This window comes from Benincasa hispida, chromosome 6 (assembly GCF_027475165.1).
Source record: "Benincasa hispida cultivar pf3 chromosome 6, pf3_genome.v1.1, whole genome shotgun sequence".
NCBI classification, from domain to species: Eukaryota; Viridiplantae; Streptophyta; class Magnoliopsida; order Cucurbitales; family Cucurbitaceae; genus Benincasa; species Benincasa hispida.
In genome coordinates, this window is record NC_143483.1 from 21,411,308 (window position 1) to 21,483,396 (window position 72,089).

At 37.2% G+C, this 72,089-nt stretch overlaps 1 protein-coding gene across 1 annotated transcript; it reads left to right on the plus strand.

The window, feature by feature from the left end:
* The first annotated feature begins 13,804 nt into the window (after nt 1-13,804).
* Nucleotides 13,805-37,245, plus strand: RRG (sporulation protein (DUF155)). Its single transcript, XM_039034117.2, has 7 exons — nt 13,805-14,365; nt 14,657-14,768; nt 20,759-20,921; nt 28,374-28,522; nt 30,136-30,287; nt 32,566-32,680; nt 36,866-37,245. Exons 1-7 carry the CDS (start codon nt 14,082-14,084, stop codon nt 37,004-37,006), a joined length of 1,116 nt encoding a protein of 371 aa, XP_038890045.1. The 5' UTR covers nt 13,805-14,081; the 3' UTR covers nt 37,007-37,245.
* Nucleotides 37,246-72,089: the final 34,844 nt, after the last annotated feature.

Here is a 72,089-nt window from a genome sequence, read left to right on the forward strand (position 1 = left end):
CGGGGTATGCGATCGTGTAGTAATTGCTAAGTGATCGTCTATGAAAAGGTAAGTGATCGTTTAGTTACGCTCAGGCGCTAAGCGATCATCTAGTAAAGGTAAACGATCATTTAAGAAATTGCGGGCGATCGTTTAGAAAGCGTGGGTGTGCGCTCATTTAGTAAGTGGGTGCTATCGTATAGGCTCTCAACTCTAAGCGATACAATACTTATCACATTGTGAGCAATTTAGTGTGTCTTTAGCAAAATGAAAACAATTTTCATTTTATTCTTCAGTTACTAGAACTGAATTGAACTTCCCACTATCACACAAATTCGGAGAAAACTTCGGCCAATTATCTCATCACCACCCAATTAATAAAATAATGAATATACTCATATTATATTTTTAACCTATAGTTTGATATCATATATCAACTATAGTGTTTTCTCCTCTACTTGATATAAATCATATTTATATCCAATTTCCTCCAAAACAATGTATCTCGTACATTTAGTCAATCATATCATATATAATTAACCAATTCAATTATATCATATATAATTGAACTCTTTCTTGTCAATTTGAACATTTCAAACTGACCCAAAAACTGGTTCTCAACTTGTATCCAAGTTACCAAAGGGACCTTATGGACCTATGGCTCGAAGCTCCAACGATACGTGTATAGCTGACTAAACTCTTTAGCCATGGAATCTACCATCCGTTAACTGTCCGACATTCCACTAAAGACCGACAGTTAAACTCTTTTTACCACAGATATATTTCTGTGTCCATCGAATATAACCAATCATGAGTATGATAACTCTCACAGATGCTCGTAAGTATAGTTGGGCCAATTTACCATTTTGCTCCTGTAGTTACATGTCACTCCTTAAGTACCACTAATGAACAAAATAACATAGTCCAACTATGTGTGAACACCTCTCGGGCCATGAGAAGGTTTGTGATACCACATTGTTCAAGCCCTAGAATAAGCCCGTAAGGGAGTTATCTATCTACTTACCTCTGCTTCGGGGAAGGAGTGAATTCTCTGCTTCGGGGAAGGAGTGAATTCTATCTTGTGTAGTTGAGTTTCCAGCTCTCAAATCAGGCGAATCCCCAAAGTGGTAGGTTTGAGTCGGCGGCCTGGCAATTCGCACCCGTGCAAATCAAAGAACCACCCTCAATGGCAGATTTCCCAACTCACTCAGGATTGAGGTCATGTTACCTATGGTCATCCTAGTGAAGTGAAGTCTCTGTCATGAACTGTGTTATATAATGAGACGTTGACACTTTGTGGTCAGGTCTTATACAAACTCTTTGTATAGGACGCCCCCGCTCGCATGTCCCCTACATGAATGATCAGGATCAAACCATCTATGACAAGTCACAACATTTGTAACTATTCCACAAAGTGGGTCGCATCTGTAGTGTCACCAAGATAAGGTTTCCCTCCTATATCCATATACTACAAACCATTTTTGTTATCACTTAATACATGATCCACTTGTATGTCACCACATACATGCTTAAGTTACATAAAGACAACCAGATATTTTAGTTTATTGATTTATGGTAAAGCAAATAAAACATTTAGATGAGCAAAATCAAGAAGTGAAGTAAATATCATATATTATACATCACAAGCGTTCGTACAAACTACAAGACACGATACTTTAGAGCACCAACCCCAACAATCTCCTACTTTTCCTAAAGCGAAGTGGGGTGTACAAAAACAAGTACAAAACAACAAACTAGGGCATAAAAGCCCAGTATAAGAAAATCTCCCACTTGCCCTAGTCCAGCCGCGGCCGGTCCCATAGACTCATGCTCTGAAGGTGACCCTCAAACACTATAGCCGTGAGAGTAAACGGGTCAGCAACGTTGTGCTTTGAAGTGATCTTTATGACGATCACGTCCCCTCGATGCACTATCTCGCGGATCAGGTGATACTTCCACTCTATGTGTTTGTTGTGCCTGTGACTCCTAGGCTCCTTGGAGTTCACCACAGCACCACTATTATCACAATAGAGGGTGATTTACCTAGACATATATGGAACTACTTCTAGTTCTATCAAGAACTTCCTGAGCCAGATAGCCTTCTTAGCAGCTTCGTGATAACGGGCAGAAATACACGTTATTACAGTGCTAAGTTATTAAACAATGCAGGTTTGCTTTGATAAAATATATAAGATTGTGTCCAAAAAGTATTAAGTTCATGACATTGCGATCGCATGCGTTCATCGCATGAAAACAGTTAACTTTTGTATTTTTGTGCAGAATATGCGTTGACGCAAGGCGAAGAATGCGATCACAAGAAAGCAACGGTCGAGCGTAGCATTACCCCAAGGCTTTGCGGTGATTTGTGCTCGCAAATATCTACTCAAGAAGGATTGCCGCATAGAGCCGGCGCAACTTGGTGGGCACATCTAGGTGAAAAGCATAATAAATCACGATGGGACAGAAAGCTGATGACGGTCGAATCCGAATGAAGTTGACAAGCCGCTAACGAACTACTGTAGCAAGTACACTCAACTTTTCGGTGACAAATATTCGACGTATCATACAGAGAATTAATGCTATCACATCAGTGCAATCAAAAGAGAGAAGAAGCCTTTCACCCCGAAGCTCTATAAATACCAAAGGCAACCTTCAGAGAAGGAGTTCGGTCAGTTGAGTTCGTCGTCAAGTTTGACAGTTAGATAATTTTCTCCATAGTTAGAAGTAGCCTTGTTCTTAGTCTTTCTTTTATTTAAGGCAGAAACGAGAGAAGCGAGATTGTGCCGAGAGATCGTTCCGGTGAACTTGGAAGAGTGCCGAAGCGTCAAGATCAGAGAGAAGGCTAACTTCTGCGGAAGTAGGAATATCTTCTAAACAGGATAAAGTTAAAGTGTAAAGCCTTGGGAAGCAAGGGATTGCTACCAGGCTCTCCATCCTTATCTTCCATTGTCATTTTGTACTTAAACTTATCTATAGAAATGGAATTTACTTCTTTATATCTATTCACTCTCTGTTTATTACGCATGAGTAGCTAAATCTATCAAATGGGTTGAGAAGCACTTAACTAGTATAACTGGGGATCTTCATTCTATGCGATTATCTTGTATTATGTATGCATCATTCATCCATTAGAGATACTCGGGAGAGTAGTCTAAGGACAGAATCTAGGTTTGGAAAAGTTAGGTTAGAATCTAAGCTCGGAAGAGTCAGATTAGAATGTATAATCAAGAGATAGAAGCTTAGAAATAAGCACTGTTTGCTATTAATGCATCGCATGCATCCTAGAGATAGGTTAAGATTGTGTGCGGTCACTTTGTCGTTGTATGCATCTTGCATCATCGCATAGGCAAAAAGTAGAGACTTAGAAATAAGCTCTATGGACATTATCGTATTCATCACATGCGTCCTAGAACTAGGAGCAGCGCATTTGCATTGGAAAATGATTTGCTATCGCATGAGTGTAGCATGATCGCATAGTTTGACGCATTCCCGGGAAACGCTAGCTAAAGACTTTCTCAACCCGTTCCTCCACATACTCAGTGTATCTACCACATAATCAATCTTTTCTCAAATCCGTCGTATACTTTTTATACCGCAAACAACAACCCAAAACAACTCTTTGATTTATTGGTTACCGCAAACTCTTCTTAAAAATTATCACCACATACCGTTTTGCCTAGTCCCTGAGTTCGATCTTGGACTTACCAGGAAACTCAGTAGAATTTATACTTGGGTTCTGCTGAGGAAACTTGTTGCACAATGCATTTCCATCACCGCATTTCATTCCAATATTTCATCACATAAAATAATGCATCAAGTTTTTGGCGCCGTTGACGGGGACTTCAACAATTCAGTGTGCTAACAGTAATTTTTTAGCATTCTTTTTAAAACTAGAAAGGCATTTTTTAGCAGAAATTTGTTGTATAGAAGAATAAATAGGGCTTTAATATGAATTAGTAAGGATAGAAGGATATTGTGTTGTCAAGAAATTTTGCCTAAGTGGAGCATGTGAAGCAACCAATTAACGCAAAAATTTAGGATAGGAATTTAGCATTATTGCCTTAGTAGAAGATATGCTTGAGGACAAGCATATATCTAAATTTGGGGGTGTGATAACTTGTAGAAATACAAGTTATTATACTGCTTTATTTAGATATTGTGGCCAAAAGAAAGAAAAGTTGCATCAATTGTAAAGAAATTAGCTAAGAAATGCAAGAATTATAAGTTGTCGCAATACACCCACTGACACCATTGTGATGGTAGAAAAGAATATTTCAAGTCTGTTTTGCAGGAAATTAAGTCACCGTATGCGTTCATGGCTCAAGAGAAAAAGATTAACGCATCTACGTCGCATTGCGCCCATCATTCAGGAATGAATAGACGATCAACGCAATGACGGCGCGTGCAACAATCGATCAAGAGCTTTGCGATCAACGCAACTTCAACCGCATGCGGTAATAAAAAACAACACCGCATGCAAGCACACGATCGAAAGATGTAAATGAGCAACACAATCGCGGAGGATTTTGACACGTGTACAACTAACCGTTGTGCATTTTACACAGATTGATTGCATAACAGAAGGAATATTTATTCCACCATTTTCGAAATTTCCATAACAATAAAGTGGGGACCACACGGCAGAGAGTCAAAGCATTTATCTATAAATACCCTCAGAGAATTCACTGAAAGATATACTTGATACGAGGCTATTTTGATATTTGTATATTAAGAGAGAGGCTGATCTGAGTGCTAATCGGAGAAGATCCGAGAAGAAAAGAGGCAAGGCCGAGAGGTGAGTCTCAGGGCAAATTATTTTGAATCCCCGCCGTGAAGCTCTATACCTAGATCAACTCTACCGGTTGAGCAAGCCTGAGAAGGACGCTCATTCTTCCATTCACTCCATACGCTGATAAGCGATTTCTCCATCCAGATCTGTGTCAAGATGTTGGCACTCTTCTGTATTTGTTTCTATCTCTATCATCTATTGTATCTTATCTTCTTAGTCTAAATCATTCACACCATGTATCAGACTCTTGATTCTATAATTAAATGTTATGATCATTATTATTTCCATATTTCTGTCACTTCCGTTCCTCCATTAATTGCTTTCTCTATGATGTTTTCTTAATCCCTTGGTAATTAGAATAAATTAAACAAGTAAAGTAATTTGTGCTAAAGAAATAAATATGTTTAGCTAAAGCATGCTAGACGGCATCTTCACCTGTGAGAGCAGAAGTGAAGATGCCATTCTGATCTGTCGAGAGAAGGTTAGAAGAATGCGTTAACTAAAGCGAGAAGTACTTCTAGAGATGGAAGCAACCTTACGTTCATTATGTTCATCCCTGTTTCACCACAGAGATGTGGGAACACGACCGATCACCGAAAGGTGTACGTCAAGGGAAAGCGGAACCGTAGTTATATCTTTAACGCAATTAATGAACTTGTGATGTTTGTACTAATTATCTTTTCTCTTTCTGCTTCGTACATAAAGCCTTGCCACCATATAACACGATTCTTTGTATAATCTTCACAGTCAGTCTCAAACTCGATATCATGTATCATGTAACCTATATCTTGTATCAATATAGCTTAGGTTTACTTTTATCGCACTTTATTTTATTACCGCAACTTTACTTTACCGCAATTTTAAATACTTGCATAAATGAATCTTTTATTAATTAAAAAACCCCCGATCGCATATATCATGAACGTAATGCATTAACTATGCAATCTCTGTGTTCGACCTCGGATCACTCCGAGAAACTTGCGATGAAATTATACTTGGTTTCAAAGCAAGGAAACTTGTGACAACGCATAACATACTACAAGCATTCCATTAATAATGCATACATCTAAAAGTAGTATCGCATATCATTGCAACATATATCGTAGTGCGTGTGCTTAAAATAGAAACATAAAAAATCATGTCATCAAGTTTATGGCGCCGTTGCCGGGGACATGGACTTGTTCATTCATTCATATTCATCATTGTCCTTATGCTTATGGTTACAAATTTTACGTAACAAGTTTATGGCGTCATTGTCGGGGATTGGTAATGGTTCTTGTTGAGTATATTTGTGATATTTTGCAGGACAGATCTCTTTGTACTGGCTGTTCAACGCGGAGAGCAATCTGACAGTTTATGAGTACTAGGATTGAACCAGAATTCGAAGCTAACCTAGAAATCGAGCGTACATTCACGCTAGGGCATGCCAGAACCGAGCGAGGCGAAAGAAAGCAGCTGATATGGCAGATAATAATGACAATGCGGCTCCCGTAGGAAATTAAGGGGCAGTACGGCTAGCGCAAGATCCAATTTTCCTTGCTGCTGACCGCAACATTCCCATGAGGAACTACGCAGTGCCCAATCTATACGATTTTTCGCTTGGGATTTCAAGGCCGATGGTTAAGGAGAATGCAAGATTCGAGATCAAGTCGGTCATACTCCAAATGATCCAAAACGTAGGGCAATTTGGGGGTCTTTAAGGTGAAAACCCACACGCCCACCTGACCAACTTTATCAAGTTGTGCGGCAACTTTTCAATACCTAGTGTTACCCTTGAGGGTATTAGATTATATCTCTTCCCTTACACCTTGAGGGATGAAACCAAGAGGTGGGCTCACTCACTAGAGCCAAATGAGATTACTTCATGGGATCAGCTGGTTGAGCAGTTTATGAAGAAGTTTTTCCCTCTAACTACCAACGTAAAGTGACAGAAGGATGTGCTGAACTTCAAACAAATGGACAATGAGACCCTGAGCACCGCCTGGGTGCGATTTAGGAGACTGGTAAAAAATTGTCCGCATATCGGGATACCCGATTGCGTCCTGATGGAGACATTCTATAATGGCCTGAACAGATCAACGCAGGTCGTTGCTGACGCCTTTGCGGCAGGAGGTTATATGGATAAGACGTATATCGAGGCCAAGGTCATCCTTGACTACATCTCGCGGAACATGAATGACTGGATTGATGATGGTTATGGAGGCAGAGGCTCCGAAAGAAGAAAGAATGAATCTGCCATTGTCCCTGCGGAGACAATGACGACTTTGGTCGCACAAATGGCGGCAATGACCTCTATACTCCAATCGATGGCAATCAATTAAGAAGCTATTCCCCATCAATCAACACAACCCGCTGTGCCAGCTCAAGTGGCTGCAATCAGTTGCGTTAATTGTGGAGGGGCTCATGTAACAGAAATGTGCCCATCGAACATCCAGCAAGTATGCGCCATCCAGAATAACCCCTTCAGCAACACATATAATCCTGGTTGGAGGAACCATCCTAACTTCGATTTGGGAGGGAATCCTAGCCAGGGAGGGCCAAGCAACCATCGGGGTGGCAATTCAGGGAATCGGGGAAACCCTCCTCCTTTTCACCACAATTCTAATCATGGTCAACAAAGGTAATCGCACAACCAACAACCCTCATCTTCAAACACCTTTAGAGCTCATTGGAGACCCTGCTCAAGCAGTATATGGATAAAAATGATGCGTGACGCAGGTGCAGGCGTCTTCAATAAGAAATTTGGAGATTCAAGTGGGGCAGCTGGCTTCTGAACTTAAAAATAGAGCATCTGGAACGTTGCCCAGCAACTCTGAAGCCCCCGGATCTAATGGAAAGAGCAATGTCCCTAAATACATTGGGCAGGTAAGCTGGACCGCCTGCAGAGATGTGGATTGCACTAATCAGAGAACACTATCTTCCGATCCATATCTCAAAACTATGTTTAAACGCTTCCTAAATTCTTGTCTTTATTGTTTTTTAACCTTGTCATTTATTGCTTCTTTAAATCCACTTTTATGACTTTACGAATTTATTCTTCAATTAACTCTCTTGCATTTCTTTCTGTGCTTTCTTTAATTCCTTTAACTTTTCTGTATTTAATGCATTATTTTTTAACTTGGTGAATGATTGTTGAATAAGAAGAAAATGATTGCCACAAGGTCTTTATGACTTGCGTTGATGAAAAAAATAATAATAAAAATAAAAACAAAATTTTAATAATAAAAAAATCAACATCCGATATGCATTGCGTTAATGGGTGCATCTTGTACAACAAGATACACTTTGCGTTCATCCAACTCAAAGCATTGCATTAAGGAGTGTGTTGTGCTCGTATGTGTTCTTTACCCGTCCTTAGCAAAAATGAACTATGTTGAGGTAGTGTTGCGCTGGTAGAAATACCATGCGCCCGATCCTCCAGAAATGCATTTAGTTAAGGGGTGTGTTGCGGGAATACATGCGTTGTTGCCCGTTCTCTGCAAAGATGCATTTGCGTTGATGAATTCATTTCATTAATTCTTTACCTTGCGCCCATTCGAATAAAACTCCAAAGAAAATTCTTTTTGCAAACTGAGAAGTCTAATCGCTTCAGCTTCTAAGGACATGATGAATTTGCAGCTGAAAGGACGTATGACTCTGCAATTTCATAAATGTGAGGAGTGCAAACGATAGGCTTTTTTAGTAGCTCGAGGCCTGCCACCGCAGAATCCGCATTGGGCCCATCAAGCCCAACATATAAAAGTGAGTTTCTTCGTCTTAGTCTGTTACTTGCGTCATTTTGCAAAAAGAAACCCTAGCTTTTGCACACCAGACTGCTTGCAAATGGAGATCTTTTATCATTGATTAAATCTCGCTTCACAGACCGCTGCCAATGCGGCAGTCGCTGGTGGTCTACTAGACAAAACATATGATGAGGCTAAGAACATCCTCGATCGCATCTCTAAAAATCACGAGGGCTGGTGGTCTACTAGACAAAACATATGATGAGGCTAAAAACATCCTTCATTGCCTTCTAATAAGACAACGAATCCTCAACGTCGCCATCTGCTACCTTAGCAAGGATTTCCGTGAAACCCAGATAGCAAACGGGCGGGTTCGCAACCCTTCCACTACGTCGAGGTTCCCTCAACTCTTGAGGTGGAACCAACCTACTAAATGAACTATCATCAACAACTCTTCCTGATGAAGCAGACCCTTTAACAACTCTTGTTGAAATTTCAGTAGTTTCATTGGAAAGTTCATGCAACACGACTTTACTACATGAATTATGCTCTCTAATATGATCATCCTCCAGGAAAATAGCATTCGTGGAAACAAATACCCTATTTTTCGACGGATCATAAAAATAACCTCCTCGTGTATCTTTGAGGTAGCCTACAAAGAGGCATAACTTTGACCGTGGTTCTAACTTCTTGGGATTCGCCTCAAGCACATGTGCAGGGCAACCTCAAATGCGGAAGTGACGTAAAATAGCTTTACGCCCATTCCACAACTCTAGAGGTGTTCTCGTAACACTCTTGGAAGGAACACAGTTGAGTATGTATACCGCAGTCTCCATTGTGAAACCCCAAAACAAGTCCGGTAAGGAAGCGTAACTCATCATCGAACGAACCATGTCCAACAAGGTTCTATTTCTCCTCTCCACTACACCATTTTGTTGAGGTGTACCCGATGCTGAGAGTTGGAAAATGATTCCATGTTCTATCAAATAGTCCTAGAATGCCGAGTCCGAAAATTCTCCACCTCGATCTGATCGAAATGTTTTAATCTGTCTATCCAATGCGTTTTCAACTTCAGCCTTAAACTCTTTGACCTTTTCAAAGGATTCAGACTTCCGTTGCATCAGATAAACATACCATACCTAGGGTAATCATCAGTAAAACTGATAAAATACTCATAGCCACCTTGGGCTCACACATTCATAGGACCACAAAGGTCAGAATGTACTAACTCAAGAGACTCTTTGGCTCGATAACCTTTTCCAGTAAAAGGTCTTTTAATCATTTTACCCTAAAGGCAAGATTCGCACACCGGTAAAGAATTTTCTTCTAACTCACTTAGAAGTTCATTCTTCACCTATCTCTCAATTCTATTGAGATTGATGTGCCCTAATCGAAGGTGCCAAAGTTGGGTATTTTCTTTTGGAGAAATTCGTTGATGTTTAGATTGAGTTACGGCATATTTAAACAACTCTATGCTATGGAGGGAACTTAAGGCTAACGGTCTTAGCACATACAAGTTACTTTCCAGATAAACTATACAAATTTCAATACCGTCTTTGTGAATAAACACTTTATCCATATTAAAAGAAAGCGTATATTTATATTGTAACAGACACTTTACAGAAATAAGGTTCCTCTTAAGTTTAGGAACAACATATACATCTCTTAAAACTAGAAACCTATTCTATAAAGATAACTGGATGCCTCCCACAGCCACAACTGAGGCGACGTGCCCGGTGCTTACTCGTATTGTCATCTCACCAGCCTCCAGCTGTCGCCAGGATCTAATCTCCTGAAAAGAAGAACAAATGTGATTAGTGACACCTAAATCAATTATCCAGGCAGAAACATCATTCTCCACTAAACATGTTTCTAGTACAAGTAAATCATATTTATCTTTATCTACCTTCGAGGCCTTCCTTTCCTTCAGCCAGCAAGGACAATTCCTCTTCCAATGTCTATTCTGGATGTAGTGGAAACATTTTCCCTTTTCAATCGGCGGTGGACGCCTCCTTGGAGCGACAGGTGGTAGGTTAGCAGGCACTTTCCCTTTCTCCTTACCACCCTTCTTCTTCTTCCCCTTTGCAGATTTAGAAGTAGAAGGTGTAGACTTCATTCTTGTGGTCGAACCTCGATGGAACGTTCTAGAAGATGAAGTAACATTTGCCTTAGCCTTTTTTGTCTCCTTACTTTTCAGTAAAGATTAGTATGTCTGCAACTCGTTGAGGAGAGTTATAAAGGTGTATTTCACTTTGTTAAGAATCACATTGTTAACAAAGTGCAGGAAGCTCTCTAGCAAAGAATGCAAGATTATGCTAACCTGACTGCCCTCATCGATAGTAGACCCATTCAACTCTGCCACATTGAAGTGGACCATCATTATAAACACATGTTCATGAACAGAGGTGCCTTCTTCTATTTTGGAGTTAAAGATATATTTAAGAGCCTCGTGCTTGAGCTGTTCAGACGGTTGTCTAAACATCCCCCGCAGGGACTCCATGATCTCACACGCTGAGACCATGGCCTCATGCTTCTTGGCCAACACGTCTTTAAGACTGGCCAATAAATAGGCTCGGGCCTTCTTATTTGCTCGTGTCCATCGCTCATACACCTCTTGAACATTTAAGCGGCATTGGGAGCTAGAATTGGAGGACAGACCTCCGTAAGGGCAAACATGAGATCTTCGATTATTAGTATTATTGTGATCATATGTTTCCAAGTTGAAAAGTTGTCGCCAGTAAGTTTGTTGGCGCTAAGCAAAGCTATAGGGGCTGTATCCATTTTAAAAACTTGTTGCTGAAAAATGAACAAACTTTTATAAGATTTTGCTAAACCATATTTTAACCAATTAATTTTAGCAAAACAGTTTCCAAGTACCCTAAGTGCTTAAGACTTCTATTTTGCAATGATGCCTTAGCGAGGGAGGACAAACGTCATCAATAGGGTGATCAGATGCCCCTTCACTGGGATGAGACATTCTCAACCATTAGGCAGAACCAACTCTTAGAACTGAACCTAACAGCCACCATTTATTTAGTCTAGAACTGTTAACCCTTAACAATTTCGCGTAAGTGTGACCCCTCGCTTTCGACGCTAGAGTCCCGCTCTAATGAGCCCACTGTAGGGAAGAAATAGATTAGGACAAGAGACTAAGTAACCTTATCCTCTTACAAGAGATCAAATAAAGAAATGTGCAAAACTGACATCCTATAAGGGGACACTCCCAAGGTGCCTTGAGGCAATGCGCAGAAACTTTATTCAATCCAACGAGGGAGACCGTAGGATATGCTGTCGCACTTCCCGCTCCCACTTACTATGAACATTCTCTCCATCCACCTTGATATTGACCTACCCAAACATCATCCTTTAGGGGGACACTCCCAGGGTGCCACGAGGCCAAGGGTAGATCTCACGGTGTAGACTATATGGGAGAAACGTGAAAGGTTTAAATAAAGCATCATATGCCTCAAGTACCTCCCACTGAATGTTTTACCTAGGGGTTCATTAACCTAGACAATCCGGCTACTAATTTTAGTCTAAGTCATCTTTTAAATCCGCTCATAAACAACGTTTGTCTATGAAATATGAACAAATTCAAGTAGACACATTTAAACACTTTATTGGACTATCCTTAACTTGCATGAATGCATCAAATCTATCTAATTCACCTTTCCAGGTAAGGGTGTTACATTTCCGTTAACTTAAATACCCCAGCCTAGACAGAACCCACCTTAGACAAAAGCTCCCTTATAGACAGATTTGCTACACTTTAACCTTTTATTAGTTAATTTAATCCTATTAAACTGATTAAGAGATTAAAGCCTAAGGTTGCTAATCATATTAGAACCGTGATCTTAGGTCTTATCCAAGTTTTAAACATTTTAAAACCATGAATTAAACCTAAGTGAGCATACATGTCTTTCTTATTGGTTTTAATTCTAATTTCTCTTTAAAATTTAAAAAGAAACAACTAAAACACATTGCCACATAACAAGGTATTTATAATGCTTATAAAGTAACCTATGTGTCATGCTTCATGCAATATCCGATCATTACTATACATAACTTATATATATATGTAATAACCAAGCAAACATGCTTTCCATACACCATTATACTATAACAATTATAATATAAAGATGATGCATGTCAATGCTTTTTATGCATGCATAAATATAACTCTTTTATTATATGATGCATGAGCATGCTCTTACGTAATTTAAATCATGCTTCTCTAAATCATAACATTTATAATAAAGAGAGGATGCATGACCAATGCATAACCTAAGATGGGATTTGCTATATGTGCATACCATATGACATATAAATAAACATACATCTCATGTATAAAACCAAAGATTAATGGACTGGGATGAACCTACACAGAAATTTGGAATGAAAAATTCTATCTATTACATTTTTCCATCGAGCAAACCAGTTCGCAGATGAACCGGGTCTTGAACCTCCGAGCGAATCTCCATCGTTTAGTAAATGCCTCTAGGTAAATGATCGTTTATTGCACACTAAACAATAGCGCAAAAAGCTAAACGATCGCTTAGACGATAACGAGGCTACGAAGCCTAAGCATCTAGACGATCGCTTAACACATGAAAAGGTAAATGATTTACCGTGCAATTACTCTGCAATCGTATAGTCAGTAACTAAGTGATGACGCTTGTTGAGCTATACGATCATCTAGTGCGCGCGTGCGTTAAACGATACCCGAGCATCTGATACTCAAAGACCGCTTACCTTATCATCTACATGACCCGACCAATGTTTGGTCGTCTTCTTCCTCGAAGAAACAGCAACCCTTGCTACAAACTTCTTCACAAATGACTCAAAACTCAAACTTCTTCACGAACGACTCAAAACTTAAAACTCAACCTGGCTCTAAATACCAATTGAAGAAACTCTTATACAAGAGTACCTATGAGTGGAAGCAAACCTTTCCAATTCATTGTGACAGAATTTCCAACTCTTACTTAAACGAAGTGAAAAGAATGTGATCTTTGTCATCTAATAGAACAAAGTGTAATACGGGAGTAAAGGAGAGTTTTAAAATAGTGTTGACGGTAGCTAATTGAAGAATACAAAATAGTATTTTATGTAGCAAGATGTGGAATACAAAATAGTATTTCCTTAACAAGAAGTGGTTATTATAGTCTTAAGATAATCCTTTCCTAATACACGCTCTTACTCCTTATAATAACTCTACTATAATAACAAACTCGTTTAAGTAACAAACCCATCCTCCAATAACATTCATGAGAAGCACCGGAACTACATGGACTAGTTGTGGGGTTTGGTTATTGTTTTAGTTGTCCCTACAAATCCCAAAAGCCCTAATAGATGGCGGCAATTCTTACTTCAGTTCTTTCCTCCTCTCCTTCCATTCGGTCCGTTGTGCACAATAAACTAAACGTGCTTGAAGGCAATGATCGATTGAGAACTTGAGAAGAGGACGTCTTATTTCGTCAGCCACATGCTTCTCTCTACCAAAATGCTTCCCCATAAACATGGCGGCCTCGAAGCCAGTTTTCCAATGACGAACCAGAGACGCTGTTGATTTCCGATCCATATTCCAGTGAATGGGCTGGAGAAGAGCTGCTTCAGTTTTTCTGAGCCGCATATCGTTAACTTCTAAATCTCCCGTCCCAATTCCTTTCGCCAATTCAAGACCTCCACATTTCTTGCATTTTTTAAACCCCGTGTTTCGTTTTCAATGTTGGAGCCCATTTTCCGCCGTTGCATCTCCCATTTCTTTTACTGCTAATCAATTTGAATCCGAGTTTGATCATTCCTATGATTTCAAGCCGGAAGATGTTGACGAAATTGGTAGAATTCCCATCAAAGCTTACTTCCTTTGCACCAGGTTTGCCACTGAATGAGCTTTGGGTTGATTTATTACTCGTTGATTATCTTCAGTTGTCTCTACTTGTATATTAGATTACTGGGTGTTAACAACCTTAATTCATCGAGAAATTATTATTGGAGTAATTCGAAGCTGATTTTTTTTTGGCTGCCTAGTTGATGTTGCTTGGTAGATTTTTACGTCCTTCACGACTCCTATTTCACCGATTGCCAACCAAATTCCTTCTGGGTGTCCATTTTTTTTTTCCTTGTCATTCTTGATTTTCCTTTCTCTGATTCATGATTTTGGCAGTATAAATTTGAAGAATATGCAGTCTGAGAATATAAGCAACGTTGTCCCTCCTACCTCCCGCTCGTCAAATTATATCGCTCTGCGATACGTCGATTTCCCTCGAGAAACTTCCGTAAGCTGTTGAAACATATGTATATATTCTTTATTCATTCATTATGCTTAAAAATCATGCTTTGTTCAAGTTATTGTTATTGTCATTATTATTACTTTTTTGATACGGGAAGGATGATATTCATTAAAAAAAAAAAAAAAAAAAAAAAACACCAAGCAGAACAACCTAGCGGACCGAGGGACTAGGAGTCCCTCCTACTACAAAATTACAAAAAAGCCTTCAATTGTAAATTAATGAGGAAGGTGGAGCAAATACAAAAAACTTGTGTTGGCTACCCTAATTAGAAGTCGTGAACTGGACGAAGTTACAAATAATCAAAAGAATTGTACTTATCTGAGAAAATTCTAGCATTTCTTTCCTTACAGGCTTCCAAATAAGCCACAAAAGAGCCTTCGTTGTATTTGACCACAACACTCCTACTGTCTTCCAAACTCCAACCGCTCAAAGGCTACACGTCCCAATTCTAGAGCCAAAGGGAAACATCACTGCAAACCAAATAAGTTACCTGAATAGTTCCACACTCTCCAGCTGAAGCTACAATGAAGCAAATGGAAAGAGTGTTACCTCACTCCGTTTGCTGAGAACACACGAATTTGGGTAGGTGTTTAGGTGGGAATAATGGATATCTTCTTTGCGTCTTGTTATGAGTATTAATACTGCAGAGAACACACAAATTTGGGGAGATGTTATGGTGTGGATATATTCTTTGCACCTTGTCATAAATATTTATACGATTGCCAGCCACTGTCCGAAGGAAGAAATTAACCCTTTTCGGTACCGGACCTTCCCAAATCGAAGAGAAAATCTGTTTCCCCAAGAGCCCTTTATTTTCTTGCCCTGCAATTTTTCAGTAAGGAAGCAAGGTTGCTTCACTCTGTTTCCCTGTCAAAAACTTCCCGTCTAAGCTTTTGGTCCCAATTAAGACCCAACTAATTCCAAAACTGCTGAACAGAACCTTGCTGTTTTTAGCGTTCTAAATAATTGTTCCCATGGAACCTTATCTTCTTCCTTGACCAGGGTACAAATCTATGATTTCTGTTCTCTATAAAGGACCAGAAATGCCTTGGGATGGCCTATTCCATAGCGTGGTTAGAGCTTATTGAAAAGAAAGACGTCCTTTACCCACTTATCTTTTGGGAGTATATTTATGCATTTTCTCATATGAAAAGGTCAAATCTTTGGTGGTTCCATCGTACATGATTGATAAGGAGATTCTGAAACTGTGGAGGCTTGGTTTGATCAACAAAAGATGGAGGGGAACAACGTTTTCAAGGGATGGTTAACAAGCCAAATGTCTTCCCAAAAAAGAATGTCATTGCTGTTGCCCATCATCAAGTTATCAGCCATCATAATTCATAATCCTTTCACAACATGGTGTTTTGTGTTGTTTGGTTTTGTTCTTCTCAAAGAGTTCATGATTTTATCCACCATCATGTACTAAAGTAGTACTCCTGTTGAAAAACTAAATAAAACTTCCAAAAACAGCATGAATATTCAAGGAGAATTGGTGGTTACTGAAAACTAAGATTTTGATGGGTAGGCCTCCAATTGTAGCAGCAGAAACCCAAAATAAAGAAATAAAGCTTACCATGCTCCAAATTTCCAACTCCTCACTAACTCTATCCTAAAAGATCCTAACATGTGGCATAGATCCATCTTCTAAGTGCTGAAAACTATTCCACGTTAATGTGTCAAATTGGTCATGGAATGTTGCATATCGTTTCCTATAGTTGAGGCAATCTAGTGAGAGTCAGAATAGAAGCAAAAGATGCATGCATTGGCGGTGTGGATGATCCAGGGTCATTTAAGTTGCATTTGAAACTGGTAGAACTCGAGCAATTTATTTATCAACAGAGTTGGAAGCCAAGTGGAGATGTGAGTGCTCTAGTGCTCTCACCTTTCCCCATTCTCAATAGAGAACAACCGAGTAGGCCACTACCCAAGAGAAGAACTTCCACCAATACCACCACACACACAGAGAAATTATTTTAAATGACAAAATTACTGAAAATATTTACGGCTAATAACAAAATATCACAGTCTATCTGCAGTAGACTACTATCTGTGTCTGTCATGACACAAATAGACACAGATAGTAATCTATCGCAGATAGATTGTGATATTTTGCTATTAGTCGTAAATATTTTGGTTCATTTTCCTATATTTGAAAACAGCCCTACGAATTACGTAATGCAATCAATTTCTGGAAACCAAAAGAGATCACATATGCAATAGAACAAAAAAAAAAAATCCTGCAAGGAAATGCGATGTGGTTGACTTTGGCTATCCTTGTACATTGAGCTTTTTACCACCATTTCCAAGGAAAACATTATTTACAAGATTTCAGTTGTTTTGGCTTGTGTTATTACTCATTATTTTGGCTTGTGTTCAATTAATTTCACTCCTTAAGGGAGCCTGTATCCTTGAGCATTTTATATTATTTTCATCAAATGAATGAAAAGTGTTCTGGTTCAAAACAGAAAACAAAAATGTTTTGATGATTGGGAGAGACTACCAACAAGGTCCAAAACTTTTAACATTTCTCACTAAGGAATGTCAAAAATAACGTTTCATAATTTTTAAAGTTTGGTTCCCAATAATCAAGTTAATATCACCATCTAAATTGGGTAGACAACCCCTAATTGAAGCCAAGTACTGACTAAACACCAAAAGAAAGACTCACAAGCTACGAAGCATGGGTACTCTATTTTAGGTGAAGTGTCTGTGTCGGACATGGACACATTCCGACATGCTCCGAACACATGTCCAACATGCAAATTTTGGTGTACTATTTTTATTTATTTATTTTTAATTGCAGATATGTGGGACACGTTTGGGACTCTTCCGAGATTTTTTTAAAAGAGAAAATGGTTCAACCGTTTGTGTTGGACACAAATTTAAAGTCCAAATGAAATATAGGTTAAATTTATATTTTAGAAAAAACAAAAGAAAAACCCGTTTGTTAAAAAAAAAGTAAAAACATAAACATAAAAAAACTGAAGTGTTTCATCTTGGATAATTGTTCATTAACTTGACATTTTTTTAGTGGAGTGCATTTAGTATTTCATGTTAAATTTATATATATCCTAATATATATATGTATAGATATGTATATAGAAAAATGAACCAAAATATTTACAAGTAATAGCAAAATATCACAATCTATCTGTGATAGATCGTGATAGATCGCGATAGCTGTGTCTATCGTGTATTTTCAGTAGATTTGTCATTTAAAATAATTTTTCCTAATTTTTATCTTTTTTTTTTTAAATAAGAAACATTTCATTGATTAATGAAAAGGGGAAACCAGAAAAACCAATAGGCCATTACAAGAAGCATTTTCTATTGGAGACTATAGATAAGCTAAAATGATTAAAAGGGTGCATATCCTTGCACCAGTAAAAAAACAATAGATAATACCAAATCCATAAATCTATCAAAAGGGGAGAAAGAATTTATGAAAATATGGCCATTTCGCTCGCACCAAAGAGTCCAAAAGAAAACACACAAAATAGCCAACCAAATTAATCTTTTAATACCACCAAAAAGATGACCCACCATAAGAGATTCCAAAATATAAAGAATACAGTTAGAGCATGGCGGAGACCAACCAAAAGCCTCCAAAATGATGTGCAAAAAATGAGAAGCAAAAGGGCAATGCACAAATACCAAGAAGGTGAAAGAGACATATAAGACATACAACACTGAGGATGATCAGCAGTATTGATCGCACCAAGACTAAACACCCAAAGGAAAGTTTTAATCTTCTTTGGATGTCTTTCCAAATAATAAAATAAAGGTCTTGAACAAAGGGCTTGTCCCCAATCAAATCATCAAGGAAGGATTTAACAGAGATAGACGAAGTGGATTCCGAAGTCCAAAACCAAGAATTAGGTAAGGGATGCAACCTGATCGATGATAAAACGTGCGACAAAGAAGCCCATTTGCCAGTCTCCAAATCATTGAGGTTACGACGAAGACACAAATCCAATCCTCTGTTTCAGCAACCTAGGCATTAGCCACTGAAAAATCAAGTTGAAGTGCAAGACGAAATAAGCAAGGAAAAACATTGCAAATAATTTCACAATTCGATCGAGGGTCCTTCCAAAAAGAAGTAGAAATACCATTACCAACACAATTCTGTGTACGAGAGGCAATCAAATCAATAGTCTGAGAAATAAAACACGAAGAAGATCTAGAAGATCCACCCCGAACAACAACATGCCAAACACAAGGAGAAAGGTAGTATTTTGCCAAAATAAATTCACACCACAAAGCATTAGGCTCATGGAGAAATTGCCAAATCTATTTTTGCAAGCAAAGCAGAATTACGATGACGAAAATTACCAATACCTGGACCACCCATCAATCTTGGCCATTGAACAATCTCCCATTTAATAACAATATGCATATACCTTCATCACCACAAGTTCCTTCCTTGAGAAAGTCCTGAACCAATTTTTCCAAAGAATTAAGGACAACAATGGGGTACGGAAAATAAGTAGGAATACCAGAAAGCGTAGACTAAATCAGTGTACGTTTCCCTCCTTTAGAAATATAAGCATATCTCCAATTGTGAAGTTTATGCTGTATATGCTCAATTACGGGTTGCCAAAAAACAAGGAGAAAGAAGGTTCCCACCCAGAGGCGAACCAAGATAAGTAGAAGGCCGGGTACCCTGTTTACAGCCAAAAATGTTCAACATCTAGGCCAAATTGGCATCACTGATATGGATCCCCAATATCTTGCTCTTTGATAATTAATGGGCCAAATCGGAAGCCTTTTCAAAAAGCTGCACCACGTCAAAAAGACAAATTAAAGCAGTATGATCAGTAGTAGAAAAAAGCAGAGTATCATTAGCAATTGCAAGTGAATCAAAATAATATGTGATCCTCCATATAGCAAGGAGACCCAAAGAAGAGCCAGGATCCAAAAGGCGACTCAAACAATCAACAATAAGAATAAATAAGAAAGTGGAAAGCGAGTCCCCTTGCCTAATGCCTAGAGAAGGGATGATCTTACCTTAGGCCTAACGTTGATGGAAAAATTCGCGCCATATATACAACCATGTATCCAGGACCTCCAAATAGGACCAAAGACTTTAATTTGCAGCTCAACATCGAGAAAATTCCAGTCAATAGTATCAAAGGCCTTCTCAAGATCCAATTTCAGAACCACCCCTTCTATACCGTTCAGAAACCAGTCATCAATTAACTCATTTGCGAGGAGAGAGGCGTCCATGATTTGCCTATTAGCCACAAAAGCAAATTGATTGGTGGCAGTGGTGGACGGGAGAACAGTTTTCAGTCTATTAGACAAAACCCGGGGAGTGATTTTATATGCACATGGAATAAGGTTAATAGGACGATAATCAGATATTGATTTTTAGTCAATTTTATTTGGGATAAGCTTCTCTTCACTAATACGCCATGTGATGATGCCACAATCTTAAGCCATGTGATGATTGAGTGACCCTTCCCTATCTGAATGTTTTAATAGGTGAAGAGAAGCTTATTTTTACTCTGGTCAATGCATGGAAAGCCTTGGAATCATTTCCACTCCTCTCCCAGCTAAGATACATTAAAGAAATCTCATGATAAAGTCATATGCATGCATCACATTATGTGACACCACGCTTTTATGCCATATAAGCTAGTTCTTTTTCCTATTATAAATGCATTTATATGTGTGCCATCAGTTGGACTAGTATAATTCTGCACTATAATCACACTATTAAATTTTTGTTAATTAGCCAGGAATAATGCAAGTGGAAGCCAATGTAAAATAGTAACTGCCACTAACTCAACCACCATAACGTGAACATAAAATTCCTCATGCTTAATAGATTAGAGGTGACGTTCAAGTTTATACATTCAAGCAATCCATGCATAAAAAAGTGTTCGATAGCGTACTGATCTTAGTTTTATTTTATAACACTCTGCAGTCTTTTATTTTTTATTTTTTTTTGTAAATTCGAACTTATGTTTCAGGACGTTCGGGTTAAAGGGGGTGACACAAGTTGCTACAGATACATGGTTGTATTTCAATATGGCTCTGCTGTTCTGTTTAACATTGAAGATCATGAAGTTGAAAGTTATCTAGATTTGGTCAGAAGACATGCTTCTGGTTTGCTTCCAGAAATAAGGAAGGATGGTAATTTCTTTCTGCATATTCAAATTATTTATTCTGTTTCAATGTGACCTTGCAAATAATGCTCCTCCCTCATTGGTTATGCAAGCAAAAATAGATGTTAGGAACACATGGGATTGGATCAATTACTGAGGGTGGCCCATCTAATTGTGGATCGTGATATTGTGTTTGAACTATCCCTGGAATCTCAAAATGACAAGCCCAAACCGTTGTTTTATTCTTTTTTTTCCTGGCTTGACCCATAACACAAGACTTTTTAAACACCAACCACTCAAAGCATCACTCTAACAAATAAGCCATGTGCAAATTCCAAGGAATTTCACTTGGTCTTACAAACACAAAGTTTCAATCAAGAAAAGAAAAAGGCTTGTGCTTTAGGGTTTGATGAAAAATTTACCCTGGAATATCGGTGCAAGATTAAGAAACCTCGATTTCTTCTAGTGCATGATGAGGAAGATGGACTTCTCGAAAAATAAGGAAGAAGGTACAAGGGAGTCGATGAATAAACTAAAGGGAGGGAAATGGTAAAGTTGTCCATCAAGATTATTGTGGGTTTTTTTGCTCCACGCACGTTGGCGCACGACGGATACGTGTAGAGGAGCAAACAATGGCATTGCATTAGACTCACACTCCCACTCATACAATATCAGGCCAAAAGAGTGTCCCACACTCGTAGGAGCGAGTGTTTGCTAGACACAATCACATAACCTCCCATGCGTGGAGTTAAAGGCAAAGGAGGGCGGTGAGTGGAGTCCACATCGATCACCTTACCTTGGGAGGTGGACGAACTAAGTAGGGTAGAGGCTTTACTCAAAGATTCAGGGGAAGTGTGCCAGGAAGAAATGCCTTGGGTTAGGTAGGCGTATCCTTGTGACCTTGTTATAGGACCTGACTTAGATTCAAGGGAGGTGAATGAAGGGTGCCATGCAGCTTGGGATTGGCACAACAAGCTAAGCATGCTCACGAGAGCACTGATTGTGCAAGGTTCGTGCATACGCATGTATAGATGCAACACGCACACGGGATGAGTCCAAGCCTGTTGCACGCAGGGGGCCACATGGACACACAAAAACTGTGCCTCTCTCGTTTTGGTTGGCAATGCACGTTTACTCACAAGGATGCCACCATAGACTTGAGCCTTAAAAGGTGAGAACCCACATGGAATGATGACCTCCATCCGTGAAGCAATTTTGGGAAGTTGTAGTTGTCTCTAATTTCTTGTTTATAGTTGTTTTTTTCAAACTTTATTTTCACTCTCCTTTGGACATCTATTCCTTTTCATTATACCGATGGGAAGTTGTTTCTTTTTCAATAAATAAGGTCATACTTGAGATGGAACTCAAACCTGGGTGTTTTATATATAATAAGTAATCTGTCCTACTACAGGAGGGTCAGCCCCGGGCGTGTGGTAAATTAGCCATGGTTCCCTTCTTATTTGACATCATACAGAAGAGAGAAGGAATTGTGGTTGATATGTGGTGTAATAGGGTAATGCGCCAAACTGGTGATGGAATCCTCTGATCTTGGTTACACTAAATGAATCCTCTAATTTTGGTCTTGATGTGGTTACACTACATGAATCCTCTGAGTTTGATGTTGGAATTTGGAAAATGATGGGGCAGTTTCTTTGAAATAAATGATGGGGCAGTTTCTTTGAAATCCTTATGTAGATCTTTGTCATCAATGGGGATATTGGATGCAACGATAGACCTCTCCATTTGGAAAGGTTTGTATCCTGAAACGGCGAAGTTCTCCACTTGGGAGCTGAGCCATTCGTGCCTTAATAATCATGACAAGCTTAAAAAATGGTTTCCATGGATAACTATGTCTCCAAATAGTTGCATTTATTTAAAAAGGATGAAGAATTCCACAATATCTCTGTATTTGGTGTGCGTAGGCTAGAATCTTTTGGACCTTGTACTTCAAGCTCTTGTGATGTAACACACCAAGAGTTTAAGAGAAAATAGACTGAATATATTATTAAATGAAGGGGCTGGAAGCCTATTTATACATGAAGAGATGACCGGCTAAACCAGTAACTTGGTTTAATGACCTAGACAGCCGGTTATACTTATAACTAACTATATAACTAATGTTTACAAATAAGATTCCAACATTAAAAGTGCAATAAAGGCGTAATATTCTAATTCTCTACATCAGTTCTACCCGTCTCAAAAAAAACAAACTCGTCTTGAGTTTGACTGAGATAATTGAAATTGATCTTGAGCGTGATAAGGAAATATGTCCGAGACGTTGAAAGTATTGCTGATCTTCATAGTGTGTGGTAGATCAATCTCGTATCCGTTCTGTCCAAGTCTTTCTAGGATAGGGAATGGGCCAATTTTCTTGTCTGTGAGTTTAGAATGATAGCCAGTAGGAAGTCTTCTTTTTTCAAGTGAACCATCATGAGATCTCCAATCTTAAATTCTACAGCTCGTTTTTGTTCATTAGCATTGGATTTATATGCTGAATTGCTTGCTTCGAGATGTTGGGAACTTCATCATGAATAGTTTTTATCTGATCAGCCATTTATACTTGCCTCAGCGCTAAGATCAACAGAAACAGGTATATTAACAAGGTCTAATGTTAATCAGGGTACATGAGTATAGATAATTTCGAAGGGGCATTTCCCTGTTGATCGGTTGATCATGTTGTTGAATGCCAATTCGGCCTGAGCTAAGGAGAGGTCCCACTGGCGTGACTTGTCCCCACTTAGGCATTGTAGAAGAATACCAAGGGTCCTATTTGTAACCTCTATTTGGCCATCGGTTTGTAGATGATTTGTTGTGCTAAATAGAAAGTTTGTGCCAAATTTTTTCCAAAGAGACCGCCAGAAATGACTCATGAACTTGACATCTCTATCGGATACTATGCTTTTGGGCATTCCATGAAGTTGGACAATTTCCTTGAAAAAAAGATTTGCAACATTTGATGCATCATTAATTTTTTTGCAAGCCAAAAATGTGCCATTTTACTAAAGCGGTCAACTACTACTAGAACCCAGTCATATCCTCTTTGTGTTCTAGGTAACCCAAGGACAAAGTCCATAGATAGATCATTCCAAATGTTATTGGGTATAGGTAATGGGGTATATAGCCCTTGGTTAGAACTTGAACCCTTCAAAGATTAGCAAATGTAACATCTTTTGACAAAATTAGCTACATCTTTTTAAGCTGGGGCCAGAAGAATTTGATGATAAAAGTGCTAGCATTTTATCACGGCCATGGCCTGCAAGGCCTCCTTCATGAGCTTCATGTGCTTCCTTTAATAAAGACTCACGAAGGGAGGTTTGTGGAATGCATAAAGTATCATTTTTGAATAAGAAACCATAAAAAATATGGAATTCTTTAGCTGGAATATGATCGAAACATGCTTGCCAAATGTTTTGAAAATCCGGGTCGTTTGCATAAAGTTCAGATAGATGATCAAAAAGCTAGGATTTCTCCTTTAAGTAGGGTTAGAAGCATACATTTTCTGCTTAATGTGTCTGCCACCTTATTGATTTTTCCTGGTGTGTGTTTTATGACAAAATCAAATCGTTGAGGAATTGAATCCACCTAGCATGCATGCGACTTACCTCTTTTTGAGAATGTAAAAACTTCAAAGAGAAATGGTCAGTTAGTAGGACAAATTCTCTACCTAAAAGGTAATGCTCCCACTGTTTGAGGGACCGAACGAGAGAATAAAGTTCCTGCTCATATGTAGACCATTCTTGTCTAGAGGGGCTCAATTTTTTGCTAAAGTAGTTTATGGGATGGTTATCTTGGCTTAAAACTGCACCGATTCCAATCCCAGATGCATCCATTGTGATCGTAAATGGTTTATTAAAGTCTGGGAAAACTAAAACTGGTGTGGAGCTAAGAACTTCCTTTAATGTAGAAAAACTTTTTGTTTGGTGATCAGTCCAAGTAAAAGGAGAGTTAGCTTTTAAACAAGCAGTAAAGGGGCTGTACTGAAATTTAAGTTTTCGGTAAAATGATGCTAATCCTAGAAAGCCTTGGATTTCTTTCACTGAATTAGGTTGTGGCCAACCAACAATAGCTTGGATTTTCTTAGGGTCTACTTTAATACCTTGTGAACTTTTTAAAAAACCAAGAAAATACAATTCAGTTTGGAGAAAAGAGCATTTTTTAAAGTTTATACACAAAACATGTTCTCTTAAAACAGTAAAGACTATAAATTAAAGACTATAAATTAAGATGTCATCAAAGTAAATGACAACAAACTTATTTAGAAAAGGTAACAAAATTTGATTCATAAGTCATAAACGTGTTTAGTGCATTGGAGAGGCCGAAAGGCATGACTAACCATCGTTGGTCTTAAAAGATGTTTTTCACTCATCTCCTGGTCGAATTCTTATTTGGTGGTACCCACTCCTAAGATCTATTTTTGAAAAAAGTGTGGCTCCTCCTAGTTGATCCAATAAATCAAACAAACGAGGTATAGGGAATCTACATTTGATTGTTATTTTATTAATGGCCCTGCTGTCAACACAGTCTCCAAGATCTGTCTTTCTTTGGCCCTAAAAGGGTGGGGATGAGTGACAACACATGGACTAAGACTTGGTTGTATGTGACCTTTATTTAAGAGGATTTGGATTTGTTCATGGAGAGCCCCGTACTCCTTTGGACTCATTCTATAGTGGGGTAGGTTTGGTAAAGAGCTCCCTGGAACAAGGTCTGTGATGTTTTATATTACGAAGTGGAGTGGAGGGAGGGATGTAGGCTCTTCTATCAAGGTAGGAAATTCTTTTAAAAGTTTGGAGATATGAGGATCTAGAGTGGAAGGATTGGGAGTATCAAAAGTATCATGTTTAACGATGAAAGCTATAGGATGGGGATCGTTTGTATGCATGAAATCTTTACCATTTGTCATAAAAACGAGTTGTTTGCTAGGAGTAGGAGATACCTTTTTGTTGTCATTCTTACTAAGGGGAAGGAGGACCACTTTCTTGCCCATCCATCCATGAAAATTCATAGGTGTTTTCACGCCCATTGTGGAGGGCGTTGTTATCATACTGCCATGGTCTGCCCAAAAGCAAATGACAGGCATCCATTTCTAATACATCACAAATGTTCTGATCTTGGTAGATGTTTCTATTGAAAAAGGGACTGTGCAAATTTCTTGAACGGTCGCCTCCCCTCCTTTCTTAATCCAACTTGCCTTGTATGGGTTTGTGTGAGTCTCGACTTTTAAATTAAGTGCAGCAATCAACTTTTTTGAGACTATGTTTTCGCTGCTTCCACTGTCAATTATTACTTGGCATACCCTACTATTGATGGTGCGACGAGTGCGGAATAAAGAGTGGCGTTGGGGATGGCTTTCTGATTTGAGTGTGAGGAGAACTTGTTGAAGAATACAATATAATTGATCTCCATCGTCGGGTTCAATGTATGCAGATTCAATAGTGTTGTTCTCTGCACAATTATCTCCTTCAAAATCGACTTCTTCTTGGATGGCCAAGGCCCTGCGTTGTGTACATTCATTCGAAAGGTGGCCTTGTTGCCCACAACGGAAGCACTTACCTAATGTAGGCCTGTGTAACTATTGACATTCTTTTTGACTGATGTGGGTTCAGTAGGTTTTGGCTTCAATTGTTTGGAAAAGGTGTCATCCTGCTTGACTTGTTGGCTCGAGGAAGGGACGTGATCAGTTGCCTTGGATTGGTCTGTTATAGGCCTATGAAAGGAGGATTGCTGCCTATCCCAGTTCTGTCTTCTTTGGTAAGTCTTCTGTTGTTTTGTTTCTCGACTTTCCTCAATGGTGGTGGCTAAAGTAATGGCATGAGCCAAATAGGCCACCGGATGTAATTTGAGGACTTCCTTAATGTCTTCACGCAAGTCAAGTATGAATCTTGAAGTTGTTGCTTGGTTTCAGGAAGATTGTTTCTTGCCCCTAAACGGTGGAATTCTTCCGTGTAAGCAAGAATGGATCTGTTCCCTTGCTTACAGAGTTGGTATTGGTTGTACAAGAGTTGTTGATAGTTGAGGGGGAGGAATCTTTTCTTCATTAGTCTTAGAAGCTTGGGCAAAGATTTGATTGGTAGCTTGCCACAGTACCTTCGGTTGGTTTGGTGTTGATCCCACCAAGCTGAAGCTCCTCGTTGACTTGAAGGCTACCAATTTCACCTTTTTAACTTCGGGTGTGGTAGTGTATTCAAAGAAATTTTTGACCTCCTTGATCCAATCCAAGAAAGCTTCAATGTCCATTTTGCCATCAAAACTAGGGAGATCAATCTTCATCTTATAATCTTGATGTTCTTGAAGGTATTGTGGTCTTCCTTGGCGTCTTCCCATCCAATCTTGATTTGGGTAGCAGTAATTCTCATCTTCCTCTGAAGAGTAAGAATATTGCATCATGTATCCAGTGATTTGAACATTTCAATCTTGGCTGATACTTGAGCTTTCTTGGTAGGGAATTATGTGTGTCAAATTCCCAAAATTGTTCTCCACGGAAAGTTCTTCCCATGTTCTTGAAAGGTTCTTGGACTCTTTCTTGGGGTCTGACCTCTGTTTGGTTGATGTTCAGACCATTTCCACCAGCTTGTTCTCCTTCTTGAAGATTTTCATTGATTTGCAAAGTATTCTTGTTTTTTCGATTGTCAACAACTTGCTGTCCGTGAGTCAACGTTGGGTTTGGAATGTCCATACGTTGCATAATTTGGGCTAGCATAACTCGAAGGTCATTCATCTCATTCTTCACATCCATTATGGCCGATTCTACCGAAGCCATTCTAGTCTCCAAGGCTTTGGTTGATGAGGAAGCTTCCGCGTCCATAAGGTGATGATCCAAGAAAAAGAATGCACGTTTTGGATCACAATACTCTGATACCAATATGATGTAACACACCAAGAGTTTAAGAGAAAACAGATTGAATATATTATTAAATGAAGGGGCTGGAAGCCTATTTATACATGAAGAGATGACCGGCTAAACCAGTAACTTGGTTTAATGACCTAGACAGCTGGTTACACTCATAACTAACTATATAACTAATGTTTACAAATAAGATTCCAGCATTAGAAGTGCAATAAAGGCGTTATATTCTAATTCTCTACATCATCTTGGGTGGCTGACTGTTTTTCCTTGTGACATTTGTGCCTCATACTACCTTTCAATGGGCATCCATACATGAAAGAAAGCTGGTGCACAACTCTCGTATCTTCAAACGAACTACCAGAAATTGACATGTAGGCAGTGCTGGTTTGAGGTGAGCTCAAAACCAACACTGACCAAACAATGACCACCACTAGTTAGTGTATCTATTTGTTGTTTTTATTTCTTCATTTACTATATTTATGTGTTTTGAGGCTCGTTTCCATTTAAAAAAATATATGTATGTGCTTCGAGAGTGAGTATAAACCTTGTACATGTGCTTGGATAATTTTTTTTTGTTATATTCCTTTGAGAAATATATTTTTGAGTTATAATTAATTTTTACCGACTTTGTGATAGATTATGCTGTGAAAGAGAAGCCATATTTGGTCGATGATATGCAGGGAGGTCCTGATTACATTGTTCTCAAGAGTTTAGACACTGATGGTGTTCGCATTATTGGAAGTGTGCTAGGTCAAAGCATTGCTTTGGACTACTTTGTATCACAGGTAATTTCACATTCGTACATATTACATACATACAAACATAAAACTTCCCGGGAAGTTTCAGGGTAGAGGTCCCAATTATCACAAATCTGGAGCAAATAGAAGGAAATGTGAACACTCCTAGGTCAATTAAGGATCAAATGTTGGAACCTCATGGGTAAGGATAAGGTAATAGAATTGATAGAAAAATTCATAGACCTAGGTGGGATAGGAGAATTAATAAAGGGAATAGAGATATTGATAGAGATCATACTGAGAATTAGAAGAATTTCATATGGGTACAACTCTTACTTGAACGAAGTGAAAAGAATGCTATCTTTGTTGTCTAACAGAACAAAGAGTAATAAAGTGCTTCTCCAGCTGCTCAAGACATCTCATTTCAACTAAGAAACAAAACAGGATCCTTTTGTTCCATTTTTAGTAAGCTTGGTCTCTCTCCAAGAGGCAACTGCTCTTCTGTACCTCTTTGAACGTTCTTTCTTAAGCTCTCTCACATTCTTTACTCTCTCTTATCTGATAGACCCTAATAGGAAATGCTTATAGAAGGACAAGGGCAAAATAGGGGTAGAGAAAGGAATAATCAGATAACTTTATTTTTCAATGACTGGTAGATTTGGATTTTATTTATATCTAACAGAATGCTATTGGATCAAATGACAAAGACATTGTTGAGAAAAAGATGGCTTTTCCTGGATGAAATGAAAATTGGATTCATGTAACAAGAGAAAAGTTTTCCATTCCTTAGTCGGAAAAATGTGGCCATGAAAATATTATTTTATAATTAGAATTGGTTGGACGTGCCTATCAAATTTTATTTTATTGTTGTTATTATTTTATTTTTGCAACTAGACCCATTCATAGTAGTAGTGTATATATTGGTTAGTAGGATCTCTCTTAGAATTATCTTTGGTTAGGATGAGGAGAGATGAGGAGCTCTCAAATATCTCTAGAATTGTTATTTATATTCTTTATCAGTAAATTACATTTTGTCAAATTGATTTTATCAAAATTTTGTTTTGTTTTGTTTTTTTTTAAAATTTTTTTTTTTATCTTGATAAGAAACCACACTTTCATGGGGAGAAATGAAGAATTTATAAGGGCATACAAAAAAAAAAAAAAAAAAAGCCCCAACAATAAAAAAGAGAGGCCAACCCTTGCTACAATGAAGGACCCCGATCCAAAAGCAAGAGAGGACTTCAATCCAAAAGAACAAGACGACAGACAGATAAATACAATTTGGTGTGAGAGCAAAATAAAAAAAGGGATTGGCATGCTAGGTTTTGTGAACAATCATTGGCAATCTATCACATTCTTTTCGTTTACTCCTGTCCAGCTTAGTAGGCACAGTTATATTATTTTTGGTCCTATTCCTAGAAGATGATTGGTGACATATCATAATTTGCTTCAACTTTTCCGTGTCATAATTGACATTCTTCATTGCTTATTCGAAATGATGGAGGTTATGGAGTTGCTTGCTCATGAAATTTCTAAGTTTCTAATTCTCTGAGTTTTGCATTTTAATCTTCAGCACCAATTAGTGGTTGGTAAATATGTTCTCAAAACATGCTTTTGCGTGGTACATCCGTTCATATAACGTTGCCCTTTTTCTTTTTCAGGTCGATAGTTTGGTTGAAGAGTTTTCAGATATAAATCGTAAAATGGAGAAAACAGGAACGTTCACTATGGATAAGAAAAAGCTCCTTCAACTTGTTGGGAAGGCTAATTCAAATCTAGCAGATGTAATTCTCAAAGTTGGTCTTTTCGAAAGGTAAGACCATGATAGTTGATATTAGACATATAGTATATTGATCTATACAGATAGCTATTTATTTATTTTTTATTTTTTGATAAGGATACAAAACTTTTCATTAAGGAAATGAAAAGAGACTAATACTCAAAGTACACAACGATAAGCAAACAAAATAGAAGAAAAAAGATCCTCAGAACAAGTAAAGTGGCAACAAAAATCCAGTAAAGATAACTTCTTGATTTATTTATTTATTTTTTATTTTTTTGAAAAATGATACCATATTTTTCATTAAGAGAATAAAAAGAGACTAATGCTTCAAGATACAAGGGATAACAAAAGCAACACTTGGCATAAAGTAAACAAAATACTTAAGAGAGTTAATGAATGAGGAACAATAAAACTCTCCCAGCTATGGTAAATGTCTTGAATGGAGAACCCTTTTAAAGCCTTGTAAAGAGAACACCATGATGAAGACTTTCAACGAGCTGATTCAAAACTTGCAACGCATGAATTAGCTTCCCCCTAAAAGATACAATAATTTCTTTCCATTCACAAGTCAGAAGGAATGACTTTGACTGAAATAGTCAAAGAAAATAAGCCTTTAAGTTCAAATATGGACTGCATAGAAGCCGTAGAATAGAACATTATCACACGTTTCATATGTAAAGATCCATCAAATACCGAAGATAGAAAATAATTTTAGCCAGCACCAACGGGAATAACAGAAATTAAAGAAACATGGTTTAGATAATCTCCATTTGTCCAACAAAGAGGTCAAACCAAAGACATAAGATGCTGTCTAGGGAGCTTTCTTTGCAAGATCTCTGAAGAATTAAGACTGCCATTAAGAATGATCCATGTAAGAATATTAACTTTCTTTGGACTCTGACTTCCATATAGCTGATAACAAGAGAAAGAATAAAAAATGGCTAGTCAAGGATTTCACCGTAAATAACCTCGAAGATTCAAGAAACCATCTTTTAAGTGTCATCCATATTCCCTAGAAGTGAGAGATACCAAGGCTAAACCCAAAAAAGTTTCTTAAAAGTATAGCTTCATCATCGTGGTCTTCAAAACACAAAGCTCCATGCAATTGTTGATTCATCAAGCTCGATGAAATTGTTTTTTTGTTTCATGATAGAAACAATAACTTTCATTGAAAAAAATGAAAGTATACACAAGTGTACAAAAAACTAAGCCCACAAAAAGAGACATCCCCCTACAAGAAGGGACTCCAGCTATGCAAAATAATGCATATAGAACAGTTACAAAAGGTCTTTGAAATCATGCTCCATGAAATTGTTGATTCATCCCAATAAGAATAAATCATACCATTTGTATTAGAGGCAATTGCAGAGAATCTTGGAAATCTATCCTTCAAAATCACCCCATTGAACCAAGGATCCGCCCAGTGCAAAGTGCATCTGCCATTTACAGCTTTAACTGTCCATAATAACTCAGACTTCAAGAAAAAATGAAAACATCCCAACTTTGAGAGATATCTAAAATGGAAGAGCTACCGAGCTTTGATAATGAACACCAATAAAAGGCTTTGAGACAAGCTTAATAAAAATATATTTATTTATTTATTATTTTTTTCTATAGAGAGAATACATATATAATTATTAATCTTATATAGAATAAATTCTTGTAATGGTGGTTTCCTCATCTATTGGCTTTTAGGTAGTTTTCTCTTGTGCTCTTTGTTTATAATATTGTATCTTATATACAAGAAAAGAAATGTTAGATTGCACCAACAATCTTGAAAGAACTCTAAAACAAAAAGAATGGAAGGGACCATAAAGCCACAGAATGGTAGTTGAAATCAAATTTGTCTTGCCAAAGAGTTCATAAGTCTTTTAAAAATCAAAGGAAACTTGCTGATGCAATTTTGACATCCAACACCAAGGATCGGATTTTAACTTTCCTTATTTATTTATTTATTATTTCTTTTTATAAATTTTATCTAGAGCCTCTTCAAAGCTTGTGTTACCTCTTACCTAATTTTCTATGTACTTGGTGCTAGGAAATACTATTGTTCAGAAATGTATTTGACAGCCTAACAGAACCAAGATCATAACATAGAAAATTTTGCCTTTCAAGCGTGATATAAGCATACAAAAAAAAGATACTTTCTTATCTTCCTCTTCTTATTATTACACATTTTCTTAAATCCTTCATAGAAAAATTCAATCATAATATTGCTTTAAATTGGTAGGGTGTTGCAATAAAACTAATAGTTCAGAAGGTTGCCCATCTTAGCTCTCTGTTATTATCTTTTTCCTCTGCCACTCAGATCAGAAATTGCATGGAGGGATGCAAAATATGCTCAAATATATGAGTACCTTCGGGAAGAGTATGAGGTCACCCAACGCTTTGGAAATTTAGATTTCAAATTGAAGTTTGTGGAGGTAATTTTCATTCTATTGCATTCATTCCTTCAAAGTGGTCTTTTTCTTTATAGTTGAGCCTCTTGATCATTCTTCTTAAATGTCGTGGCAATAGCCAATGTGAAAGTAATATTATCGTTTTTGGTTATATGCAAAGGCAAATGTGTTGAGAAGACATGTAACCTCATGAAAACTTTTCTATTTAATTTATGTATTTTTTTTTAGGGAAAAGAAATTACTTTATACCTCTAAACTTTACGTGTTGTATCACTTAAAACCCAAAATTAAATATTGTATCAATTAAAAGTAGAAACTTTCACAAGTGAATGAATTTAAATTCTCCTTCTTATTTTATTTCGGAATTGTTAATGTATAATAAACTCTAATCTTTCACGTCTATAAGACTTTAAATTCAAAGATTGACACACATTAGGGAAAAATTCTAATGTCAAATGGATATTTAGTAGATTTTGATTAATTTGATTGGTTTTTCATATTCCTATGTACTTCTATTTTTCTCCATTTATTTAGGAGGAATTTCATAACAATTTTTTCGTGCTACTTCGGTAGGATTTTAGGAAAAGAAAATTTTCATTTCACAATTTGGATTGCGGTTATTGTTTTGTGGGTATGAATAATAAATGTTTGGCATTTAAATGTCTAAGATAATAAATGCCTGTGCTTGGATATGTAGGATAATTAGGGGCCATTTGGTCCCATTGAGTGAAGTTAACAAGTCTGGAGTTAGTATTTGGAGCTAGTAAGTTTGTGTTTGGTAGAGTTGTAAGATGGAATTTCTTGATAAATGTGAAAAGTAGAGAAAGAGGGGAGTATAAGTTACTCGATCAGTGTAAAAAGTAGAGATAGAGGGGAAGATGAAATTTATCGATAAATGTGAAAAGTAAAAAAATAGGAGAATATGGAATTACTCGATTAATGTGAATAGTAGAGATAAGGGGAAGATGAAGTTACTTGATAAATGTGTAAACTTCAATAATGTTTACTATTGAAGTTTAGTTGTTTACACCAACTTAAGAAGTTGGTGGGCCAAACAACCCCTTTATGTTCAAAAATTAAATGTTAGTTCTCTAAAAGAAAAAAGAAAGAAAGAAAGAAAGAAAGAAAGAATTAAATGTTTGTGTTTGTTTTGCTGGTTTTTTTTTTTCTTGGGATTTTAAATAACGTGAACTAACTCAAATTTCAAAATGGCTAGACAATTTGTCAAAACTATTATTTGAGTGGACTTTTTTTTCTTGACTATTTAAATATATGTATATATATGTATTTGTATGTATTTATACATATATATATTTTAAGAAACGAACACCTTTCATTCCAAAAGACCAAGAAGAACAGCCTAACGGGCCAAGGGATAAGGAGTCCCTTACCTTACGAACTTCAAATAAAAACCTTCCAATCCAAATTAATGAGGAAGGTGGAGTAATTACGAAAGAACTTGTGTTGGCTACTCTAATTCGAGGTTGTGAACTATATATACAAGCTTACAAAAAATAATTAAAAGAATTGCACTTATCTGAGAAAATTCTAGCATTTATTTCCTTCCAAATAAGAAACAATAGTCTTCAGGGTATTTGATCATAACACTCTAACTTTATCTTTCAAACCACAACCGTGCTCGAAGTTGCTTCCAGATTAAGTCATAAAAATGTGGAGCCTTTAGTACATGGAGGCAGAAGATCTTGAAAAAGGGAACTAACAAAGAAGAGGCCCAATGGTATGACTTCATTCCTCCAACAATGGGAAGAATCTCCCCTTTAGCATCTCTAGCTCCACTTCGCAAGTAAAGCTTTGTTCTTACCTTCGATATTGTGCAACCTAAGGTCACCATTGTCAACGGGAAGGAGCTGTCTCCATTTAACCAAGTGCAAACCTCTAGTATTATTATTGTCTTTCTAATGGAAACCTCTGATCAATCTTGCAACAGTAGATGCAATCTTGGAAGGCATTTGGTAAAGAGCCAGGATTGAAATATCTGTTGATGCATCGATATATACATGAATCTATGGGTTCAACATCAATATTAAGGATTCATTGATACCTCTGACATTTTTTATAAATACACACAAAATTAAGTTGTAAGATAAGACCTATAACTAAGTTATAACTTTTTATAAGATAAGGCCGTTTGGAAGTAAAAACAACTCAATTATTAATGGAAATAATTTTTATAAATTTCTTATTTACTCATATCCATCGTATCAATATTTTATCAGTATAACCATCGATTTATCCTAAAATTGAAGTCTTGATATCGATATTGACATCAATATTTAATTCTTGATAAAGAGAAATGATCCCGTTAAATTCATAGTTCTGGAAGGAATGAAGTTTTGAGGGCTGTATTTAATTAATTAGTTAAGAATGTTTCTTTAAGAAGTTGGTTCTGCTAAATTGTCTCCCGAGTGTTGATTGTTGTTCCATCTGAAGTTTGTATGGTCTGAGTGGAACCAAAATAATGCAAATGCATCAGGGAGTGGTGTTCCTTTTCCAAAAGCAAAGCTAAGGAAAAGATAATCAACATCCACATTATGATTTCCTTTTTGAAATCTTTCACCTCGATTCTTCCACTTCTATCATACTCACGGGAAGAAGTTTTCTGGAGATAGCAAGCATTCTTCCACTTATATCATACTCGAGCATCCATTCATGGCCAAGGAGGTAGCAAGATTGTTCAACTGAGAAGTGGTAAGACTTCACAGATTCCCTAAATCAATAATCCCTGATCGTGATAAGATTTTTCTTAGTCACTTTTGGACTGAGATGTTTCACGTGCAAGATACCCAACTCAAGCGTAGCACTGCTTTCCATCCCTAGACCGACGACCAATCTGAAATTGTGAATAAATGTTTGGAGACTTACCTTTGCTAACCTTTGCTATTTCTATGGTGAGAAGCCCAAACAATGGGAGAATTGGCTTTCATGGGCAAAATATTGGTATATGGCACCGTACCAAGTCTTATATGGCCAGGCCCAACCCACATTACTCTCTTATGGATATATGAAGATGTCAAATGACACATTGGAATAGCAGCTCATGGCCCGTGACGAGGCCATCTTGGCCCTCAAACACCAATTGCACCTAGCTCAGAAAAGAATGAAAAAATATGCAGACCAAAAATGCAGGGAGGTGAAGTTTGAAGTTGGTGATTTCGTGTTCCTATAGGTGAGGCCATACCATCAACTCTCTTTAGCCCCTCGTCGATGTGAGAAGCTCAGTTGCCAACCGTTGAGGTTGGAACCCTTATACCCGATCCTTGAGCATATTTGTGAAAGTTGCCTACCGGTTGGAGTTGCCTCCTTCATTGACCATCCATAACGTGTTTCGTGTTTCTTAATTAAAAGAGGCCATCGGCATCAACACTGATCCAAAGTCAACCACCGATCCTCACCGATGCTTATAATGGGTGGTCAAGCCGGATGCCATGGTAGGGGTGCGTTGGAATGATATTACCAAGCACAAGGAATGGCTGATCCATTGGAAGGGGTTTCCCGAAGCGAGGCCACGTGGAAATGCACCTTTCATCAAGGACCAGGACTGAGGCCCACCTTGAGGACAAGGTGGAAGCAAACTGGGGAGTATTGTTAGACCTCCAATTGTCCAACATATTGTAGGAAAGGTAATAGAGTATTTCGCTCATTGAGGTACCAGGGACACACTAAGAGGGGAGGTTGAACGGGAGAATATCCTTTTTTGTGTAAGATTGCTTATATAGCTTTTTAGGGATCTCAAGCCTTTTGTCTTATGTGTGTATTTTGTTTGGCAAGTGCCTATGATAGGATTGGTATTGGAAGAATATTAGGGGTATATGAGTAATTAGTTAGGGAGTTGGTTATAAATAGAGTGGTAGAGAACGAAGAGGATAAGCAATATTTGGCATATGAATTGGGGCTTGAGAGCTATCTCAAGATTGGGAGGGTCTAAGTACCTCGAACACTTGGTTTATCTTGTATTTCCGTTATATTTTATTTCAATATATTTGGGTTCTATCAGTCTATGAGGAGAGAACTAGCTCTCTCGAACAACTGGGAGGATATTGTGTTTCTGAGCATCTTTAATTGATATTGTGACTGTTGTGTTGCTGTAAATATTGTTCTGTTTAGCTATTGCAGGTGAAGGTATTGAGATACCTTACATGATAGAACAATTTTTAATTCTTCTCTACTAAATTTGCACGTTCCTTGCAGCATAACATTCATTTTCTTCAAGAAGTCCTCCAGAATAGGAAGTCAGATCTCTTGGAATGGTGCATCATTGGCCTTTTGACCATTGAAAACATTATATCATTATATGAGATTGTTAAAGATTCAACTCCTATCCAACTCTGATTTGCCCGCGTAGCAGATGGAAATTTTGCTGTGGAATTAGTGAAGTTAAGTTGTTGGTTGTACTAATTATTCTTTCAGAAAGAAAATAATCTGATTTTCTTACATTATTCTTTTGATTTGAACCTCCGACTCCAAGGAGTGGATGAGTGTATGTCAATTACTGTTGAATTATGCGCATGTGACTTACATTATTATATTAGAAATGAACGCTCAGAAACACAGGCTTTATCTGGGTTCAATTCCTTTCTTCCTACCCGGACCAGCATTGGATTAATTCCTTCGATGCTTGCTCGGAGCGGGGTCGACTCAATATCGAGAGACTCAGCCACCGAGGACTTTATCGCACCTTTATGTCTCCATCTCTCGGAGTACTGTAAGTTGGAGAAAATTCAGTTGGAGAAATTCATTACTGTATCCTGGATTTCTTCTGTGAATAAATATTGAAAACTCTCATAAAGTATGTTCATAACAGCCATAGCTAGTGTTTTGGCAAGATGCAACTTATTCTCTTATGGAGGAATTCTTGAAAACTCTCTTGAGATGAAGATTTTTCTGCACTTTTCGTCTTAAATTTTTATAGGAACAACAGATAAATCTGACTGATAGGCTTCAGCCAAAACAATTTATTTATCAACATTGAGGGAAGATTCGAGAGCTCCCCTATTCTCTCCAAGACTCATAGAGAGCTGTTACAATCAAGCAAAATATTTAAGATGCCTTTATCCCATAATCCTAATAGAATGTATACACCTCTCTCATGCCCCCCTAACTAACAATATTCCTTTGGCTCCACACAATCCCTCAATTCTCTCTCACGTATTACATACCTTTCTGCCTCTCACACGCTTATGTACATACACCGTAGTGACCCGAACCCTATAATAGACTTTGGTCTTTTAAATTTGTAACTATTTGATCACTCAATTTTTGATGCGTAATAGTTTAGTTCACGTACTCTTAAATTTATAATAATTTACTCTAATTTTTTATAATTTAATGATTTAGTCTTTGTTGTTTATAAATAAAATTGATTTTTTTTTTTTTTTTTATGAATTTATGTGTAAAAATTTATTAAAAATTAATAATATTTTTCATGATAGAGACTTGATGAACAAATTGTGAAGTACAATAATGTAACTGATTAAAATTTTGGAAATTGAATGAGGGTAAAAGATATTTAGGATGTTTTTTATTTTTTTATTTTTTTTTTATTTTTGAAGACTTAGGACTCTTGAGGTGAGAAATGACTATTTTGCCTTTCAAAGTAAAACCCTCATTACTATTTTATGAGCTCCATTTTTTTCATTTCACCATCATGTCTATCTCAAGTTCAAGTTTCTCTCAACCTTTCTCAAGCTCTAGTATCACTTTCAATTCTTCAAATTATTTTCTGCGTATTTTTTTCTTTCATATTTGTTATAATTTTTGAGTTTTTATATTCATTTCTCTCAATGCTTTTTTCAACCTCATTCTCATATGTCTTGTGCAACTTACCTAGCATTCTTTCCAAGTCTTGTTTGAAACACACTTCAAACATACTCACTTTGTCGACCCTAAACATGAGACACTCTCTATACAATGACCCTTAGACTCCTCTAACTATAAATTAGCTTCAAACTTCTTCATAGAATTATACAACTCAATCGACCTCTTCTGCAAAGTCCGTAGAACACTTGGTAACACCCTCAAGAAGAGATACACACTCCTTTCTTGTCAAATAACACTCTCACAACAAGTAAGCACTCATTCAAAAAAGAGCTAACCCTAAATGAAAGAAAACACTTAAATATATGAGTTGCTGTGAGGATGACTTCAGAAAGGGAAAAAATCTTCATCGAGGAAAATATGGAAGACCGTGCCAGCTAAAACAAATAAGAAGAAAATATTTTCTTGAACAAAAACTACTAAGATTGAAACAATGTGCTTGTCAAACGACAAAACGATCTACAAGACATTTTTCCTCTAAAAAATTCAGCCAACTCAACTATAATAACGAACTCTTCCTTTGACTAATTTTTGAAGGATAAACAAATCACACATTAGAAGAATACCGTTAAACCAGATCAGAGTAAGACTAGTCAAACCAACACAAAACAACTAGATGAATATGAGACAGCAGAAGCATAGAACCAAATGAAAAACCAAACATCCTTTTCAAAAAACCATAAAAAGAAAAAAAATGTATGAGACAGTCTGAAACAAAGAAACAATCTCTCTTTCAAGGTGTTTTTGTCATGAATGATGTCTAAAACAAGGTCACTTGGAATAACTTGTAACTAAAATTTGTGGGTAAAGGAGCTGAACCAGGAGAATAGTTCAGACATACAATATAGGAAAACCTAGCGTGACTGCGCTCAAGGTAGAAATGTGAAGAATGAACAGCTCCATGACGTTGTCCTATGGTGCAATGACACCTTTATACATAGAGAAGATTTGTCGCCGTATTTTGACCTAGCACTACAGCACTGCGATAACATTATAAAAGGGAATTTTTCCCCTTTCATTGAGAATCTCGAAATGATCCAATCCCCCTTTCGAGCCTCAACTCTTTTCAGCACTTTCTCTATCCTTTACTGTATTTTGACTATTTTCATGATATGGAGACTCATTTTGTTCATGAAGATCTCGATATGGAAGTTTAATGCCTAAGGTAACTATACTCTAGCTAAGCGTTGTGAGGACTCATAATTCAAAATATTATCTTATGAATGCTTATGATTCTTGAATATATTTAAACTTCTATGCCTTGGATTATGTTTGGACTGATCATTGTTACATATTTTATTGCTTTGTTAGTAATCAACTCACAATTTGTGACATTTAGTTGTGTGTTAATTCTTAGTAGCATAAATCAAAGCATGTTTGTGTATAAATCGATTGGGTATTCATGATGGTCCCTTTACAATATTGCATGATTGATTAAGTTCAAGAATAGTTAAACTACTTAAACATAACTCAGTAACTAATTAATTATTTTAGCTTTCCCCATAATCGTGATGCAAGTATGAGATGTTTATGGAGAGCGTAGTACCCAATTCATTAAGCACTTAGTTTATTTAGCACCTTGGTTAATATCCTAGGACGCTTGTCGCGACACTATTGAATACCTAAGCCCACATGGGTGGATCAAATACCTAAGCTAGTCATTTTCTCATAATTCATATATCTCGTTTCAACTCTTGAATTTACTTTTCATGTTATTTACTATTCTTGTTATTTATATTTATTGCACAAAATAAACAATCACAAACCTCCATTTGGTTAGCTAAGAACTTTTGATCTTGATCTTTATCAGAAGAAAATACAGTTGCTCCCTAAGGATCGACCCAACCTACTAATACTACAGATTTGGTTAGGTTTGAAGTTTATAAATTTATTTGGTGGTTGGAAAAGATTCGACACTCCATTTCTCTTTCATCACAAATATTTCAAGCATATAAAGAAAAGAGAGAAGAAAAAGGGAAAACTACAATTGAAGTCCGCCCCCGTCATTGGAAAATGCAAACTCAGATTCACACTTCAGAATGAATGATTAGCCACATAGTTCTCTCACTCTCTAAATGCTCGCTCTACAGCTAAGTGTCTCTAAGGAAGTGTGAAACTTGATACGTCAAATGACTGAAAACCCAAATATTTTTAAAGATAATTAGGCTAGTGTCCTGACACTAATGGCTACCACTGCATGCTGTGAGGGTGAAGATTTTGTAGCATCGCGACGCTACCTATAGCCTAGTTCTCGATTTCCAACCCTCCAAATACCCCTTAAATTATCAACTAAAAAAGACTAACCACCCTACATAATTGAAAATTACTATAAGGGACCAAAACAATAGATTATCTCAAATTTTAAAGACTAAAATGCCGATCAAATTTAAAAATTGAAGGGCCAAAATGCCATCGAAGATAAACCTTAAAAATCAAAAGTATATTTTTTTCTTTATATATATACATTACAAGAATTTTAGGCGATGTCAGCAAAATTTGTCCTGGCCTCAAAGTTTTGTCAACATAGTGAAGACGAAAATAAGTAGTAATTAAGAACCCTGTTTAACAAAGGACAATGATTAGGTGCGACATAGGTTACACCTAATCCTGTGCTCTCATTTTTTAAAACACAGAAAAAAAAATTTTAAAAATTAATTTTTTCGAAGAAAAAAAAAATTGCCATGTGGCAATTTTTTACTGGACACCTCCCTAGGCTACAAAGAAATAGGTGTAGCCCACGGAGCACCCAAGTATTTTTCTTTAACAAAAATGGGTTAGCAGAAAAGTGAATAGATTGAGCCAATAGCTCATTGTTTGGGTATTAACGCTAATTTTCGTTTCTTGTTTCATATTTATGTTTCACTTTATTGTTTAAAAACAACCTTGTTTGATAATCATTCTTGTTTTTTTTCTCCCTAAATCTTAAGAAGTCTGTCTAAAAAAGGGCAAAATTTAAGAAAAACTATAATATTTCAGCTTGTGTTGTAAAACAAGAGAATATGAACAAAGTGGGGAGAAGAGAAAATAGAGAATGAATGTATTCTTTATTCAATTGTATATCTCAAAGGTCCCAAGGACCACTATTTATAGAGTTACACGACATGGAAAGGTAAACATATGGAAAAGATAATGGGGAAGATATTTGAAATAATATATGGGGATATATAATCTATGTACATCTATATCTAATTGAAATATTTATAACACTCCTTAGATTTTCATAGTGTATAAAAGATGTTTTGTTAAAACTTTACTAGGAAAAACCCAATGGGATAAAAATCTAATGAAGAAAAAAGATTACATCACTCATATACTTTAATAACTGCCTCATTAAAAACCTTGCTAGGAAAACCTAGTGGGACAAAGCCATAGTCAAGGAAAAAAAAGTGCAACACATTTACTCCCTCTCATGAAAACATCACTTGATACTCTTAGTTGTCACATACAAATGTTGTGTGTTAACTTCTCAAATGTTGTTGTCTCCCAAGTCGTCTTTTGAAGAAATTCGTTAAATAGTGATGTCGGTATTTTATGCTCTATCATCTTCATATAAGAACACTATTGGCTAGCCTCGTACATCATCAAGATTTTAACATGAATTAAAGTAGTTGTTATGATCTGTTTCATAAGCTGCCATGATATAAAAATTATTCTCTATGTACTAAGTAACCTATTTACAAGTAACTTGTATCTTCACAATCAACTAGATCACAATTAGATTTAAGAGAATAAAATAAACCCATGTAAACTAATTCTCAAATAAAAACATAACATATGTTTAACTCTACTCCAATATTTTTCTTTAGAGGAATATTATATTTATGCTACGATAGGTAGCGTATAAACTAGTAAAGATATAAGTGCACTTATTTCCCAAAAATTATGGTTCTTCAGGACCTAAAGTTCTTCATTATCTTTATAATGTCAGATGATATAAATTTTCATACCTAGTGAATGAATCATCATAGGAATGTTCAATGGTGAAACCAGTCCATATAAGATCTTATATGCATAAATTGATGCAATTCCATCTACTTTATACTTTATTTGTAAGCTAAGACAAAACTTATCATCTTAATTTATTTTTTTAAAAAACTCTATTTGCCTTTGAAATCTATTCAGGAGTTTATGCTCAAATTATCAATATATATAAATAATATATAGTAAATCTCAGGTTGTGATTTTTTTTATAAAAGCACATGGACAAATAAGGGTTATTTTTATACTCTCATATAAACAAATATTTAATAAAATGATTATATCACATTTGTCACGAATGTTTTATAAGAATATATATATATATATCTTAATCATTAAGAGATACATATAAATGTATAATGACTACATTCATAAGATGTATGTTATGCTTTTCATACACAACCAGATAAGTTAGATATCTCATGGTATTGTATCCACCATAGGAGAATATATCTTATTATAATCAATATCATTTCTTTGGGAGAATTATTGTCGAACTTGTCTGTGTTATATATTGTGACCCTATTCTATTTGTTTTTCTTACAAATATTCACTTGTATCCCATGTTTGACATTCTCTAATGTTTGAACTACTAGTTCTCATGATTTAAAAAATAAGTTTATTTCTATTGGATTGTTTCTTTCCACATAAGTCAATCATTTCTATGTCGCGATATTTTTTTAATATCTCTGAGTATGTAGTACTCATTTTCATAAATAAGATTATGAGCAACATTGTATGCAAAAATGTCATCAACTTTTAAGTACGGTTCAATCTTTTTCTTGTCATGACGTATAATCTACCAAGATCTCTTTATTATCCTCTTTTACTTCAAGATTCTTATGAGTACTCATATTTAGGATTTCTTATGGAATATCCATATTCTTAACTGAGTCATTTTGATTATTGACTACCTTTTTCGAGGATCTTTATCTGTCGAACCCATGTGTCTATCACGCTTCAGACGTGTTGTAGACTCATTAGTATTGATAAGTTGTTGCATTGGGATATCAATTTTAGATGATGTATTTGCAATCATTTTTTTTATAACTTGCTCACTTTCTTGCTATAGTAAATGTTTTGTAAATGCATCTAGCATTTGATTTGCAATATTTTGCAAATGTATTATCTTTTGAACTTTCAATTCAAATTTGTATGTCCTTGTTCTTTTTACTTTTGTTTATGCTTGGGATTAACTTAAATAAGTAAGTTCAGAATTTACCTAAATAAATCATTTGGAGTATATGACCTAAGTATGTTCTGTTGCTAAGTGTTGAAGTTGATAGTTGGAAATTACTATACAAGTGCAAGTTCGTTTTTATTTATTTAGTAACTTAGTAACATTGTTGAGTGTTGGAGTAATTGATCATGAGCGGATAATTGGCTATTGATTATGAATGGATGATTGGCTAGGTGTTAGGGAGAAAGAAAAACAAAATTTTGTAGGTGAAATAAAGTGGGTCCAGAGTATGGAGAGGATAAGTGTTTCGCTGGAAAATTATTTTTGGATTAATTCTCTAAAATAAAAAATTAATTTAACTTGATAATGTTGTTTAGGGATGAGGAGGATAAGGAAAAATGATAAGAAGCCACGTAAATAAGAAAAAAAGTACTGGTTGGTTGAAAATGATTGGAGGAAAAAAAGGCAGAAGTGATTGAACCAAATGAAATGTGGATGTTGAGAAAACTTGATAATTTTTAGAAGGCTAGTTCTTCCAGTTTACTTGTGCAAAATTCACAATTTTTAAACCAAATGAAAGTTGGAGTGTAAAAAACACCCTAGGGCTACCGAAGTGATTGAAGATCGGAAAAGTTGAGAAAACTTGAAGAAAATAGAAGTTGTCTGAAAATCGGGTAGGACAGAGCTTGCTATTTAAAGGATTTTTAAGGACTTTGGGGAGGATTTTGGCACCCACAATTTTTGATAAGATACTAAAAGGTTCCTTTTAGGTTCCATAAGAGTTATTTGAAATTTATTTGATTGGAAAGGATGTTTTGAAGCTTTGGAAACTTGAATTGAAGCAGGGAAAATCACTGACCGAAGACAGCAGGTCGACCACCCTAGGCATGCCCAACCCTGTCGTTAGCCTACCCAACTGTGCATTTTGACACTCGACGTCGCCCAGGCCGTGCAACCACATGCATCGGCCCTGGCCTGCGCACACACCTCATGCCCACCCGCCCAGTCCCGTGCCCCCGCGCCTCCTACTGTGTCCAGTGTCTTAGGCATGCTCATCCAGAGTAATGTTCTCCCATGGCCATATGTCCAAACCATCCTCAACCATCCTATATATAGGTCTTGTAATTAGCTTAGCAAGTTGTTTTTTATTTTATTTTTTATTTTATATTGTTTTGCATGCGAGTGACCATTCACCACTTTTGATATGCAAGCTAGGAATATTATAAATTGGTTAAAATGTACTTTTGGGGAAACCCACTAGTCAACTCCCCGACCAATGTATTGATGTACTTTTTGTAATCAAAGCTTTCTTACAATTGGCAGTCTTCAATTCATTCTTTAATGATGTTTTCAATACTTTTCCTTTCTCACATTTTATAAAACAATTTTCTCTCAAAATGTGAAGGGAGGCTACATCATATACCGACGTTGTCCTCGACTTTCGATTTTTACATGGCTGACTTGCTTGCCGGATTAGAGCAAGTGTCGCACATTGCCCGTCCCGTATTCGAAATTTTGTGATTGTGACAAGTGGTATCAGAGCTTAGCTCTTTGGCTAGTAAAATCCGCAATCATGTCCACAACGAACAATTGTCAAAGTTGCAATCTAAACGACTTACTGAGATTGAAGAGCAATTTCTGTATTTAAGGGAATTGCCCGATGAAGTGAGATACATTTAAACCTACGTTGATAGGTTAGAGGAAAAGTTCGAAGGAATTGAGGCACTGAATGCCCGAATAAATGGGCTACCAATACAAGAATTGGCATTGAGGGTTGATTGTTGGAACACAAAATTACACGGCCTAGTAGTTTTAAACATGGGGATAGCTCCACGAGCTCTATCGCACACATGGAGGAGCATGCCGAAGAGCTTGATAGTTCACAATAAAACATATTAAAGTTTTTCAATGACCTGACTGACGACTTTAGAGCAATAGTAGATGCCATCAAAGCTGAGATGGTCGAGATGAAAACGCAAGTGAATTTGACAATGCGAATGATAGGGAGTCAGATCCCGAACTAGACATGCACTGTGTCGAGCAAGTTCAAGCTCCTAGAACCTAAAGCTTTCAGTGGGAACCTTGATGCTAAGGAACTTGAGAATTTCATCTTTGACATGGAACAATATTTCAAAGCAAGTGGAACCGTCGTTAAAGAAATAAAGGTGATGTTGGCCTCTATGCATATGTCCGATGATGCAAAGCTGTTGTGAAGGTCTAAAGTGAATGATATTCAGAATGGTCTATGCACCATCAATAAATGGAAAGATATAAAGAAAGAACTAAGGGCTCAGTTCTTCCCCGAGAACGTTGAGTTTATTGCAATAAGGAAACTACGAGAGCCTAAACACACGGTGACCAACAGGGACTATGTGAAACAATTCTCGACTGTCATGTTAGACATCAGGGACATGTCTAAAAAGGATAATGTGTTCTGCTTTGTTGAAGGACTAAAGCCATGGCCAAGAACTAAACTACACGAGCAGAAAGTTTAGGATCTTGCTTTTTCCCTGGTCGTAGTGGAGAGGTTGCTTGACTACAGAGGTGAATAAGCTTCCCAAAATAAAAATGTACAACCGCTGAATCAAGAGAACAAGGCTCCCAAGCCTAATTTCCTGAAGAACTTTGTGAATGACAAGAAACCATAAACCACGGGTGTAGGCCCTTCCCAGGGGCCCTATCAAGCAAACCCAAATCAATAAAGGCCCCTCTCTTGCTTTCTGTACAAGGGCCCTCATCGAGTAGCCAAGTGCCTTTACCGAGCTGCCCTGACAACCTTACAAGCCTCAGTACAATATAATATGAAACAAAGACAGAACTGGAGCTGAAAAGGAAGAAGAAGATGGGGAAACTCTTCAAATGGGAGCGTTAAAATTCTTGTCAGTAATCTAAATGAAAGTCTTCTGTCATAAGGATGCTTCAGAAAGGGGACTTATGTTCACTGATGCAGTCATTAACTTCAAACCTGTAAAAGGCACCATGCTAGACTCAAGTGCAACACATAACTTCATTTCGGAGTAAGTGGCCCGACGCCTCGAATTGAAGATCGAAAGAGACACAGACAAGATGGAAGCTGTTAACTTTGAAGCCCTTGCAATTGTGGGGATATTAAAAAGGGTATCTCTGAAAACGAGCAAATGGTCTGGAAATGTTGATTTAGTTTTTGTGCGCATGGATGACTTTGACATTGTACTCGGAACATAAAGTCATCCCCCATGTCCTTGGCCAAATTTCTAATCGTTACAAGTAACAACCCCACGATAGTTCCAGCTAACCAAACAACCTAGTGGGGTGAGGATGATCTCTGCCCTACAGCTGAAGAAGGGGCTCAGTAGAGAAGAGCCCACCTTTATGACTATCCCAATTGTTGATGAGCTTACTGGAATAGAACCTGTTCTCGTTGAGATTTAGGAAGTCTTGAATGAATATGCCGAGGTCATGCCATAAAGCTTGCCAAAGAATTTACCACCCCGACGGGGAATTGATCACGAAATTGAACTTGTACTGAAAGTCAAATTTCCAGCGAAAAATGCTTAACAAATGGCTCCTCTGGAACTCTATGAACTCAAGAAACAACTAGTCAATATATTGAACGTTTGCTTCATCCACCCAGCAAAAGCGCCCTATGGGGCCCCTGTCCTGTTTCAAAAGAAGAAGGATGGGACATTAAGACCGTGTATCAATTACAGGGTTTTGAACAAAGTCACGGTTCGCAACAAGTATCCCCTACCGATCATATTTAATTTGTTGGATTAGTTGAATGGAGCTCGATACTTTATGAAGCTCGACCTTTGATCTCGATATTATCAAGTTTGCATAGCATAAGGCGACAAACCGAAGGCCACTTGCGTGATAAGATATGGGGCCTTAGAATTTCTTGTGATGCCCTTCGGTCTGACGAATGCCCTTGCTGTTGGAATTAGTGTCCAAATTCTCCCGGAGTCTCGTTTTTTGTAAAGATACACATTGTTCAATGAATAAAATAAGTGTTATTTAATTCTGGCATTTACTCATATCCAATAAACAAAGCTCCTTGGTTATCTTATGTGAACTTAAGCATGTATATGTGATATACATGTGGATCATGCCTTAAGTGATAACCTAAATCGGTTTGTAGTATAAGGATAAGGTGGGATACCTGATCCTTGTGACACTACGGATACGGATCGATTTGTAGAGGTTTGCAAGTATTGTAAACTACTACAGATGGTAGATCTTGACCATTCATGTGGAGATGTGGAGTGGTGGTGTCCTATACAAAGAGTTTGTATAAGACCTGGACCACGAGATGACTAGACTCTGTATATAATGTCGTTGATACTAGAGAGTTGCATCTCACCTAAACGACCATAGGTGATATGACCTCAATCCTTAGTATTTTGGGAACTCCTGCCTTTGAGGCGGTCCTTTGATTAGTATAGGTGAGAGTGGCCAGATTGCCAACTCAACATGCCTAACTTTTTGGGGACTTGTCTGATCTGGGAGCTGGGAACTCAATCCACAAGATGGAATTCACTCCTTTCCCGAAGCAAGGATAAGTAGAGATATTGCTCCCTTAAGAGCTGATTCCGAGGCTTGAACATAGTGGCCACAACTTATCTTTGGAAGAGAAGACTCAGTCATAGTAGGATTATGATTTATGTTCATTAAAGGGATCAGTGGTACTTAAGGAGACAGATGCAACTATAGGGGTATAACGGTTATCGGTTCAACTGTGCTTACGAGTGATCTATGAAGGGTTGTCGTACTGCTGATTGGTTAAGATGGACACATAATATATCTGTAGTAAGGAGAGTTCAACTGTCGGTCTTTAGTGGAGTGTCTGACAGTTAACAGATGGTGGATCCCGTGACTAAAGAGTTTAGTCAGTTATTCACGTACCATTGGAGCTTCGAGCTACAGGTCCATGAGGTCCCCTTGGTAGCTTGGATTCAATTGAGGATTAGTTCTTGGTGTTGATTTGAAATGTTCAAATTGACAAGAGGTATTTTGATTATATATGATATAATCGATATGATGTATAAGATACATCTAGTGGATGATTGATGTAAATGAGATTTACATTAAGTACCATGGAATAGAAAAAGAACTACGGTTTATATGTTTCATGAGATGAAATATTAAAACGATAGATTATAAATATAGTATGATAAGTTGGTTATCATTTATATTTATAATAATATTAATTATTGGATAATTAATTCTTTTTCTTTTAAATAACCAAAGTAGTGGGTGGTTATTGGATCATGGTAACCGTGAGTTTAAAAGAAAAATTGGTTTTCCTATTTAAAAAGAAAGTTTTACAAAAGTTTGAAAAGGTTTTTTGAGTTTTCTCTCGGCGTGTAGAAACTCACGGTGGTCGTCAAGTAAATTCAGATTTACTAAACGACGGCTGGGCTAGCTAAACGATCGTGCAGGTGCGAGCTAAAGATCGTGCAATATTTACTAAACGATCACATAGTTTTGCTAGACGATCACTGGCCCAAGGTAAACGATCATGTAGAGTCTGTAGGCGACAGACCGAGCTAAATGATAGGCTAAATGATCGCATAGCTTTATCTAAACGATTGGGCATCGACCTATACGATAGGTCTTCGCCATCTCCCACTTGCCCAGTTGTGTACACGATCATTTTTTCCTCTTTTGTCTGCCTCATATCAAGTCCAAACAGAGCCCACCCTCTGGATTCTCACACCGAGAATACCAAGGTCACCTTGGTGGTGTCAGATTCACCTCGACACCGTCGAGGTTTTCTGAAGGCCGTTCGTGGTGCTGAAGAGACATGTTGCAGAGGAGTTCGTGACCGAGGAGATCATTAAGGACGAGCACGAAGTGTCCGTGCTGTGTTTGTGCAGTGTTGCGATCGTGTAGATTGGATGTTCAAGGTTGTTGATTGTTCGAACGTTTATGCGCATCAGAGCGTGGAGACGCATCTGCCATCTTTCGTAGAGTTTGTCTCCTATGTTCATTTGAGTGTATTCATGGTGTAATTTCTCTGTATGATTTGCATAACCGCTTGTTTTGTATTCGACTGTAAATATATGTTCATTCATGATTGTAATTTGGAATAGTCTTGTTCCGCTACTCATGGTAATCTTGTTTCCAATTTCCTTCACTTGCGACATTCTGTACCATGATAAACCAAGTTTTTCATGAGTACATTGACCAGTTTGTGGTGGTTTATCTTGATGTCATAGTTGTATACAGTCCTATCCTAAAAGAACACCAAGTTCATCTCCGATTAGTCTTTGATAAGTTGCAGCAGAATCAGTTGTATGTCAAGAAAGAGAAATGTGCTTTTGCACAAAGGCAAATCAACTTCTTGGGACACGTATTGAAGATGGAAGGATTGGAATGGATGGCGAGAAGTTACAAGCATAACAGGGGTGGTGAGCCCCCACCTCTATGTCCAAGTTTCATTCCTTCTTATGATTGGCTAATTATTATCATTGATTCATCAAAGGATTTTCAAGAAGAGCTACTCCACTGACCTTGTTATTGAAGAAAGACACAATTCGGCAATGGTTGGCAGAATGCCAGAACGCCTTTGAAGAGTTAAAGGCAACCATGACTAGGGGTTATGTCCTTGGTCTAGTTGACATGTCAAAGCCGTTTAAGGTAGAGACGGATGTGTCTAAGTATGCCCTTAGGGGTGTCCTCATGTAGTAAGGCCATCCTATGGCCTGTGGAAGTCAGACACTCAACAACATCGAGAAAAGATACACAGTCTCTGCGAAAGAAATGCTGGTCGTGGTCTATTGTCTAAGGGCTTGAAGGCAGAATCTGTTGGGGTCTTCCTTCCTAGTGAAGATCGATAACAATGCCATCTATCACTTTTTCGACCAGCCCAAGTTGACTTCTAAGTAGACGCGATGGCAAGAGTTCCTAGTTGAATTCGATTTTAAGTTTGAACACAAGAACATGACAAGTAGTCGAGCAGCTGATGCTCTGAGTCGGAAGGGTTAGCATGCAAGCCTGTGCCTATTAGCCCACATTCACGCAAGCAAGGTTGACAGGTCAATGTGTGACATCATCAAAGAGTTGTTATGGAAAGACTCCTCTGCCCAAGCTGTCATTGCTCTAGCTAAAGCTGGTAGGACCAGAAAGTTCTAGGTTAAAGGAGATTTGCTGTTGACAAAAGAGAATCAATTGTATGTTCCCAGAGCATGAGACTTAAGGAAGAAATTGTTACGCGAGTGCCATGATACCTTATGGGCCGGTCACTCAGGTTGGCAAAGAACTTTGCTGAAGAAGGGCTATTTTTGGCCCAATATGAGAGACGATGTTATGTAGTATACCAAGACTTGTCTTATTTGCCAGCAAGACAAGGTTGAGAAAGTGAAAATTTATGGGCTCCTCGAGCCCCTATCTGTATCAACCAAACCATGGAAAAGTGTATCTATAGATTTTATTACCCATCTCCCGAAGGTGGCCAATCACGAGGCGATCTTGGTTATCATTGATCGGTTCTCAAAATATGCCACCTTTATACCCACTTCGAAGCAATGTTTCACTGAGTTGAAGCCGAACTATTCTTCAGGCATATAGTGAAGTTGTGTGGAGTCCTAACGAGTATTGTTAGCGATAGAAATGACGGATTCATTGACACATTTTGGGCCAAATTATTTGCTTTCCTGGGGACAAGTCTGAACATATCCTCAAGTTACCATCTGCAAATTGGCAGCCAAATAGAGAGATTCAATTGCATACTGGAGGAATATTTACACCACTTTTTTGATGTCCACAGAAGAATTGGGTCCAGTTATTTGACGTAGCCTAATTTTGTTTCAATTGTCAAACAAGCTCGTCGACAGGAAAGAGCCCTTTTTAAGTTGTAAGTGGGAGGTAATCTTTGCTACCTCATTGTTGATCATCTTTATATAGGAAAAAATCCTCAAGCCCACAACTTTACCAAAGAGTGGATACAGACCAACAACATCGCTCGGGCATACTTGGAGAAAGCCTCAAAACATACAAAGAAATGGGTAGATAAGAAGCGTCGTCCTCTCAAATTTCGAGCAGAAGACTTGGTTCTCATAAAGTTAAGGCTAGAGTAGATCCAATTTCGAAGCCGCAAGGACTAACATCTCGTTAGAAAGTACGAGGGGCCAATGGAAGTTCTTAAGAAGATTGAGAATACTTCATATAGGGTGGCACTGCTTGCATGGATGAATTCACCTAGTAACTCATGTAAACAACTTAAAGCCCTATCATCCTGATCCTAACGATGATCGTCGCAATGTGACTGTTCGACTGACCATTGACCTGAAGCAGAAGGAAGACAAGGAAGTAGAAGAGATCCTTGCTGAAAGAGTCAGAAAGGCCAGAAGACCCACTCAGAGAGTCCATGAATATCTGATTAAGTGGAAGAACCTCCACGTGGAAGAAGCGAGTTGGGAATGTGTCGAAGATTTGGAAGCTTGGAAGCAGAAGATTGTCGAGTTCAAGCTTCACCAGACGACAGGGACGTCAATTGTTTAAGTGGGGGAGAAATTCTTAGGCATGCTTGTCCAGGGTAATATTCGCCCATGGCCATATGTTCAAACCATCCTTAACTATCCAATATTTAAGTCTTGTAATTAGCTTAGCAAGTTGTTTTTGATTTCATGTTGTTTTGCATGCGAGTGACCACTTGCCACTTTTGATAGGCAAGCTAGGAATATTAGAAATTTCTTAGGATGTTCTATAAGGGATATCCATTAGTCAACTCCCCAACCAATGTATTGATGTACTCTTTGCAGTCAAAGTTTTTTTGCAACTGTCAGCCTTTAATGCATTCTTTAATGATGCTTTCAATGCTTTTCCTTTCTCATGTTTTATAAAACCGTTTTCTTTCCAAAATGTGAAGGGAGGCTATATCATATACTGACGCTGTCTATGACTTTTGATTTTTACACGGCAGACTTGCTAATCAAATTAGAGCAAGTGCCACACAATAGCTCATTCCATATTTGAAAGTCTGCAATTGTGACATCCAACACCCCCAGTGCGCCCCAACACACCCACCCTTGCACCCCCATGCCCAGCCAACCTCACCCACGCCCACTGCCTGCGCCACGCTCATTTTAGCTACCCATTGGCCTTGCCACGGCCTTTTGGGTGTTAGTGAGCATTTTTGAAGCCCATTTAGGATTTTCTTTGTATTTTAACTTTAAAATGTATAATTTTGGGTTTTCAAAGTGATTTTTGAGCCATTTTGGATATTTTAAGAAAAAGGTGCTCAAGGAGCAAAATGTGAAGGTTTAGGGTTTAAATTGAGTTCAATTGGTTTTATGGAATCACTAAGGGTTGTTTAGGGTTATTTTAACCCCTCATAAGTGTCTAGTAACTCTTAGATCTTGTTTCAGGTTAGATTAAGATCGGGAAATCCTATAAGCCAAGGAATTCGTGGCCATGACCGTGAGTGGTTTATTTTCAATTGTTTTCAACATAAGCTATATGTTTGAACGGTGAGAGGTTTTATTTTAAGTATGTTGATATGAAAAGTATATAAGTATAAGCTATGATGTGTGAAATGTGTTGACATGATCTGTTTTACTTGATTATTATTTTAGAAATGATTGAATCTTGATTTCTGAATTCCCATTGAATTTATAGGATTTAGTTTTATAAAAATGTAGTTTGGAACATGATTTTACATTATTATGATTTTTATGATTTTGTAAGAAAACCTCTTGATGGTGGATTTAATGATGTTGAATGGTTTGTGAAAATGATTTCAAATTACTAATTTTTGCACCTGAGAGATGATTATTTTTTCATGCTACTTGAATGTGTTTCAGTAGTACCGCTTAGGCGATCGGGGGGGCTACTGGGGTCAGATGCTGCCAGAGTATATCGGGAAGTTCAGAGTGTTAGGATTGGTGTCCTAGGTTTCCCGGAGTCTCGTAGTTTGTTATCTTTGTACACATTGTTATGAATAAAATAAAAGTTATCTTATTTGCATTTACTCATATCCAATAAACAAAGATCTGTGGTTATTGTATGTAAATTTAAGCATGTATATGAGATATACTAGTGGATCATGCCTTAAGTAATAACCAAAAAGGTCTGTAGTATAACGATAAAGGAGGGATAACTTATCCTGGTGACACTATGGATACGACCCGCTTTGTAGAGGTTTACAAGTGTTGTGAACTACTACAGATGGTCTGATCCTGACCATTCATGTGAAGACATGCGAGCGGGGGTGTCTTATACAAAGAGTTTATATAAGACCAGACCACGAGATAATTCGTCTCTTTATATAACGCCGTTGATAATTGAGACTTACATCTCACTTAAACGACCATAGGTGACATGACCTTAATCCTAAGTGTTTTGGGAACTTTTACCTTTGAGGGTGGTCTTTTGATTAGTATGGGTGAGAGTGGCCAGATTGCCAACTTAACAAGGCTACCTTTTTGGGGATTTGTCTAATTGGAGAGCTGAGGACTCAGTTACACAAGATGGAATTCACTCATTCCCCAAAGCAGGGGTAAGTAGATAGATTGCTCCCTTAAGGGCTGATTTCAGGTCTTAAACATAGTGGCCACATCCTCTCTTTGGAAGAGAGGACCCAGTCATAGTAGGACTATAACTTATTGTTCATTAGAGGAATCAGTGGTACTTAAGGAGTTAGATGTAACTACAAGGGAAAAATGATAAATTGGCCCAGCTGTACTTACGAGCAACCTGTGAAGGGTTATCGCACCGTTGATTGGTTGATACAGATATAGAAATATATCTATAGTGAGGAGAGTGTAGCTGTTGGTCTTTAGTGGAGTGCCCGACAATTAACGGTGTTGGGGATGATGCCCTAAACTCTCGTTGGATCCTGTAGTTTGTAAACACATGTATTGAACAAACGTTTGTCATGTAATAATATATGATATTTTCTTCACTGTTGTCTATGAAACATGGGATGTTTTAATTACTTTACCACAAACCAATAAACTAAGATCCCTGGTTTTCATTGTAACTTAAGCATGTTTGTGGAGACATATAGGTGGATCATGTCTTAAGTGATAACCAAAATGATCTATAGTATATGGATATAGGAGGGAAACCTTATCCTGGTGACACTATGGATGCAACCCGCTTTGTAGATTGTTACAAGTATTATGACGTGCTACAGATGGTCTGATCTTGATCATTGATATGGAGACATGCGAGCGAGGGCGTCCTATAGAAAGGGGTTTGTATAAGATCGGACCACAAAGTATATAGTCTCGTTATATAATGCCGTTCTTGATAGAAACTTCTCTTCACTAGGATGACCATAGGTAGCATGACCCCAATTGTGAGTGAGTTGGGAACTCTTGTCTTTGAGGGCGGTCCTTTGATTTGCATGGGTGCGAGTGGCTAGATTGCCGACTTAATCCTACCACTTTGGGGATTCGTCTGATTGGGGAGCTGGGAACTTAGCTACACAAGATGGAATTCACTCATTCCTCGAAGCAGGGGTAAGTTGATAGATTACTCCCTCAAGGGCTGATTTTGGGGCTTGAACGATGTGGCGTCACACACCTTCTCATGGCCAGAGAGGTGTCCACTCATAGTAGAACTATGATGTATTGTTCATTAGAGGGATCAGTGGTACTCAAGGGTTAGATGTAACTACAGGGGAAAAACGATAAATTGGCCCAGTTGTACTTACGAGCATTTGTGAAGGGTTATCGTACCATTGACTGGTTATATCCGATGGACATAGAAATATGTCTGTGGTGAGAAGAGTGCAATTTTCGGTCTTTAGTGGAGTGCCTAACAGTTAACGGATAGTGGATCTCGTGGCTAAATAGTTTAGTCAGCTATTCACGTACCGTTGGAGCTTCAAGCTACAGGTCCATAAGGTCCACTTAGTAGCTCAATGGATTCAAGTTGAGAATCAGTTTTTGGGTTATTTTGAAGTGTTCAAATTGACAAGAGGGAGTTTGATTATATATGATATGATTAAACTAGTTCAATTATATATGATATAATTGATATGATGTATGAGATACATTAATTGGAGGCAAATGATGTAAATATGATTTACATTAAGTAATGGAGAAAAGGACTATGGTTTAAATGTCTCATATGATGTGATATTAAAACTATAGGTTATAAATATAATATGATAAATTAGTTATTATATTTATTTATAATGAAAAAAAATTATGAGATAATTATTGGTGGTTTTCTCCTTAACCATGCATAAAAGCGAGATGTTGTATTCAGTTTTCATAATTGAAAGGATAAAATGAAAATAATTTTCATTTTGGAGAAATCGAACAATCGCTTCATAAGTTGTACACTGCCTATCATTTAACTCACGAGAGTCTACATGAAAGCTTTCCTAAGCGATCGATTACACACACAATTTCTAAACAATCGTGTTGTTTTTTCTGAATGATCACATAGTTTTTACTAAATGATCGCGCGCCTGAGCGAGATTCACTAAACGTTTGTCTAAACGATCAAACTAATTTACTAAACGATCGTGCACTTTATCTAAACGATCAAGCACCAGTCTATACGATAGAATCAAACTTCTCCCACTTGCTTGGTCATTGAATATGATCGTTCTTTCCTTCTTCCCTCTACCAAATCCAATAGAGCCTACACCTCCTAGATTCTCACTCCGAGAATACCAAGGTCACTGGGTGGTGGTGTCCAAGTTGCTGCCTGTTCATGGAGAAGACTGTTTGTTTGCCGAGTGACAACAAGATTTGGTAGACGATTGGCTTGGTGTTCCACCAACAGTGAGAGGGCTGTTCTTGAAGAGAGCGAGAGATAAAGAGAAGAAAAGTTCTTCAAAGGTGAGTTTCTCGTTCTTTTGTATTTAATTTGTTGAAAGCATGCCGTAATTTATTCCGTGATATATAACTTGTAAGTATGTTTGTGAATGCTTGTTTTTCTATCATAATGAATTTGGAACGATCTTACTTCCACTCATAGGTCCTCTTTCATAAGAGTTCCTTCAATTGGATGGTGGATCCCGTGACTAAAGAGTTTAGTCAGTTATTTAAGTACCATTGGAGCTTCAAGCTACAAGTTCATAAGGTCCCCTTGGTAGCTCAATGGATTTAAGTTGAGAATAAGTTCTTGGGGTTAGTTTGAAGTGTTCAAATTAACAAGAGGAAATTCAATTATATATGATATAATTGGTATGATGTATGAGATACATTAAGTGGAGGAATTAATGTAAATATGATTTACATTAAGTATCATAAAATAGAAAAAGAACTATGGTTTGTATGTTTCATGAGATGAAATAATAAAACTATATGTTATAAATATAATATGATAAGTTGGTTATCATATTTATTTACAATAAATAAATTATGTGATAATTAATTCCTTTTTCTTTAATAACCGATTGAGTGGGAGGTTATTGGTGGTTTTATGGTAGCCGTGAGATAAAAAGAAAATTGTTTTCCTAAATTTAAGAGTTACTTCATTTCAGAAAGTACTCATGGTGATAAGCTATCAAGTGAAAGAGTTTCACTAAGCGATAGCGTTCAGAGACTAAACGATCGTTTAAGAGTTGCTACACGATTGAGTGGTTAATATTATACGATCAGCTAAACGATTGCTTAGCTTTGACTATACGATAGCCATTTAGCTGATCGTTGCTACACAATCGAGTAGCTAAGTCTATGTGATAGGCTTTGTTTACTAAACAATCGAGCACATCGTCTATGCAATAAACCAGTTGATTATCTCCCACTTGCTCGATCGTTTACTCGATCGTAGACCTCCAGTCTCTTCCTCAAGCTAAGATCACACAGAGCCCACAACTCCTAGATTCTCACATTGAGAATACGAAGGTAACCATTGTGGTGGTGTCTTCACTCAGTTTGTGGATCAAGTTAGACTCGATTGGGTTCGAGGAGCTGTTGGCCGTTCGTTGTTTTCGTGTTCGTCGGCTGCTATTCCAAATTACCATTGCTGTTTTGAACTTCTTTCACAGTCATGGTGGGTTTTAAGGTTTCTGCATTGTGTTTAAGAGTTATTTGCGTTTGTGGATATGTTGATGAATGTTTACGGGATGGTTACCTCTGTTTAAAGCTTTCTTTAAGATTATAAAGTGTTAATTTGTAAGGGCCCCTGCGTTTTTAGGCATAATTAACAAACAATCGAGTCTTTATTCAAAGTGTTTGATGTTTGTTGAGTTGTTCGTGATGAAGTTTCGAAGCATGGTGATGCAGTTCTCATCGAGGAAGAAGACCAAAGGTTGGTCATATTGTGTACCCTAAGGTAAACGATCATTGAGATTTAGCTAAATGATCGTGTAGAAAAGTTCTGCACGATCGTGTAGCATTTACTAAACGATCGTTTAGCTAATGCTAAACGATGGGGTAAAGTGTTTACTCTATCACGTAGCGTTGGTTGCTTGATTGTGGACACTGGGGGGGGGGGGGTAAACGATTGCATAAAGAATTTAATGCTCATTGTTTAATAAAAGGCGTGTACACTAAATGATCGTGTAGTTAGCATGCTTCATCGCAGTCACTAACTACACGATCACACGGTATGCGATACCTTGACGCTTGCTCCGCCATCGTTTAGATGATTTCTCTTCACTGCATCATTGTCGTTTGGTCGATTGCTTACGCGTTGCATGATGTGCGCTCCAAGGTAAGAGTTACTCTTTGGCAAACCTAAAATGTCACTTAGTTAAAATTCTTAGCCGTGTTTTTTTCTAAGTAAAGTAAATCCTAGGTTATAAAATACTCAGTGGGAGGAAGAGATATATATGATATGTTAATGATTCTACTCACGTTTCTCCTTGAATGTTCACACCGTGAGATTCATGCTTGGCCTCGTGGTGCCCTGGGAGCATCCCCCTTCAGATGGTGTTTGCATGAGTCAATATCAAGGTGGACGGAGAGAGTGTTTATAGTAAATGGGTGAAGGGTATGTGTCAACACGTCCTACAGTCTCCTTCATTGGTTCGCACTGTAAGATCTTCTTGCACTCCCTCGTGGCACCCTGGAAGCGTCCCCCTTCGGATGAGTTTTGTGCAGTTGGTCAATATTAAGGTGAACTCCAGAAATGGATAGGGTCACTTTAGTTTTTGCCCCAATCGGATTTTCCCTTTCGGATTGGCTGCTTCCGACAGAACTTTAGGGCCTAAAATGATGGGTTACACTTACGGAAAATTGTTAAGCAAGTTAATGATTTCTTGACCAAATCAATGATGGCTAGTTGTTATAGGAGCAAGAGTTGTTCTGGTATTAATGGCTGATTGAGAATGTCTCAATTCAAAGGAGGGATAAATTGACTATCCTTCAGTGGCTTTTGTTTGAAACCTTTGAAGCGTCATTGTGAAACTAGATGTCATACGGGGTTCAATTATGAGGATTATGAGGATTTCCATGAACAGCGGAAGGGATCGTTCGAAATTCCAATCCAGTTGAACATGAACAATTATAGTACAAGAACGGAAACTAACAGGTCATGAACAACAAGAAATTACAGCATGCTAATCGATGATACAAGGGATAGAGGATGCATACCTTTGAAGAACCATTCTTCACGAATCCCTCGATCAATATACAATGCGTCCAACACAGCCCTCGAACACAATGACTAAAACAGCCAACGAACACAAACACAACGAACGGTCAACAGCTCCACGAACCCGATCGAGTCTAACTCGATCCACGAACTGAGTAGGATACCACCACAATGGTTACTTTGGTATTCTCGATGTGAGAATCCAGAAGTTGTGAGCTCTGTGTGATCTTGGCTTGAGGAAGAGACTGAAGATCTACAATCGAGTAGACGATCGAGCAAGTGGGAGATAATCAATTGGTCTATCGCATACAGGGTGTGCTCGATTGTTTAGTTAACGAAGCCTATCGCATAGACTTAGCTACTCGATCGTGTAGCAACAATCAGCTGAATAACTATCGTATAGTAAAAGCTAAGCAATCGCTTCGCTGATCGTATAGTATTAACCACTCGATCGTGTAGCAACTCTTAAACGATCGTTTAGTCTCTGAATGCTATCGCTTAGTAAAACTCTTTCACTTGATAGCTTATCACCGTGAGTACTTTCCAAAATATAGTAACTCTTAAATTTAGGAATTTTTTTTTATCTCACGGTTACCATAAAACCACCAATAACTTCCCACTCAATCAGTTATTAGAGAAAAAGGAATTAATTACCACATAATTAATTTATTATAAATAAATATGGTAACCGACTTATCATATTATATTTATAACCTATAGTTTTATTATTTCATCTCATGAAACATACAAACCATAGTTCTTTTTCTATTTTATGGTACTTAATGTAAATCCTATTTACATTAATTTCTCCACTTGATGTATCTCATATATCACACCAATTATATCATATATAATTGAATTTCCTCTTGTTAATTTGAACACTTCAAATCAACACCAAAATATGATTCTCAACTTGAATCCATTGAGCTACCAAGGGGACCTTATGAACCTATAGCTTGAAGCTCTAAGGGTACGTGAATAACTGACTGAACTCTTGATCCACCATCCCTTAATTTTCGAGCACTCCACTTAAGACCGACAACTGCACTCTTCTCACTACAGATATATTTTTGTGTCCAGATCAACCAATCAACAGTGCGATAACCCTTCATAGATCGCTCGTAAGTATAGCTGGGCCAATTTACCGTTTTGCCCCTCTAGTTGCATCTAACTCCTTAGGTACTACTGATTCCTCTAATGAACAATAAGTCATAGTCCTACTATGACTGAGTTCTGTATTCCAAAGAGAGGATGTGGCCACGAAGACCCGTAATCAGCCCTTGAGGGAGTAATCTATCTACTTACCCCTGCTTTGGGAAAGGAGTGAATTTCGTCTTGTATAACTGAGTTCCTAGCTCCTCAATCAGAAAAATCTCCAAAAAGGTAGGCTTGTTGAGTTGGCAATCTGGCCACTCTCACCCATACTAATCAAAGGACCACCCTCATAGGAAGGAGTTCCCAAAACACTCAAGATTAAGGTTATGTTGCCTATGGTCGTTTAAGTGAGATGTAAGTCTCAATTATCATCGACGTTATATAAAAAGACGAATCATCTTGTGGTCTGTCTTATAAAAACTCTTTATATAGGACACCCCTGCTTGCATGTCTTCACATGAATGGTCAAGATCAGACCATATGTAGTAGTTTACAACACTTGTAAACCTCTACAAAATAGGTCATATTCATAGTGTCACCAAGATAAGGTATCCCTTCTTTATCCTTATACTACAGACCTTTTAGGTTATTACTTAAGGAATGATCTACTTGTATATCTCATATACATGCTTAAGTTTACATACAATAACCATAGATCTTTGTTTATTGGATATGAGTAAATGTAAATAAAATAACTCTTATTTTATTAATAACAATGTGAACAAAGTTTACAAACTACGAGACTTTAGGAGAATTAGGACACCAATCCCAACAATCTCCCCACTTGTTCTAATGCCTCGGGAGACTAATGTACAATACATGAAAAAACAAGTACAATATACAATAAACTAGGGCATACTCTATACTCGAGTATCATCTCCCACTTGCCCTAGACAAGATGTCGCATGTCCCGTAGACCCAGACTCTTTATTTGACATTCAAACACTTTAGTCGTGAGAACCTTTGTACACGAATAAGCAACGTTGTGCTTCGACGTGATCTTCGTGACTATCACATCACCGCGATGCATAATCTCCCTGATCAAATGATACTTCCGTTCAATATGCTTGCCTTGACGATGACTCTGAGGTTCCTTTGAATTTGCCACATCACCCCTGTTATCACAATAAAGCGTGATCTACAAAGTTATATTTGGAACAAATTCCAAATTGGTAAGTAACTTCCTAAGCCAAATAGCCTCCTTCGTAGCTTCACAAGTGACTACGGATTCAGCTTCCATAGTAGAGTCAGTGATGCAACCTTACTTGATGCTTTCCCAAACTATAGTCCCTCCATTCAGAGTGAACACTGACTATGATATCGATTTTCGAGAATCTCTATCAGTCTGAAAGTCAGAGTCTGTGTATCTTGTAAGGATCAAATCCTTATCTCCATACACGAGCATATAGTCTCTCATTCTTTGAAGATACTTGAGAATCGTTTTGACCGCCGTCCAATGATCTAATCTTGGATTAGATTGATAACGACTGACAATCCCTACTGCATAGCAAATGTCAGGTCTAGTACATAACATTGCATACATTAAGCTTCCAACAGCCGCGATAAGGAATCCGTCTCATTTCCTCAACCTCTTGAGGTGTCTTAGGGCATTTCTCCTTAGACAATATAATTCCATGCCTTAAGGGTAATAAACCCCTCTTGGAATTTTGTATCCTGTACCTGATCAACATTTGATCAATGTACAATGCCTGAGACAAGGCCAACCTTTTGTTCTTACAATCCCGAATGATCTGGATCCCTAGAACATACTGTGCCTCTCCCAAATATTTCATTTGGAACTGGGTGGCTAGCCACGATTTAATGTTAGTAAAAAAACCTACATCATTCTCAATGAGAACGATTTGATAGTATTGTCAAATCTAATGTTCCATGATCTAGACGCTTTTTTCAGCCCATAAATGGACCTATTAATCTTGCAAACTCTTTGCTGTTGATCTGGAACAATGAACCCCTCTAGTTAAGCCATGTAGATGGTCTTCTCAAGATTACTATTCAGAAAGGCAGTCTTGACGTCCATTTATCATATCTCATAATCATAAAATGTGGCTATGGACAGGACTATCCTGATAGACTTCAACATGACAACAGGTGAGAAAGTTTCCTCATAGTCCACTCCCTCAACCTGGGTATAACCCTTTGCTATGAGTCTAGCCTTAAAGGTCTCATCTTTCCATCTACATCTCGTTTTCGTTTGTAGATCCATTTACACCCTATAGGTTTTACCCCATCAAGCAGATCCACAAGTTCTAAGACATTATTGAAGTACATAGACTCTATTTCCTGGTTCATGGCTTTAATCCACTCATCTTTGTCAACATCCTCCATTGCTTGTTCATATGACAATGGATCCTCGACCCCATCATCAAATATGATGTTTTGGGCTTCAGTCAAATCCATGCCAGTCTCAACTCTTGAGATGGTTGACTAGATGAACCAACATCAAAACTCTTGTTGATCTATCAGTCTGTTCAACAACTCTTGTTGAACTCTCAGTAGTCTAACTAGAAATCTCATGTAAAACAAGCTTACTTCGTGGTTTATGATCCCTAATGTGGTCTTATGCCAAGAAGATAGCATTTGTTAACACAAACACTTTGTTCTCACTCGGATCATAGAAGTATCCATCCCTCGTTTCCCTAAGGTAGCCTATAAAGAGGCAAACTTTCGAACGCGGTTCCAACTTCTTTGAGTTAACCACAAGCACGTGGGTCGGACATTTCCAAATTTTGAAGTGGTGTAAACTACCTTTACGGCCTCTCCACAATTCAAAAGGTGTTTCAGAAACACTCTTTGAAGGAACGTTGTTTAAAATATAACAAGTAGTCTCTACTGCAAATCTCCAAAACAAGTCTGGAAGATGAGCATAACTCATCATAGACCGAACCATGTCCAACAAGGTTCTATTTGTCCTTTCTGATACACCATTTGGTCGAGATGTACCTGGGGCCGAGAGTTGAGACGTAATTTCATGTTCTATCATATAGTTATGGAATTCAAGGTCCATATACTCTCCACCACGATCAGACCGTAGTGTTTTTATCTTCTTATCTAACAAGTTTTCAACTTCAACCTGATACTCCTAGAACTTATCAAGAGCTTCAGACTTATGTTGCATTAGGTATAGATACTCGTATCTTAAATAATCATTTATGAAAGAGATGAAATATTCATACCCACCTCGAGCTCTAACATTCATCAGACCATAGAGGTCTGAATGTATAAGCTCCAAGGTTTCCTTGGCCCTATAATCTTTTCCAGTAAAAGGTCGTTTGGTCATCTTGCCTTCAAGGCATGATACACATACTGACAATGAGTTTTCTTTTAAACTCTTTAGAAGTCCACATTTCACCAACTTCTCAATCATATTGAGGTTTATGCGACCTAACCTTAGATGCCAAAGATGGCCGTTTTCTTTAGGAGAATCCTTTGGTCTTTTTGCAGTTGCCGCCGTACTAAACATTTCAGTATTTAGCAAGGCTTTTACGACTAATAGCCTTAGTACATATAAGTTATTTTCCATTGAACCAAAGCCAATCTCCATACCATTCTTGAAAATAAACAATTTACTCTCAGAAAAGAAGACGGTATAACCTTGTTCAATGAGAAAAGAAACCGAGATTAAGTTCCTCTTGATATGAGGAACTAGAAAAACATTATCTAGTAACAGATAACGTTTCTTCTCCAAAAATAACTTCAACCTACCTACAGCAACAACTGAAACAACCTCACCAATACCGACTCAAAGAGTCAACTCTCCCTCTAGCAATGTTTGCCAGGAACGGAATCCTTGATAAGAAGAACTGAAGTGATTAGTAGCACCTGAATTAAGTATCCAGGCAGAATCATCATTCTCTACCAAGCATGTCTCCAAGACCAATAAATCACATTTACTGTCTTTGGACTTCTTCCTCTTTTGGAGAGCAGCGGGATCAGTATCAGAACCTAAATGAACTCCAAGTTCTATTTTAGAGAACACTTCTCATTGATGAACTTCATCAGTTAGTTTTATCCATCAACTGGTATCAACTTATAACAAAATATTATTCATGCTTAGGGTTTCTAAATTTTAATACAAGTGTTGTGTTAATTTTGAATGCCTTAGATGTATGTTATGGATGGATGACATGTCTATTGTGTTATAACTTGTTATAAATTTGGATTAGACATTAAAATCCATAAAAAAGGTAAACAACTTGCTCACTTAGGTTAACAACTTGTTTTAATAGTTAAAATTGGTTGTTATCTTATAAAATTTGGTTACAAACTCAATCAATTCATAATTCTGTCTAAGGCTAGAGGTATTTAAGTTGACGGTTTACGTAACACCTGTTACCTGGAGATTATGATTGAAATGTTGAGCGTTGTTAACCAATTTTATGAGCTTGCATGAGCGGTGTGAGGTTTAAAATTGATTTAACACCTAGACATCGTAGGTTTAAGTCCGAATATAAACGTTATACTTGGATAAATCATATAGACTTAGGTTGTTTAAAATTAGCCGGAATATACCTAAGTAAAAGAATACCCAAACATTTAGAACACTTCAGTGGGAGATTAACAATATATATGATATATCGTTTTTTAGCTCTTGCATCCCCAAGAGTTCACACCGTTAGATCCATGCTCGACTTCGTGTCGTTTTTACCACGACTGATCCATTGGGAAAGTATTTGCATGGGTCAATAACAAGGTGAATGAGGGAAGTAGTTCATAGTAAGTGGGTGAAGGAAATATGTCAACATATCCTATGGTATTCTCCATTAGTTTGAACCGTGAGATTCCTATGTTGTGCCTATTGTCATTAACAACGACGATCCCTTTGGAGGGTTGTAACATAGGATTCGAAACAACCCAAACTTCATAAATGAATAGTGTTTTATAGTTCCTTCTTGAACATTGTCTTCCTATTCAGGGGCATGTTCATACCGTTCTATAAGATCTGAAAATGATGAGTCACACTTACAAGAATTACTAAATGTTAGTAAAAGTTCTTGACTGAAGACAGTAACCAAACTACTATAGGAATAAGAGTTATTCTGGATATAGTATTTGGTTAAGATTGTCTTGCTTCAGTGAAGGAATATTTGATTGTCCCTCGGTAGCATCTATTCTAAATCACTAAAGTATTGTTGCAAATAAATAAAGAAATATAGGTACTTTATTACTTTTGCTAAAATTGGATTTAAATGCATACGTTTAATAGAATTTGTTTATTTTTCAACGATGTTGAATTCGCTTATACAACTTCTTGCTTCTAATAAATTCAATGGAGAGGGTTACTCTAATTGGAAACCGAACATAAACACAATATTGGGTTGACGATCTGAGGTTTATTTTAATGGAGGAATGTCCTCCTCTTCCCGGTTCAAATACTAACCGAAATGTTCAGGAAGCTTATGATAGATGGGTACGGGTTAATGAGAAGGGGAGAGCCTACATATTGGCAAGCATATCTGATGTGCTCAATAAGAAACATGAACCTATGCCTACTGCCTATGAAATCATGGTGTTGCAAGAGATGTTCGGGCAACCATCATCTTTAGTACGACATGAGGCTATAAAATATGTTTATAACTCATGCATGAAAGATGGGACCAATGTTAGGGAGCATGTCCAGGACATGATGGTTCACTTTAACATTGCAGAAGCTCACGACACTATCATAGATTAAACCAGTCAAGTTAGCATGATTTTGGAGTCTCTTCCGAAGAGCTTCTTGACCTTCCGAACTAACATTGTAATGCATAAGATTAATTACAATCTGACTACTCTATTGAATGAACTCCAGACTTACCAATCGATGATGAAATTTAAAAAAAGTGAAGCAAACGTTGTTTCACAGAAAAAAATTTCTGAAGGGATCATCTTCGTGGATAAAGCCTTCAGATAAAAAGAAGTCTTCCCCTTCCTCTTCTAAAGATAAAAGTATCCAAATGAATAAGAAGGGAAAAGGGAAGAAGAAACTTGTTGCTCAGAAAACAAAGGCTCCTAAAGGAAAATGTTTTCATTGTGCAGACGGACATTGGAAACGCAACTGCTTGAAATATCTGGCTGAAAAAAGAGTAGAAAAGGCAAATCAAGGTAAATCAAATTTACTTGTAATTGAAACATGCTTAGTGAAAAATTCTCACTTAACTTGGATATTATATTCAGGCACTGCTAACCATGTTTGACTTTTCTACAGGAAACTAGTTCTTAGATTCAACTCTCAGAAAATGAAATGACTTTCAGAGTGGGAACAAGAGAAGTCATTTCAGCTGAAGCGGTGGGAGACATCAAGTTATATTTTGGAGAATCTTTCATTTTGTTAAAGAATGTATATTATGTACCCAAAATGAAAAGAAACTTGATCTCTATATCTTATCTGTTAGAAAATATGTATGAAGTATCTTTTAAAATCAATTAAGTGTTCATTTTTTCAAGAGGCGTTCATATTTTTTCTGCTAGACTTGAAAATAACTTGTATGTTTTAGAACCAACTGAAGCAAAAACCATTTTAAATATAGAGATGTTTAAGACGACATGAACTCAAAATAAAAGTAAAAAATTTTCTCCTAACGCCTATCTTTGGCACCTTAGACTTGGTTACATCAATCTCAACAAGATTGAGAGATTGGTAAAAATGGTCATCTAAATTAGTTATAAGATAGTTCATTTCCACCATGTGAATCATATTTTGAAGGAAAAATGACTAAAATATCTTTTACTGGAAAAGGTTCTCATGCCAAAGAACCCCTAGAACCTATACATTCAGACCTTTGTGGTCGGATGAATGTAAAAGCTCAAGGTGGATATGAATATTTTGTCAATTTTGTTGATGACTATTTGAGATATGACTATATTTATTTATTGAGTCACAAGTCTGAAACTCTTGAAAAGTTCAGAGAATTTAAAACTGAAGTTGAAAACTTGTTAGGTAAAAGAATTAAAACACCTCGATCAGATAGAGATGGTGAATATATAGATACAATTTAAGGACTACTTAGTAGATCATGGAATTTTATCCCAATTCATAACACCTTGAACACCACAGCAAAATGGTGTTGCAGAAAGGAGAAATCAAGCCTTGTTAGGCATGGTTCATTTGATGATGAATTATGCTCAGTTACCTTAATCCTTTTTAGGGGTATGCAGTACAGACTGCTATATATATTCTGAACATGGTTCCCTCAAAAAGTGATTTAGAAACACCGCATGAGTTATGGAGAGGATGTAAAAGTAGTTTATTTACTTCAAAATCTAGGGATGCCTAACACACATGTTGGTGCAAAATCCTAAGAAATTGGAATGACATTCAAAATTATGCCTATTTGTAGGATACCCTAAGAAACAAAAGGTGGATTGTTTTATGATCCCCAAAAAGATAAAGTATTTGTATCGACAAATGCTACATTCTTGGAAAAATATCATATTAGAAATCATCAACCTCGCAATAAACTAGTATTGAATGAAATAAACAAAGATACTACAGACAAATCAACAAAAGTTGTTGATCAAGCTGGTCCATCAACAACAATTGTTGCCCCATCACATCCTTCTAAAGAGTTGAGATTTCCTTGACATAGTGGGAGGATTGTTCATCAACCTGAACGCTACATGGGTTTAACACAAACTCAGGACATCATACTTGATGATTGCCTTGAGGATCCATTAACCTTTAAATAGGCAATAGATGATGTTGATAGGGATCAGTGGATGAAATCCATAGATGTGGAAATGGAGTCAATGTACTTCAATTCTATTTGGGAACTTATAGATCAACCACATGGGGTTAAACCTATAGGTTGTAAATGGATCTATAAGAGAAAGCGAGACCAAACTGGCAAGGTGCAAACCTAGAAAGCCAGACTAGTGGAAAAAGGTTTTACTCAAAGGGAAGGGATTGATTATGAAGAAACCTTCTCTACTGTTGCCATGATAAAATCAATAAGAATACTTTTATCCATTTCTGCATATTATGACTATGAAATATGACAAATGGATGTCAAGAAAGTTTTATTGAATGACCATCTTGATGAAAGTATTTTCGTGTCTCAATCAGAAGGGTTCATTGAACATGGTTAAGAACAAAAAGTTTGTAAGCTTAAAAGATCCATTTATGGGTTAAAATAAGCTTCTAGATCCTAGAATATAAGATTTGACACTGCAATCAAGTCTTATGGATTTGAATAGAATGTTGACGAACTTGTGTATACAAGAAAATAGTCAACAAAACTGTAGTATTCCTGGTCCTTTATGTTGATGATATCTTGCTCATTGGGAATGAGACAGGTTTCCTTACTGACGTAAAGAGATGGTTAGCATCACAATTCCTAATGAAATATTTGGCTCAATACGTTTTTAGGATCCAAATTTTTCGAAATCACAAGAACAGAACCTTAGCATTATCTTAAGCATCTTATATTGACAAGATGTTATCAAGATATAATATGGAAAATTCCAAAAAGGGTATGTTACCTTTTAGATATGGAATTCATTTGTTGAAGGTGCAGTGTCCTAAGATGCCTCAAGAAGTTGAGGAAATGAAAAGAATTCCATATGCATCAGCAGTTGGGAGTCTGATATATGCTATGTTGTGTACATGTCCTGACATATGCTTTGCAATTGGAATCATTAGCAGGTTCAAATCTAACCCTGGACACAGTCATTGGACTGCTGTCAAGAACATCTTCAAGTATCTCCAGAGAGAGGGACTATATGCTTGTGTATGGACCTAAGGATTTGATCCTTACAATATACACTGATTTTGATTTTCAGACTGATGTAGATTCTAGAAAATCTACTTTAGGATCAGTTTTCACTCTTAACGGAGAAGCTATAGCATGGAGAAGCATCAAACAGAGTTGTATAGCTGACTCCACGATGGAAGCATAATATGTAGCTGCATGCAAAATAGCTAAAGAAGTAGTGTGGCTGCACAAGTTTTTGTCGAATTTGGAAGTGGTTCATAATATACATCTGCCCATTAACCTGTATTGCGATAATAGTGGTGCAATTGCCAATTCCAGGGAACCAAGGACTCGCAAATGTGGAAAACACATCGAAAAAAATCACCATCTCATTAGGAAGATAGTACACCGAGGAGACGTGATAATCACGAAAGTATCCTCATAAGATAACCTTGCTGATCCATTTACGAAGGCCTTCTCGGCTATAGTGTTCGAGGGCCACCTGGTCGGACTAGGACTACAAGCATCATAATCTAGGGCAAATGGGAGAATGTCAAAGGTGTATATGGATGCTCTAGTTTATTGTATCTTCACTTTATTTTTTCTCAATATTATAAAACATTATATTTATATGTTTTTTCTCACTAGAGTATTAGTCCTAGTGGGAGATTGTTGGGAATGTCCTAAACTCGCAGTTCGTAAATATTGTTAATTGTTTGGGGTTGATGTCCTAAATCTCATATAGTTCGGTAGTTTGTAAACATCTGTATGAACAAACACTTTGTGATTTATAATATGAGATATTTTATTCATGTTAGTCTATGAAATATGAGATATTTTAGTTGCATTAACCATAAACCTATGAGATCGATTCAAACCTACCACTTTAGGAATTCCTGCCTATGAGAGTGGTCCTTTGATTTGCATGGGTGAGAGTGGCCAGATCGCTGACTCAAACCTACCACTTTAGGGATTCGTCTGATTGGGGAGCTGGGAACTCAGCTACATAAGATGAAATTCACTCCTTCCCCGAAGTAGGGGTAAGTAGATAAATTGCTCCCTTAAGGGCTAATTCTAGGGCTTGAACAATGTGGCGCCACACCTTCTCTTGGCCCGAGAAGAGTTTAATCATAGTGGGACTACGATCTATTGTTCATTAGAGGGATCAGTGGTACTTAAGAAGTTAGATGTAACTATAGGGGCAAAACGACAATTTGGCCCAGTTGCACTTATGAGCGATTTGTGAAGGGTCATCGTATGATTGATTGGTTATATCCGATGGACATAGAAATATATCTGTAGTGTGAAGAGTGCAACTGTCGGTCTTTGATGGAGTGCCCGATAATTAATGGATGGTGGATATCGTGATTAAAAATTTTATTCAATTATTCACGTACCATTGGAGCTTCAAGCTACAGGTCCATAAGATCCCTTTAGTAGCTCAATGGATTCAAGTTGAGAATAAGTTTTTGGGTTAGTTTGAAATGTTCAAATTAACAGGAGGAAATTTGATTATATATGATATAATCAAATTAATTCAATTATATATGATATAATTGATATGATGTATTTGATACATTATTTGATTGGAGGAATTAATGTAAATATGATTTATATTAAATGCCATAAAAGAGAAAAAGAACTATGGTTTATATGTTGCATATGATGCAATATTAAAATTTTAGATTATAAATATAATATGATAAGTTAGTTATTGTATTTATTTATAATATATTAATTATGAGATAATTAATAATTCGTTTTCTCCAATAACCACCTTAATGGATAAAGATGAAAATAGTTTTCATTATTCATTCCACGCACTACAAGCATTAAGTAACCAGATTATTTGTTGAGAGAGTAAATGATAAGTCATCGAGTTTTCTATACGATAGCACTCACTTACTACATGATTGAGTATCAAGTCTATACATAGACTTCCTTCTATCGCATACTCGTCTGTCTACTCGATCGTTTACTTCTTTCACTTCCTTCATCCCTCTACCCAAATACATATAGAGCCCACAACTCCTGGATTCTCACACTGAGAATACTAAGGTAATCAAGTGGTGGTGTCCAGTTCTGTTTGAGGGTCGAGGATCGAGTTATACTCGCTAGTGATCGAGGATCTTCTGGTTGATCATTGCGTTTGTGTTGTTGGACGTGTTGGTGATTGATCGAGGAAATACGTGAAGAAAGGGTTCTTCAAAGGTATTGTACTCGTTCCCTTGTATTTACTTTGAAGCATGCTGTAATTTATTCTTTGATGCATAACTGTTTCTGTATGATTGTAAATGTTTATGTTCTTTCACAATGGGGTTTGGAACGATCTGCTTCCACTCACTGGTTTCCTAGTTTTAGAGTTCCTTCAGTTAACATATTCTATTCATCAATAAAAGTATTACTAAGTATTTTATTCAATAAATTGTTGTTGATATTTTATTATGTTATAAAAATCCAATAAAAAAATTCAGGCTATGATATGACTACTTTAATTTTATGTGGTGGTGACATAAAGAGGATCAAATTTTAGTATATACCCAAAATGATTTATAAGTATATGAATGAGATTGGGTACCTCATCCTGATGACATTATTGGATGTGACTCATTCTTGTATATATTAATACAAATGATGTAATCCCAAAATCATTCATGTGGAGGCATCCTATGCAATGAGTTTGCATAAAACTGGACCTCGAAATAGTCATTTTTTTTATAACGACCGTTTACTGTTAGAACTGGCTATTTCAAATTCAATGACCTAGGGTAACTCGATCTTAATCCTAAGCTACTTAGAATTCCTGTTTATTCGGGATTATCCTTTGATCTACGTAGGTGAGAGTGGTCCAACAACACTACTCAATAAGCCTCTCATTTTGGAGATAAGACTGGGTAGATAGCTGGGGACATAGTTCTGCAAGATAAAATTCACTCCTACCAAGCTTAGGGTTAGCAGAAAGGTTGTTCTCTTAAGCGCTAATTCCTAGTCTTGAACATTGGGGTCCTGCTCTCTCTTGATCAAGAAGATCATGGTTTATAAGTTGGAGGATAAAGCAATTGTTTAAATGAAAGATCAGTGGGAACTTAAGGAGCAAGATGTATTTATAGGG

What these genes read in the sequence shown, in the direction of transcription:
- RRG (XM_039034117.2), top strand. Translation starts at nt 14,082, where the DNA reads ATGGGCTGGAGAAGAGCTGCTTCAGTTTTTCTGAGCCGCATATCGTTA. An exon ending in ATTTCCCTCGAGAAACTTCC is followed by an intron (nt 14,769 to 20,758) that starts GTAAGCTGTTGA and finishes CTTATGTTTCAG; the next exon opens with GACGTTCGGGTTAAAGGGGG. An exon ending in AAAGTTGGTCTTTTCGAAAG is followed by an intron (nt 30,288 to 32,565) that starts GTAAGACCATGA and finishes TCTGCCACTCAG; the next exon opens with ATCAGAAATTGCATGGAGGG.